This window comes from Mesocricetus auratus, unplaced genomic scaffold (genome assembly GCF_017639785.1).
Source record: "Mesocricetus auratus isolate SY011 unplaced genomic scaffold, BCM_Maur_2.0 Super-Scaffold_100003, whole genome shotgun sequence".
Lineage (NCBI taxonomy): Eukaryota > Metazoa > Chordata > Mammalia > Rodentia > Cricetidae > Mesocricetus > Mesocricetus auratus.
In genome coordinates, this window is record NW_024429188.1 from 23,279,721 (window position 1) to 23,341,762 (window position 62,042).

Below are 62,042 nucleotides of genomic sequence, written 5' to 3' on the forward strand. Positions count from 1 at the left end.
CCTTGTCATCCCAGGGTTCCATGGTTGCATAATCTGCACGCAGGTGCGAAGGACCCCTTTAAAAGAAAGACCCCTGCCTACTCATACCCTCTTCTCCCGGCTCTCTTTCCTGCTGTTTCCCTGGGACAGACAGGACTTTTCCTGCCTCTTTCTTCTCTTCTGTCCTCTCTCTGTCTCTGTGTCTTTTTACCTCTTTCCTCTTACCTCCCTCCCCCTAATAAAACTTCTCACTTAAGCTCTGTCTGTCTGGCATGTTTGTCCTTCTGCCTCGGTCACTCTCACCTGTCATGGAATCTGCCAAGGCGTCCCTCACACTTTATCATAACACAGAGAATGAATTGTCCTTTGTGGAGTGAATCTCAGCAGTGACAACTGCATCAGGATTTTAGGCAGACCCTCAATGACTTACAGAGGGGAGTCATGCAACTGATTGTGCCAAAAGGAAGAAATTCAAAATGGAGCCCAAGAAGATTTTAAAACGAGGTTTGTGTCAGCATGCATAAATTCCCTTGCTTTGAAGGAGCTGCAGTGGATCTAAGAACCGGAAGAAGAATATTTATTGTAATATTAAATGAAGCATTCATGGTTTTTTTCCTGCCTTTGTTTCTAGGTCTGCGCAGCCACAGAACAGACTATAAATGCTACTGACTTTGAGTCAGCACTGACCCAGATGTTCTGTCTGCTCCATATAGCTCTGCTACAGAATGGTATGTGGCACTGAACTAGTCACTCAGTCTCAGTAGCATTTGTTTGTTTATTTACTTGTTTATTTGCTTATTCATTCCATAGTGATGACTGAATCCAAATTATTGCACATACTAGACCAGTAAGGTACCACTGAGCTATAATACCCAGCCCTGTATCTGTGTATGGACTACACCTTGCTGGGTTGGGAGAGATACATAGTACTGTACAAATTCTGTAGCTCATTCTCTTCATTCAGTGAAGGGGGTTAAGGCATAAAAAGTAATGTGACAAAAGTTCAGTTTAAGCAGGATGGTGGTAGGGCACGCATTTAATCCCAGCACTCAAGAGCCAGGGGCAGGCAGATTTCTTTGAGTTCAAGGCCAGCCTGGTCTACAGAGCGAGTTTCAGGACAGCCAAGGCTACTTAGAGAAACCATATTTGGGGAAAACATGGTTTAATTAAGACCCCTGACCTGGGAACTTAGGTTGCCAGGGTTTTAGTTCTTGGTCCTTTATTTAACTAAAAAGCTCCTGACTTTAGCCTTGTCAGGTCTGTAGTCCCACTATAGAAGAGTGTCGGCAAGTAACAGCTCAAGCTCTTGGGGAACAACTAGAGTCCAATACATGGTGAGTGTTCTTCGTTGGTATGCTAAACTCTACAGGTGACTGAGGGGGCGAACACTCAGCTTTATCTTTGTTGGGGATAGCACTAGAGTTGTGCCTTGAAAGTTTGCATATGGAATTTTACCACTGGATACGAGACCACACCAGGTGAAAAGGAAAGGTACTGTCATCCTGCAAAATAGTGCCTCACAGCCAGTCTCATATCAATCAACTGCTGGAACTGCACTTGCCTACTGAATTGTGTCAAAGACATGTTAAGATAAGCAGAACCTCCACGGGGTTTAGAAAATCCCTTAGCTCTGGTGTAGGAAAAAGATAGCTGAAATGGGAGTTAGTTTATAAGCCTCCAGGAGTTCACCATTTGGATCATGGCAAAGGAAACCAGCAGTTAAATATCAGTCTCCGCTTATTAATAATATCAGCTACCCTTTCTACGATTTCTATGTCCTGGGCACTATTCTGAGAGCGCTCTATCCATTTCCTTACTTAGTCCTAGAAACAGCTTGGTGAAGAAGTCCTATTATCTTTTCTTTCCACATGGACAGACCTAGGCTTAGAAAGATGAGATCACTTGCTGAAATCAGGGAAAGAAGCAGGATTTGGACACTAGATGGCCAATTAAAGGTGTTGATCCTAACCATGATGTCATTTTTCTTTTTCTAGTGACTAAGAGGTTAGTTTCAGCTTCAAGCACAACTGTATCAAATGCTGTACTCAGATGAAAAGCCAGCAAGCTCTGCTTTGACCTACCACACTCGCTACTTATTTGCTTTGGTTACATTTTTTTATTGCATCATTACTTGGGCATAAGTGTTTAGGTAATTTAGTCAGTTTTCTCATTGCTGTTTATTTATTTTGGCATATTTTGGCACACTGTTCAATGGATACAGGCCTCCATGGCTGGGAAGTGTGGTGATATTTTGTTTATGATCTAACAATTAAAGCTTGCTAGAAGATCAGAGTGTAAAGCTAGCCATACTAGTTAGTCATAGAGGCCAGGCACACACCTTTAATCTCAGCACTCAGGAGACAGGCGCAGATGGATCTCTGTTAGTTCAAGGCCACCCTGGGTTACACAGAACTCACACAAAGGTGATCCCAGCACTTGGAGTGACATGTTTTTAATCTCAGCACTAAGGAGGTGGAGACAGGAGTGATATGGCTGGGGGGAGAGAGGAATATAAGGTGGGCAAAGACAAGAGAGAAAGCAGTCTGAGGAGCAGTGCAGTCTGAGGAACAGTGCTGTCTAAGCAGCCTGAGGATGCAGTCTGAGGATGCAGTCTGAGGACAGGAGCTCCCCTTTGGTCTGAGCCTTGGTAGACATAAGAACACTCTAGTGGGATCGCTTTGCTTCTCTGATTTTTAGTATTAACCCCAGTATCTGACTCTGAGTTTCTATTACTGAGACCAATTAGAATTTGTGCTACAGGGTAGGCATAGCTTCTGGAGATGGGGGTGGGGCTGTTTGCTGCCCCATTGGTGGCATCTCACAAGATCAGGAAGCAGAGATTGTTCCAACCGGAACTGACAACACCCTGTTGGGCTATAGTCTATAAGGCACGCCCTGCCATCAACCCATTTCCTTCAGCTAGACACTAGCACCACCTCCTTAAGGTTCCACAACTTCCCTGAACAGCTGGTAACCAAGTGTTCCAACACAGGAACTTGTGAAGAAACGTTTCCCATGAATGTCATGATAGTAATGAAGCCCAAAAAGCAAACCTCTGCCCGGTGTGTACCATTCTTTGCTGCAAATAAGAAGTAAGGAGGAAGCCAAGTGACTGGGAGGTCATTTCCTGTGGAGAAAGAAGGGCTTAGCAGAGTCTCAAGTGGAAAGTCTCTTCAGAAAGGTTGCTTTATGTTTTCTCTGACTTGGTCCACTCCTCAGAGCTGAGAGGTGTGTAGTCACAGTTATCCAGGCTTTCTCGTGCTGTAGGAACCTTCTGGGCAGACAGACCTATCTTAGGGAATGTGAATTCACAGGGTTGGGTAGTGGCCACAGGTTAATAACATGAACTGACCCTTGCCCTTGTGTTCTTTATCTGAATTCTGTACAAGACACTGGTAATACAAATGAAGATTACAGCTGCCTTAAATTGTCTCATAACCTTCTATTTAATTTTTAAAAAATCTGGAACAGAGGTTCTCAAACTGTGTGTTGCAACCCTCCAGGGTTGAATGACCCATTCACAGGCGTCACATATCAGCTACCCTGCATATCAGATATATTTATGTTATGATTCACAATAGCAGCAAAATTACATTTATGAAGTAGCAATGAAATAATTTTATGTTTGGAGGATCACCACAGCTTGAGGAACTGTATTAAGGGGTCACAGCATTAGGAAGGTTGAGAACCACTGATTTCAAAAATAATGAAAAGGAACTTAGTGACTTTTGAATGGGCTGTGACCTGGCCAGAAGTCTTGGGGAGGGATCAGGGATACAAATGGAATATGTGCATAAGGAACATGGATTGCTTGAGATTCTTAGTTCCCTCACTGTTCTGGCCACAGGGAATTTAGCTCTGTCAGTGAGGAGCATGCTCAGTTTATTTCAAGAGTCATAGATAGGCCGGGCGTTGGTGGTGCACGCCTTTAATGCCAGCACTCGGGAGTCAGAGGCAGGAGGATCTCTGTGAGTTCGAGGCCAGCCTGGTCTACAAGAGCTAGTTCCAGGACAGCCTCCAAATCCACAGAGAAACCCTGTCTGGAAAAACAAACAAACAAACAAACAAACAAACAAAAACCAACAAAAAAAGAGTCATAGATATTGAGGCCTGACCATGTACCTCTGAGGCCTCTGAACACAGGGTGAAATGTACAGAGTCCTGAAGGAATATGTCACCTTAGTAACACTGATGTCGTCTTCAGTGTGTACCTGCGGTTTATCAAGTATATGTCATGTGTCGGATAGTTCCCTCAGGGCCTGCCATATATTTAAGAATTTCTTTTTTAAAAATTTATTTTTCAAGACAGTTTCTCTGTGTAGCCCTGGCTGTCCTGGAACTCATTCTGTAGGCTAGGGTGGCCTCGAACTCAGAGATTCTCTGGTCTCTGCCTTCTGAGTGCATAATTTATTATATCAGCTTTATGACCCAAAGTACTATTGCTAACTCCATTTCAGAGAGGGGGAGAGGAAGCACAAAGAGACTGGTGAACCTGTTCCTGTTACTTAGCTAGTCAGAGGTTAGGTTGGAATTTCACCCCAGGCATGGACTTGAGCCTCAGGGAAGAGCTAGATGGAATAGCTCTTCCAAACGCACACACCCTGATAGGGTGTAGGCACCTACTGGTTCAAGGGAAGCCGACTCTCATATACCGGGGAGGGGAGTAGGGGTAGTTGAGGAACTAAAAATGGAGGCTGTTTAGAACAGCTGAGGTCAAGCAATGAGAACTAGAACAGTTGGGAGGCACACGCCCCTATCCTGCAGCCTCCTCCCCTAGCTTTGTGTCCTGGCTCTTACCACTTTACAGGTATGTGACCTGTCTGTGCCCCTATTAACCCACTTGTAAAATGAGGATGAGAACACCAATCTCTTAGAGTTATAAAGATTAAGTGCTTTAACTTCTCTTCTCTTGGTGCTGGGAATTAAACCTAGGGGTTTCATTTCATATTTACGGAGTATGTGCTTTACCACTGGGCTTTTAAATACTCAGCCCCTGTAATTTCGCATTTGAACTTGTGAAAGCACACAAGCTATTGTTGGTCCACCTCTCAAATTCTGTCCCATCAGTCGTTTGCTCTTCTAAAAATTTGCCTCGGGTGGTGAAGTTCACTTATTAAAAGTTTCTAAATAGCTCAGCCCGGCTTTGGTGGCACACGCCTTTAATCCCAGCACTCGGGAGGCAGAGGAAGGCGTATCTCTGTGAGTTCGAGGCCAGCCTGGTCCACAGAGCGAGTTCCAGGACAGCCTCCAAAACAGTATAGAGAAACCCTGTCTCGAAAAACCAAAAAAAAAAAGTTTCTAAGTAGCTCTACGATACAAACATGGTGGAGTTATGTTGAGGTTTGAATGTGTTTTGTTTTTCCTGCCCAGACTAATGCTGGGGCATACTATATAACAGTATTGAGGGGGTCAGGGCCCTCAAGAGAAAATCAGCCTGTGGGAGCTCAATCTCATGAAGGATTAAAGTGTGCTTTACAATGCTGTGTAACTGTCACATCTCTTTAGGTCTTGGATTATTTGTTTGTTTTCTGAGAGAGAACTTTTCTACACAGCCCTGGCTTCCCTGGACCTCACTCTGTAGGGCCTCAAGCCATCAACCCAAAAGGAAATCTGTACCTATAACACAGTAAAGACTTTCCCATTTGACTCTCTTTTGTCTCTATGGCCTTATGATTTGTGGACATTTCACATAAATAGGTGATCTTCTGGGGCTTTTCCACTTAACATGATGCCTTGGCATCAGGACAACCCCCCATTATAGAACCAAACAGTAAATGTCTCATTGCATGAATATATCACATGTTTATCCATCTATGGATGGACATTTGAGTTTTTTCTACCTTTGGGGCATTATGAATAATCCTTCCATAAACATTTATTCTCATGAACACCTAGTTTCAATTATTTTGTGTACATATCCAAGCGTGAAGTATTGGATCATATGATAATTATCTCGTCATCTCTCCCCTCCTTTTTTAAGTGCTGGGGACAGAGCCCAGGACCTCAGGCATGCTAAGCAAGCACTCTACTTCTGAGCAAGAATACTATGTCAAACTCTTTTCCACGGAGGATGGATGCATTGTGTTCCATCCCTAAGAGTAACACATGAGAGTCCCAGTTTCCCTGCATTCCCACACTCCTTACTTTGTATCCTTTCACATTTGTTTATTCTGGCTATCTGTGTGAATGTGAAGTGGAGTGACACCTATTATGACGTAAACTGCTTTAGGATTTGGCAGTACTACTCTTGGCTTTATATGGGACTCTCTTGGGCTTTCTTTCTTTGTTTTTTAACAAGTCCAATGCAAAGGCTATACCTAAGACCAATTCCATGGCGTCCTAGGGCTGGAGCTCAGGCAGCAGTCATGTGTTTAAAGTCCCAGGGTGGTTCTTATGTGCAGCTGCAATTGTGAATCACTGTGTCAAAGATCCAACCCTCTCTTTTAGTTCCACAGTTCTCAATCAGTATTTTAAATACTGCTGCGTTTAAATAGCTGGGCGAGTCCCATATTCATTTGGAAAACTGGTGAGGGAGTGATCCAGATTTTTAACAGACATTCTAAACCTAATAGTGAATGCCAACTTTTGAAGAAAGGAAGTGATTTCACCTCAGCTGCACATAGGAGGCAGGGACGTGTGTGTGTGTGTGTGTGTGTGTGTGTGTGTGTGTGTGTGTGTGTGTGTGTGTGTTGTGTGTGATGTCTCCAGGGGTTCCATGCAACATGGTGAAAAAGCAGAAATCTAAGCAGTAAAATGGAAAGTTATTGCCCTTGGTAGTCAGGCAGCTTCTCAGAGCTGCCTCTTCCTCCCATTCCCACTCTGCCATCCTTCATGAGGCCAGTTTAGGACGACGACAGAGTGGATGACTTTCCAGTGGCTGTTGTAGCTTTTGGCCATTTCCACTTAAGCGCCTTAGCCTTTTTGCCACTGTGACTATCACCACCACCACCACCTTGGAATTCCTTCTTCCTAGTGGTTTTTGTTGTTAAATGTGCAAAGTGCAGCTCTTCCTCTGACTTTATAAAAGCTCTATTGCTGATCTCCAACATGGCTCAAAGCCTAAAGAGCAAGTTTGTGCATTTCAAAAGTGCCTTTTGGGCAGAACTAAGGCATAATATTAAATAGCATTTTGCTAAATAGGTATCTTTCTTTTCTTTTTTTACTTTTAAGCTGTGATGTCATCCTATTACCTATATTCTTACTACTCTCCGGCAATACACTCTCAGGAATACCTCTGGAGTTCAACAAACTTTTTATTATTGTTATTTTTTAATTTAGGTTAGAAACAATCTTGTTTCACACGTCAATCCCAGCTCCCTCTCCCTCCCTCTTCCCTTGCCCTCCCCACCAGGTCCCCCAGTCCCCTACCCAATCTCCACTCCGGTCCCCAGGGAGGGTGAGGCTCTTCATAATGGATCTCCAGTGACTGTCATTTCATCCAGGGCAGGGCCTAGGCCCTCCCCCAAAAGTCCCGGCTGAGAGAGCATCCTATATTGTGGCATGGGCACTCAAAGTCTATTTGTACGCCAGGGATAAATACTACCCAAGGCCCCATAGATTACCTAGGCCTTCTCACTGACACCCACATTCAGGGGGTCTGGGTCAGTCCCATGCTTTCCACACAGCCATCAATCTGGAGTCCAAGAGCTCCCCCTTGTTCAGGTCAATTGTTTCTGTGGGTTAAACCAGCCCACTCTTAACTCCTTTGTCCATCAGTTCTCTTTCTGACACTGGATTCCAGGAGTTCAGTTCAGTGTTGGTCTGTGGGTATCTGCCTCTGCTTTTGTCAGTCACTGGATGAAGGTTCTGTTTCCTAGACTCTCTGGCAGTGGGATTGTATGCTGGTACTCTCCTGATTCATGTCTAAAATCCATAAATAAGTGAGTACATACCATGTTTTTCTTTTTGTGACTGGGTTACCTCACTCAGGATGGTTTCTTCTAGTGCCATCCATTTGCCTGCAAATTTCAAGATTCCATGTTTTTTTTCTGATGAATAGTACTCCATTGTGTAAATGTGCCACATTTTCTCTATCCACTCTTCAGTTGAGGGGCATCTGCATTGCTTCCAGGTTCTGGCTATTACAAATAATGCTGCTATGAACATAGTGGAGCAGATGCCCTTGTTGTATGAACCTGCCTCATTTGGATATATGCCTAAGAGTGGAATTGCTGGGTCTTGTGGTAGATTGATTCCCATTTTCCTGAGGAATCTCCATACTGATTTCCAAAGTGGCTGTATGAGTTGGCATTCCCACCAGCAGTGGAGGAGTGTTCCCCTTTTTCCACATCCTCTCCAGCATAAACTGTCATTGGAGTTTTTGATTTTAGCCATTCTGACAGGAGATGGTATCTCAGAGTTGTTTTGATTTGCATTTCCCGCATGGCTAGGGATGTTAAGCACTTTCTCAAGTGTCTCTCAGCCATTTTTGTCTCCTGTATTGAGAATTTTCTATTTAGTTCTGTACCCCATTTTTTGATTGGATCCTTTGGAAGAAGTTTTGGAGACTTGCTTCTTGAGTTCTTTGTAAATTTTGGAGATCAGCCCTCTGTCAGATGTGGGGTTAGTGAATATCTTTTCCCAATCTGTGAGTTGCCTTTTTGACTTGCTGACTTCAACAAGCTTTTTACATCATGTTTTTGGGAGAACGTACATACATCTTGGGTATCTTGGGACATCTGAGCTAGAGATGAGAGAGAGGCTGACTTAGGGGATTTACATCACGTGGTTTGGGAGCATTTCAGGGAGTGGGGATTGGATGCTGTCAAAGCTATGTCTATGACTGAGCATCTTAGCAAATATCCCTAGAAGTGGGGCAAACAAGAGTCAGGATAACCCTGGGATTGGTAGAGAAGCATCACTATTGCAAGACTGGGGGAGGTCTGCTCATCTTTGTGCTTTCAACAATGTCCATGTTTTGCCCATGATTATGGAGTAGTTTTGCTTATGCCGTGTCCTGGCTGCTTGTAGGCTGGCTTACTGGATTTTAGTGTCTGTGGAATTGTTTCTCCTAGCACACACTAGTTCCTGGGATGTAAGCCTTCTTTTACCTTCTTATTCCTCCATATTGGTCAACAGCAGAAGAGGGCAACATGGTGTACATGAGTAATCCATACTATCCATATTTTTGCCAATAGAAAAACTTGTCAACCAGGAAGTTGTTTCAAAGAGTAGGCTATGGTTAATGGGTTAATTTGTCATTGCTGTGACAGTACTTAATACAAACAACTCAAGAGGGTAAAAACTTTCTTTTGGCTTATGCTCTCCATCATGGTTAGCTGCCCCCATTGTTTTTGGGCCATCAGGCAGATGAACATCATAGCACAAGGGCTTCAGGAGCAAAGTTGCTTACTTCATGGTGACCAGGGAGCAGAGAACAACAGCAAGAGGCCAGGAACATGATACCTCCAAAGACATACCCATAGTGACCTAGTTCCTTCAGCTAGCTGGGCCTCCTAAAGTTTCTACTACATTTGGTGACAAATATTGTCACCACCTGAGGACCAGGCCTTCAATTTATTTGTGTGTGGGGACATTTCATATTTGTGCTAGTTACTTTTCTATTGCTGTACTAAGACACCCTGATCAAGGCAACTTATAGTAGAAGCAGTTTATTCGGGGTTTACCATTTCAGAGGGTGAGTCTATGACCATATTGGCAGGTAGCATGGCAGCAGGCAGCCAGGCATGGAACTGGAGAAGTAGCTTAGAGCTCACATCTTGATTTACAAGCATGAGACAGAGAGATCATTTGAAACCCCAAAGCCCACCCACAGTGACATGTCTCCTCTAACAAGGCCACACCTCCTAATTCTTCTCAAACAGTTTCCCCAACTGGGGACCATGTATTCAAAATGGGCCTATGGGGGCCATTCTCATTCAAACCACCACAAAGGTCAAAGCATAACTTTAGAGAGTTCCTGCATTTTTTGTTGCAAGAGGAGTCGAAGAGCTCTTTGATGTTGTAACAGCGGACCGATTACATCTAACTGGTCAACCATAATACAGTCATTAGCCACAGCCTAAATGATTAGTTTTGAAACAGCCCTTGAAGTTGGGGGCCTAGATTGCAAAACTCAGGCAATGAGAACATGTTCCAGAATCCAATAGGTAGTTATAGCACAGTTGGAGATGTTTATAGAGGCCTTTGGTTTCTGCCTATGTCCTATTTTTCTGTTTGTTTGTTTTGTCTTTCCAAGACAGGGTTTCCCTGTGTAGCCCTGGCTGTCCTGGAACTCATGCTGTAGACCAGGCTGTCTCAGACTCTCAGAGATCTGCCTGCCTATGCCTCCCAAGTACTTGAGTGCTGAGATCAAAAGTCCAGTTCCTGCCTGGCTCCCATGTCCTATTTTTAATAGTCTTGCCAGGATGGTGTAGATTTGGGAAGATCCTTGCAGTAAACTGCTAACACCACCCAACAATGCTGATCCTATATCAAGACCCATTTATTACTGATATTTTATTATCTTCCCGAGGCATTTTTGGTAAACTCCACTTTTCTTCACGGCTCTCTTTTGCCATCCGTTAATGGCAAAGCACCCTGAAGGTCTTCCCCTAGCCTTATTTCACACTCTGCAAGGTGAAGTGCGATTTCTGAAGGAGGATATGTTTCAATCAGGAGCCCACGGCCACATCCACTGCTCTACACAATCTGCTGAGCAGGACCAGCTAAATACTTTTCAGTCAACCCCAATGCGTTCTGTTCAAAAATTCGTAAGAAATGAAAGACATTGAGAGCAGCTGGTGAAGCTAAGCGACTTGTCCCACTGCTGAGCAGGGGCTGCAGTGTGGGCCCCACTTGTGAAGCTCTACTGCTCTTGCAACACAGGAGGACAACCGCGTTCCAGGGACTTGACTCCAGAAGACCGGGAGAAAGAGGAGCTGCAGGCTGATGTAGTGGGACTAAAGGACCAGAGAGCAGAGTGAGTCACAAAACTGACGACCTGGTCTCCAGAGAAGGAAGCAACAAACAGGCGGCCATAGACAAGAACAAAATAGTAGCATACTGAAAAGGGATATAGTTTAAGAAGTGTTGAATAACTGTTATGAAGTCAGTGTTAGATTCTTGCAGGGCAGTGAAGGGCTCATTAAAACACACACACATGAAAAAAAAGCCTAAACCAAATGAAACAAAACACGACTAGAAACTGCCTAAGTGAAAGCTAAGCTTAAATCTGTGGGGTTTTTTTTTGTGCTGTTAAGGAGACACATAATTCACTAACCTCAATTGTAACAACCATTACAACAATTCCTGGTATTCAGGAGAGGAACCCCACACAACGATGGACTCATTTGCCCAATGAGTTTTGCTCCTGCAATAAAGGATGGTTTTAGTTCACAGGCACTTTAGTTCTCCTCTTTTGTCCCATTTTGTTGAATACTTCCAACGGTCGAAAATTAGGCCAAGGCTGTAGGCCCATTGAAAAGAACAGAGGCACCGTGGAGGGGGACGTCCCATAGGAGAGGCTCTCAAATCTGCAACTTTTCAGCTCGGGCTTAGCCCTTGATTCCTTTGTTTTCCGATTCTGCATGAAAATGTATGTCACTTGAATGTCTATGAGCACTCTATTCTGTTCTCAAATACTACCCCTTACCAATAGAAATGTCATTAATAATCCCAATGGGTTTCTCATGCATTTTAAGAAAGAGGCAAGCTGTACTTTTAGACTACAAGGATAGATCCTAGCATTTTCTTTTCTTTTCACATGGTGAGGAAGTAACTGGGGCCTTGGCTTGGGGAGGAGGGGTAGGCATATAGGGAAGTGTATAGGGAGGCCCCCCGGAAGTCGCGCTGAGTCGTTTAAACCTGAGGTGACCTCCTAACGGATGGCGAATGGCGGGAGAGCCTGGCCAGAGCCTTAGAGCAGGGCGCGGCCATTGGTGACGCACGCCAGGGAGCCGGCGCCCGCGTTTCCACCATTAGCGAGGCCTCACACCCAGCGCTCCAAGTTCGGGGCTGGAGGCGTCCCCGGCTTCCTCCTCTTGGAGGCGGGTCGTCCCCGCCCCTGCGCCCCGGGTCGCCTCCCCGCGGCCCCGCCCACCTCCTACTCCTGGCCTCCCCCGGCGCCGCGCACTCCCCGCCGGCCCGCAGCCTGACACGCCGCGCGGTCCCTTCAGTCTCCCGCGGTCGCCTCCCCAGGCATGGCACAGGGCCTCGCCACACTATGGCAGCAGCAAGACACAGCACGCTCGACTTCACGCTCGGCGCCAAAGGTGAGGGCGCCGGTCGCCACCTGCACGATCGCCTCAGCGGCGGCGGTGGCGGCGGCGGCGGCGGAGGCGGCGCTCCCGTCCCCTCCGCGCCTGCGGGGCTGAGGCCAGGGCCAGGCTCCGGGGCGCGCGCGGCAGGCTGAACAATGCGGGCGGTCGCGCGGCGCCTGCTTCTCCCAGGCGGCTGCGGCGCTGAGCACGCTGCGGGCCCTCGTGCATCGGCGGAGGCCGCGCCGCGCCCCTGCGGTCCCCGCTGTGCTCGGTCCTCGCCGAGCTCGCTCGTGGCCGCACTGCGGGGCCGGAGGGAACCGCGTCGGGGTGTGCCAGCCCCACCGCCCTTCCGGGCCTGGAGCGTCGGTCCACGCGGGCTCGCCCCCCTTCCACGCCCCGCTCTGCCCGGTGGGGGCGGGGGAAATCCCTTTCACGCCGTGGGGCGCGGCGGATTTCCCACTGGGGGCGGGTGCCCGAGCGCTGTAGCCGGTTCGAGGCAGGCCCGGGCGAGGGGTGTGCGCGGCGCGGGACTACTGCCCACGCCACCTTTTCCTGTGCCGGCAGGCTGCTGAATTTCTCTCTGGGGCGCACGGGAGGACGGGGGGGGGGTTTCCCCTTAGGGACAGCCAGGGTTAGAGAAGGACCAGGGCCACTTAGCGTTTGTAAGGTTCTTCGTCCACTGTGTAAGAGACGGATGGATCCTCAGAAAAGGGACCCGGTGGAGGGACAGAGAAAGGAAACGATTCTTATTATGATTATTGGGGGTGGGGAAGGATGAGATTTGGGCGCGGGAATTAGAGCCACCACCATCACCTCTAAAAAATCCGGGATGCTCAGAAGGCAGAGCCTGTTCTCAGCAGAAAAGGTTGGGAGGCTCTATTGAGTACTGGAATTTGGAGGGTAGGGATGTGCTGCAGCCTTCTTTTCTTTGAGAGAATCAAGCATGGGCGCAGGGGGCGGGAATGAGGAGGCCTTTAAACGACCGCCACACACTTGCATGTGCACTTCCCGGATCATCCCACATGTAGTGTGTTGTCCAAACCTTGCATTTGCTCCGCTTTCTCTATTGATGGAAGACCTTTTCTGTTAGGAGTTTTTTGTTTTTACATCGACTTAATTGTTTCCCGAACTTAGGAGCGCTCACTGGATACTTTTTCCTCCAATCCTAAAACATTTCAGAGAGCACAAGATTGATAATTGAAAGACAAAAAATAACGTCTGGGGATTTGGAGCAGAACCTGAATTTCAATTCAGTCTGCCTTTTCTAATTAGTTTTGCTCTGTGGCTTTATTCTTAACGTTTTTGAGCCGCGTTTTCTCGGGGGGGGGGGAGAAGAAGGGAAGGGAAGGGACAGTGCAGACCTCAGGGCTTTCACTGTGTATCTGTAAGCTATAGGGTTGTTAGGTAAGTCATTGTGCTCGGGTGGTCAGAATAGAATTGAGCTTTAAAAAAGTAGCGTGGTTCAGTTCCCACTTAGGCGAGGACAGAGGGAAGGGAAGCAGTTGGGAAGAATCCATAGATGAGATGGTACTTGGATGGTAGAGCTGGAGGAGAGTATAAGATCACGAAGGCTTTCCTGAATGTTACCTTGGCAGTTTGCAAGGCACCCTGGTGAATGGGAGTTCTAGCACCGTGAGTTTAGTGGGGAGGAATGTGAAGAGAATGGTGAGCAGACCCAGGGCCTCCCAACTGGGAAGGGGTGGATTTGGGGGATGTGTTTCTCACATAATCACCATGGCAACACTTCCATTAATCCTTCATGGACTTTCTAGTAAGCTTGAGGGACAGTGAGCTCAGCGTGCGGTCAGAGAACTTGTAGCCCTTACACAGAAGATTAAGCCTTCTTCCGTTTCGTTTAAACGTTGAGGATAAAGGGTGAGTGCGCTTGTGAAGCTCAGAGAAAGGCGCTTAACAGGGGAATATCAAGCATTAGCAGTTAATGTTTTAACTCGCACTTTGTTCCTAATTAAAAACTAAGAAAACTGCAGCCAGGCATATTGGCAGACTTTTAGTCTCAGCACCCGTGGGGGGTCTTCAAATATCTAAATCCGTTCCAGCTTCGTTATATCCTTTCTCAAAACAACAAATAAACAAGAAAACTAGGATGAACTGGCCACATGGTGGCTCATGCCTGTATTGAGGCAGGGGAATTCCAGTGAGTTCATGGCTAACCTGGGCTATAGAGTGAGATCCTTTCTCAAAAACCTAATGATACCAAAGAAAACTTTTGAGAATACGTCGAAGAGCCTTAGGAAAATAAGCCCACTATATTAAGGTATATGTTTATATGTATGAAAAATCTGGAGTTCTTTTTTTGGCTTTTCGAGACAGGATTTCTCTGTATTGTTTTTTGGACCATGTCCTGGAACTCACTCGGTAGACCAGGCTGGTCTCGAACTCACTGAGAACCGCCTGCCTCTACCTCCAGAGCGCTGGGATTAAAGGCGTGCGCCACCACCGCCCGGCTCAAATCTGGAGTTCTTAAGTAGCCTAAAGCATGTCCTTGCTATCCACATTCACATTTGAAAAATGGGGTGATTTGACTCCATTATAGGGATTTTTAAATTACTTTCCTTTTCAATTGAGGGGTACTTGGTGAGAGATCCATGTGTGAGGTCTCTAAAAACATTTAATTGTTGATAATGAGTCAAAGGCATTACTCTTGGCATGTAAGTATTGGATGTGACTCAAGGGTGAGTCAAATGGTTGTGGAGCTTGGGTGCATGTCCCCTCCCCCATTTGTCAGTAATCCTTCCTAATGGAGCAGCTCCATAATGTGATTTCAGTGGAATTAAACTTGAACTGCTTAGCAGGGTTGTTTCAGTTCCATTCTAACCTGGTTACCAATGCAAGCAAACTGTAGCCCAGCCACTTCAGTCTGGTGGTAGTGTTTCGTGTACTGGCTGAAGTAACCCAGAACATGGTTTTTTGTAAAACAAATGCTCACTTATTTATTTTATGTACGTTGGTGTCTTTCCTGCATGTGTGTCTTGAGTGAGGGTGTCAGGTCCCCTGGAATTGGAGTTATAGATAGTTATGAGTTGCCATGTAGTTGCTGGGAATTGAACCTGGGTCCTCTGGAAGAACATCCAGTACTCTTAACTGCTGAGCCATCTCTCCAGCCCCAACAAAGCTCATCTTTGGTCATCTCATAAGTAAAGTGTTGGATTCTGAGGACTGTTGAATCTAGGAAGCATTATGAGATTTTTTTTTCAGCTCAAAGCTAGCAAGAATAAATTGGTCCCATGGTGTAGTTGGGCATCTTGGGACTGGTGGAGGATACACTCTTTTGTTCTGGTTTCAGCTCCTAATCAGGATGCTGGGTTTGTAGAGCTGAGTGAGGCATTATATCCTCCTCTTGCTTATTGGAGCAGTGTTTTCTTGCTAACCAGCTAGCTCTGAAAACTTCTGTTAATTATGGCTCTTTTTGTCTTCTCTTGGGCTGGGTTTATCTGGGAGGCCTGATATCTGGAGTGATCTATGTTGTGGACATAGGTCTGGTACATTGTAGATGGTGAATAAATGCTAGTTGTGTGATAAATGCTCATATGTGAGCCAGGCACACCTTTCCTTTATAGAATTATGAGACTGGCTTGTGATTTTTTTTTTGTTTGTTTGTTTGTGGTTTTTCAAGACAGGGTTTCTCTGTATTGTTTTGGAGCCTGTCCTGGAACTCGCTCTGTAAACCAGGCTGGCTTCGAACTCACAAAGATCCGCCTGCCTCTGCCTCCTGAGTGCTGGGATTAAAGGCGTGAGCCACCAACTCCCGGCGTGATTTTTTTTTTGAGACAGGGTTTCTCTGTTGCTTTGAAGCCTGTCCTGGAAGTTGCTTTGTAGACCAGGCTGGCCTCAAACCCACAGAGATCCGCCTGCCTCTTCCTCCCTTGTGCTGGGATTAAAGACAGGTACTACCACTGACTGGCGGTTTGTGATTTTGAAAAATATATCATATAAACATGATTAAAAATATAAGGCCGGGCGTTGGTGGCGCACGCCTATAATCCCAGCACTCGGGAGGCAGAGGCAGGTGGATCTCTGTGAGTTCGAGGCCAGGCTGGACCGACAGCCTCCAAAACAGAGAAACCCTGTCTCGTAAAACAAACAAACAAACAAACAAAAAAATATATATATAATTAAAATATGATTTCGGGCTGAGCGATTGTGGCACAGGCCTTTAATCCTAGCACTTGGGAGGCAGAGGCAGGTGGATCTCTATGAGAGGGAGTTACAGGACAGTCAGGGCTACACAGAGAAACCCTGTCTCGGAAAAAACAAAGGAAAAAAAAGATTTTCATTGTTGATAATGGGTAGGAGTTGACACAAAAAGGAGAAAATGCTAGGGAAAAAATACGGATGTGTATTTTGCCCCATTCAAATCCAAAGGCCCCTTGAATTGTTTTTACTGGTTCCGTGGGTTTCCCTGGATGCCAAAAACAGAATTTAGGCTGGAGAATTTAGGCGCACTGGGATTGCACAAATCTTTATTTTTACCTGGAATAAGTTTTATCAGGACCAGGTTCAGCTTTAAAGTAGAACTTTGAAGCATGCTTATTATTTGCTTGTGAATCTTTGGCAGGCCTAGTCCACATTTTAAATACTAATAAATTAGGTCCATTGAGGTTTTCAGATTTTGGGCCGGGGACTTTCGTAGAGCAGGCTGGCCTTAACTCAAGATCCTCTTGCATGCTGAATGATGGGATGACTAGGATGCCTCAGTTATCCTTGAGATTTTCAACAATTATGTGATAGTCTATTTCATTACAAGGCCTTTGCTGCTTTACTTCTTGCAAAACTTTTTAATTTAAGGTAGTGACTCTCAGTTGGGGTGTTTATCATGTTCCACCCACACTGAAGGAAATGTGGCAGTTCTGGGGAAATAGGACTAGAGACTTAGATTTACCTAGCATACACGAAGCCCTGTGTTTGATCACTCCCAGGGGCCTGTAATCCCAGCATTTATGTGGAGCTTGAAGATTATAAGTTAAAAGCCATAAAAGCCATTTTATAATACATAGTGAGTTCAAGGGCAGCCTGGGATATGTGAGACCCTACCCCCCCCCAAAAATAGAAACCAAACAGAACAAAAAGCCAAGACTGTACATTTGCTACTCAAAGCTAGTCTGATAAACATGTTAAAGATACCTGCAAGCCCTGAGACAGCCCAAAATGTCAATAGTGCCTGCACAGATAATTCTGGCTTAAGTTCTGGCTAGACGTTTCAATTAATAGTATGATAAATTCAGTAAAATTCCTTTGGTCCTTCTTAGAAACATCTATTTTGCTTATAAACTGTTATAGAAGGCACCACTTTTTCCCAAGGTGTTGGTTTGTGGCTTGGGGATTACTTCCTGCTCAGTCTGTGGAAATCTCCCAATTTCCTTTGGTGAACTACTTTCTGGTGGGGCCATACCTTTGTGTGACTTAAGTAGCTAAACTTAATTGTAAAGCTTTAACCAGTTTGATTCTATTTAGCCTTTTTCTGAATCACCAGCCTTCTCATTATCCCTTCATTCATTACACTGTGTCCTTCACAAAGAATTTTCTTGTGCCCTTTGGCTTTAATCTTGGAGCCTTAGAGGACTGATAACTAGGAGTGAGGAATGAAAGCTTTGATCCCACCCTATGCTGAACTCGTATGAGTTTCTTAAATTTGCATCATAAACTGGGCGTTGGTGGCGCACGCCTTTATTTAATCCCTGCACTCGGGAGGCAGAGGCAGGCGGATCTCTGAGTTCGAGGCCAGCCTGGTCTACAGAATGAGTTCCAGGACAGCCTCCAAAACAATAATACAGAGGAACCCTGTTTCGAAAAACTAAAAATAAAAAAACCCAAAAACATCAAACAAAAACACTCTCCCCTAACTGTATCAGAATACGTTGATACACTTAATCCTGAGAACCTATTCAGCCCTGTCCTTGAAGTACACATGAATGCATTCAATTCACTGCTCATCTGTTTTCAGGCTTCTATTTCTTGGCCACAGCCTCACCATTTGTCTCCATTGGCGGAAGCGCTGGATCATTTGGTCTCTCTTCTCATTTACAAAACATTCCGGGTCCCTAGTACCTTGTGGAAAAACATGAACCCAGTAACAGCCCAGAAGAACCATTCTGGTCCAGTTCTTACTCATAGCACAATCCCTGCCCCCCAATCTTTTGCTTTGCTGGGGGCAGGGGTTCAGAATTGAACAGCTTTGGAGCAAGACATTGATTCTACTTTGCTAGGCTTTCTACCATAAGTGAATTGTGTTTGACATGTTTTATGGACTGCTTGGAAGAGGGCCTGGTTAGAGTCTGCCTTTCTTTGGCTTGCCTGTTTGGTTTGCTTTATTGTGAAGTTTTTTTTCTTTTTTAATTTTTAAAAAATGTATAAACCTTAATGCTTCTATATAGAGTAGTTCTTGCATGTTGTTCATTTCTTTAAGCTGCTGGAAGTAGCATACTGTAAAATTTCTACTTTATTAAGTAACCTGTCCTAGCTCTCACTGAATGCTTCTCTTGTTTTAAGTGCTTTGGGAAGGACTCCGGCTGTTGAAAACTTATAACCAAGGCACTGACAGCCACCCCCTTCCCTCCCAATAGAGGAGAGGCATTTTTTCAAGTCAACTGAAGCCCTGTGTGAGCCATTAAAAAGAGGAGTTTCCAGTTGAATGACTGGTAGGCAATTTGTTTTGTTTGTTTTGAGGAAAGAAAGCCAGTTTGGTTTTTGTGTTGGAGGAATTACCAGTTTGGAATTCTCTCATCTCCCCTGCATACAATTAAATTGGCTGTATTTGAATTGGCAACTCCTTCCTTAAAGAGTTGAGGCTACAGCCCTGAGGTGTCTAATAGCTTTGATCCTTGGTGCTCTCGGGTTTTGGATTTGGTATCTTAAAGATTAGCATTGCCAATCTTTTTATTTAATTGCTACTCCATAACCTGTCTATGCTAACCCTTGTAGCTAAGGATTCATTTATTAAACTACACTTGCAAGGGTGTTCTGGTTCACACCTGTGATCTGTAGATAGTGGGGATGCTGAGATAGGAGGATCACAAGTTCATGTTAAGACTGGGCAGTGTAGCAAGACACCATTACAAATATTGTCTTGTGGTTGTGTGTTTAAAAATTTCTCCAATATGGCTATTAGTGAGTTTACTTTTTAGAGTCAATAATTATTCTGGGTGTTTAATCCACCATTTTACTACAATTGTAACCCAAACCTGCTGGTGAGCCCTGCAGCTCCAACTACCATTTCATGGTAGTTTAATTACAAGCTTGGTTCTTTTGAAAAGTGAAGAAACCTCGTCAATTGAATCTGCAAACCAAGTATGTAAACCATGCACAAATGCTCTTTTAAACTCTTAACAACTAGGCACATTTCCAGACCTCAGGAAAAACAGTTCTGCTGCCCTACGGTGTGATGGGTCTGGATTTCATTAAGTCGGTGGTGTCATCTGTGTTCTTGGAGAAACCACTGAGGAAGTGGCAAATACTAGTAATCAAATGCATTGATGTGTTTAAGCCCTAAACTCAAAGGAGCTACTAAGAGCCAATAGCTTTTCTAGGTTCCCTGAGCTGGCTTAACTGGATGGTTTAACAAATGCATTTTAATTCCTTCCTCTCCATAAAGGCATTAAGGATACCAAAATCACACACATTGTGATGTTGTGTGGGATAATCAATAAAAAACTTTGGAGAATGTCAAGTGATACATAAAAAATACTTAACAGTAATTATAATATTTAGGACTGAATACTTTGAAATTGTGCTAGCTGATGAAAATGCTCAGATGGTTAGATATAAAGAGATGCAAATTTAGATTACTCAGATATTTGGAAATTTCTTCTGGCAAAAGACAAGTAGAAATATAAATATTACGCTGGCCTGTGATTTGAACCCACTATGCCTTTCCCTAAAGCTCCTGTCCCATGCTTTTGTTTAAAGTAGCCAGTGTTTTTGAGACATGATTATTTTTACAATAGAATTGAAATTTCTTTAGTGAGAATCCTGAGCAATATCTATGGTGCTGCTGAATTCTCTTTTCCAGGAGTACAGATCATAGTGTTCAAACAAGGCTGAATACGATGTGCCTGCCCAACGGCCTTCCAGATTTTTCTGTTGGCCTTAAAATATAGAGTTGAATGTAGAAGGTTTCTGAAATGTAGTACAATGGAAAAAAACTCTTTAAAAATATTATTTTCAGGACCAATGTCTTGGATCAGTCTTTGGGAAAGTATATTTTATAAAGTATCATGTTTTATAATGGTGCTTAAGGTTGGAGCTCACAGTATCATACTGAAGCCTGAGTGCCTCAGTTCTGGTTTGGAAGTGTTGGCAATGAGGTACCCTATGCCTTCCTGTACAAATATCAGATGTTTCTACTTTGTCCAGTCTGCAGCTGGTGGCTTTGGTGTTAGAGAGAAGAAAGAACTTGCCATCAGCTTAACTTCTTTTGGTATGAGGTATAAAAATAAGGTAAGACTTAAGAAACAAAATGGGCCGGTAGGTGGCTCAGCTGGTACAAATCCTGGAACCCACGTGGTAAGAGAGAACCAACTCCCTCAGGTTCTTTGATGTCTACAAGTAAGCCTACACACAAAACAAATGTAAAAGAAACCCAACATGTTTTGTGATTTGTTTTTCGTTGAGTAAAGAATCTGGCTTGAAGAGGCTGCAGAAAAAGAAGCTGCTGAAGTAGTCATTTATAAGTTTATCCTGTTTTTCTTTTTTTGAGACAGCTTCTCACTATGTGGTCCTGGCTGTCCTGGAATTCATTACATAGACTAGGCTGGCCTAGAACTCCTAGAGCAGAGGTTCTTAACCTTCCTAATTCTGTGACCCTTTAATACAGTTCCTCATATTGTGACCCTAATCATAAAAACTTCATTGCTATTTCCTAACTGTAATTTTGCCACTGTTATAAATTGTAGTGTAAATATGTGATACACAGGATATCTGACACGTGACCCCCAAAATGGGTCACGGCACACAGGTTGAGAACCACTGGCTTAGACACTGAATAACTAAGCCACCTGACACTTCTAGGAAGGACCCAGTCAAGCATCACAAGTCATCCTGTACATTAGCTTTAGCAGCATGCATTCAGAAGAGGAAAAGAATAAACTCAGGCTACAGCTATGAAAACTACAGAAAAGAGAACATTAAAAGAAAACATCTGACCCAGGTCAAATAGCCACCCCTTCCTTTTATGATGGCAACGTTGCTGTCTTCTTTGCGAGGTATAAAAGGTCCCCAGCCACCACTTCCTTCATGCCCTCATCACAGAGCATTGGGCCACATCTCAGGCTGGCCCTTTTCCATCCAGAAAGGGAGTATGTAAAAATTGTGGAATTGTCCAGGTCTGGTGGTGCATGCCTGTAATCCCAAATTCTTAGGAGGCTGAGAAAGGAGGATTGCCTTGTCTTACTTAAATAAATCCCCCCTCCCCAAAATAGCTGGAGATGTAACTCGGGGGTATAGAACTTGCACAGCATGCAAAGGTCCTGGGTTCAGTAGCAAAAGAGGAAGAAAATGGGATTTCCACCTCTAGACCTTTGCCAATATTACCTACTAACATCATTACCACCACCATTACCAATATTGCTGCTGCTAATACTACTACTACTACTACTAGGAGGAGGAGGAGGAAGAGTATCAACACTATCTCACTATATAGTCTTGGCTGTCATGGAACTCTTTGTAGACCAAACTAGCCTCGAAACTCAAGAGATCAGCCTACTTCTGCCTCCCACATGCCTGGATTAAAGATATGCACTGCCACTCTGGCCTCTCACAACCCACTAACTCTAAGTGGACTGAACTCCTTAGAAGTCAGGTTCCTGATATTGCTATCTGTGTTTCCATGAACAATTCAAAGATTTTTGTCTGATTATATGAGACAGACTGTGAATCAACAATGAGATAGCATTCAAAGAGATTAAACAGTTAAAACATTATGTACTTTGTGATGGCAAAAATATTTTTTTGGAGGAACTGTCACTCAAGAAACTTCCCCCATAGCACTATCAGCAAAATTCACATTTGTGTGAGGACCTTCAAGTAGCTTCCTCAGAGTCTAGAAGGTGAGAGAAATACAAATGCCATGGGACAATAGTAGAGAGATATAGAAGACAAAGGGACACAAGTAAAACAATCTAAACATGAGCAGAGAGCCATGTGCTGTGATAAATTCTAAATGGGAAAAGGGCCATGCAAGGGGCCTGGGAACCTGTACTTCCAAATGTTTCCAGATGACTCAGAAGGGGACAGTCAACCTCACTCACTGCCCTAAAGGTAGAAGAGTAGGAAAACTTTCTGGAAAGGTCCTTATAGTCCAGCGTTAAGGTGTTACAGGCCAATCAGGTCTCAAATCCCAGATTCTCAAAGTGCCTTTACCTGTGATTTATAACTCTTTAAAAATGCTTAGCTGGAGGGTCAGATTAGACTAGGGCAGCTAAGCAGGATTTGCCTCAAGGACTTTAATTTGCTGACCTCTGGGTCTATGTTCTTTTCTAGCTCTAAAGTCTTAATCAACAAAGACATTGAGCTCTAATGCGACAATCTGAATTTTAGAAGTGGCTTCTTAGAACTTAGCCTCAAATAACACAAGCACTATTTCCTGAAATTAACTCACCAACTTATTATTAAATGTTAGAGAAAACTGTCAATCACCTATCTAAGATACCTGCTCTTTATGGAGTATTTGGAAATAACACTGGCAACTAGTGAAGACCTTTCCATGATAGAGAATATTTAGGGGGGAGTCTCCATTTAAAAATTTTAAATCACCAATCTTTGTTCCCACTTTAAAAGAAAAACCAATAAGCTGGGAGGAAATCAAGAAAAAGCTGTCTCATTAAAAAAGAAGTAAACTAGGGAAATGGCAAACCAACAAGGCTGGCAAAGAAAAAAAGAGAAGTCAGAATGCCAGTACTAGGAAAAAAAAACAAACTAAAACAACAGCAGCAAAAAAGGCTACCATTACAGACCCCACAGGTACTAGAAGGATAGGGGAATATTATAAACCTAACACAGACACATATTTGACAGCTTCCAAAAGAAATGGGCCAATTCCAACAACACAAACTGCCACAGTTTACTCAATATGAACTGGCAAATATCTTAACAGTCCTACAACTAAAGAAAACGTACTTTGTAGTGTGAAATCTCCAAAGAAAGGGCAAATGCCTACCTGGCAGCCTAAGTTCCATATCCTAGGATTCACAAGGTAGAAGGAGACAAACAATTCCCACACAGTGTCTTCTGACCTCTGCAAATGCTTGCAGTCTCTCTATCTAATATAAATAAACACATAGATAAATAAGTGTAATTTAAAACTCTTTTTAAAAGAACTCCAAATAAATCCTGAAGTTACAGGGTTTCATTAAAGAGTTCTAACAAACATTCCAAGTAACACCGTTTTGTCGTACTTTCTTTTAGAAGACAGCCGAGAAGAAAAGGCCTCACAATCTTATGAAGCTAGTGATATTCTAATACCAAAACCAGACAAAGAGTGCCCAAAAAGAGAACGCTATCCAAAAAAAAAAAAAGAAAAGAAAAGAAATCTGATCCACTTATTGATAGGACAAAGAAAAACTTCACGCCATTATACTGAATTAGGACAGAAACAGTAATTTGATAAAAATTTAACACCTCTTCAAGATAAAGGAAAATAGAATTGAGACTAATTTTCCCAACTCCTTAAAGGACATCTACAAAGTCTACACAGCAGCAAATAGTGAACAGCTTCCCTCTGTAAGGGTAACAAGGCAAATCTCTTTACCGCTGTCAGTAAACCCAGTCAATACGTAGAGTCAGATCAGCAAGGCACACAGTTTAACAGTTTTCTTAAGGTAAAAACAGGTATTATGTGGTAGATCCAGGATTCAAATTCAAATAGGTGGACTCCAAACCCCATGTTATTTATCTGTTTATGGGCGGAAGGGGGGCAGCAATGTGTCATGACATGTGTAATGTGTATCAAGTTCAGAGGAGAACTCCTGGGAGTCTATTCTCTCCTTCCATCATGTGGATTCTGGGGATGCAACTCAAGTTGTCAAGCTTGACAGCAAGCATCCTTTTACCTGCTAAGTTAGTGGTTCTCAACCTATGGGTTGCAGCTCCTTTGGGCAAGTAACCCTTTCACAGAGGTTGCATATTGGATATTTACATTACAATTCATAACACTAGCAAAACTTCAGTTATGAAGTAGCAATGAAAATAATTTTATGGTTGGGGGATTGATACAACATGAGAAACTGTACTAAAGGGTCACAACATTAGGAAGGTTGAGAGCCACTGGTCTAATAACTCATAGAAGAAGAAAAAGACTCATTTATTCTTATTTTATACATGTGGGGTTTTTTTTGCCTTCATTTTGTATCTGTACACCATATGTTTGCAGTGCCCTCAGAAGCCTGGATTTACAGACTACCATTTGCTTCCACGTGGTTGCTGGGAACCAAACTCCAAGTCTTCTGGAATAGCAGCAGCAGCAGGGCCTCTTAACTCCTGAGCCATCTCTCCAACACCCCTATGCTTTGTAAAAATTAAAACAGTTTCAAGGATGACACCACATAGATATGCTAACGTGGATGGGGATAAAAGCTCAGAGGCCTCAACCCTAGACAAAGAACTATACACAACTAAGGGATCCTGAGAACAGGATAAATAGTCTTCCCCAGGGAAGAGCACACATTGCTTATTTAATACCAAATGGTCAGTCCTGAAAACATACATACCAGTAACATCATACAAACTGAGCGTGCTGAATTTATTTAGGAGTATGTGTCTGTGTCTGTCTGTAACAATAAATAAGGAGAGAGACCACGAATTTGAAAAAGAGTTGGGGTGGGAGGTGGTGGTGGTGTTAATGGGAGGGCTTAGGGAGAAGAAAGGTAAACGTCATAATTTCAAAATTAGTTATTTCAAAATAAAAAGTTAAACAATTTTACAGTTTTTAGTTAATTTACTTTGTGTGTGTGTGTGTACCCAAATGTGCACTGGTGCCAGGTGCCTAAGCCACAGTGTGCGTTGTGGAGCTCAGAGGACAACCAACAGGAGTTGATTCTCTCCTATGTGGGGTCTAGGTATCAAAGCCAGCTTCATCTGGCTTAGCACCAAGTATCTTTACTCACTGAGCCATCTTACCAGCCTGCTGTGCTCTATTTCTCCACCTAGGCTAGATTCTCCCATAGGTTAGGTTAGAAGGAAAAGTGGAGTTTGCTTTCTTCTAGATGAGTATAGGCCGTGAGGGCGAGAATCAAGAGCTGGGTTTGTCTCCCTTTCTGGACCCCCAGTTTTATGAAGAAAATGGTTTTCCTAGGAAAGAGGCAGTATAATTTTTATTAGTATTTTGTTTCCAAACCAAAGAGGGTTAAGAATTATATGCCAAATTATATTTTTCATAAGCTCTACTTCCATTTACCATGCTTATAGAAGACAGGTTGATATGAATGATTTAAAAGCAAACAACTTTATCTGCCCCCCATCTAGGGTAGATGTGTTATGGGAGGGTTATTACTGCCCCCATTGTGTCCTTAGATTTGTCCCTTTAACTGCTTCTGTTGCAATGGATATGGGATGGCAGGGCAGGGAACTTAGCAACACATTCCCATTATATTATAACTTGGTGTGTTGTAAATTTTAAGAAATAGTCATTGTGGCTTGTACTTCATAAACATTTCCATCTGGTCTGCCTTAAAGTGTGTTTGTATGGAAGGAGTCTGGGTCTGGGTGTTATTTCTCTGTTGGTGTTGCATGGCTGCTAATCTAACTTCAGTCGGTATTTTTTTTCCAAAGTGAATTTTTCTTGGTTGGGTTGCTCTTTATGAACATCAGAAACCATGATCTAAGACGAGCCTGACTTAAAATCGCTGACCTCATTGTCCGGGTCTACATTTTGCAGCCATACTTCTCTTCCGTGACTGTGTCTGCTAGCATACTTTCTGTCTTTTGGAGTTAGTGTTTATGACCATATCATAGAAACAGAATTGTATGTTCTGTAGTCCCTTGTATCTGGCTTCTGTCTTTATGTTTTTGAGATCAATCCATGTTGACTGTAGCCTCTATCTGTACTTTGTTTCATTTATGCCTGAGTAACAGCCCACAGTGTGGATATAGCATACTTCACTTATCCATTTATAACTCGGTGGGCATTTTGGTTGTTTTTGCTTTTTGGCTGTTACGAGTCATGTTGCATCAAACATTCATATTGCCATGCAGCTGGAGAGAGAGAGAGAGAGAGAGAGAGAGAGAGGGAGGGAGGGAGGGAGGGAGGGAGGGAGGGAGGGAGGGAGGGAGGGAGGGAGGGAGGGAGGGAGAGGGAGGGAGGGAGGGAGGGAGGGAGGGAGGGAGGGAGGGAGGGAGAGAGGTTGATTCGGTTTGGAAATACAAAACCAAGCTGCCAGAGGCTGACTGGCCCAGAAACCACCTGTTTTGACTTTCAGTTTTAATCCCTGGAAACTTACTGGGTTTCTGAATTTCTTGAGAAATCTGGGCAGACGCTTTTTGAAGTTAAAAACTTAGAAAATATTAAATATAATTTAGAGTTCCTTAATGTTAAGGCTTTTAAACTTCTCTCTCTCTCTCTCTCTCTCTCTCTCTCTCTCTCTCTCTCGGCACATGCTTGTATTCTCAATTACTTAAGGAGGCTGAGGCAGGAGAATCTCTTGAGTTCAAGAGTGTGAGCTTAGCCTGAACAACATAGCCACACTGTCCCAAAACAAAAGCAGAAACAAACAAACAAGCAAAAAACAAAACAAAACAAAAAAAACCAAAACAAACAAACAAACAAGGGACTGAAGAGATGGCTGGGCTTTGATGTTCTTCCTGAGAATTCTAGTTCAGTTCTCAGTACCCCTTTTGGATGAGTGGCCAAAAACTACATGTAACTCTGGCTCCAGGGGATCAAATTCCCTCTTCTGGTCTCCTCAGCATCTGCACACATGTTGTATATGCACTTGTAGACAAAAAATACAAATATAGATAAATAAATAAAAATTAAAATACTCCCCTCAAAAAGAAACCCCACCACACCTGCCCCCCCCAAAAAACAAACACTGCCCAACCAACCCAACAAAAAGACCAACAAATTTCTGGAAACTTAAGGGAATGCTGAATGTCAGCTTGGGTGAGAGGAAGCCTGTGGGTGGTGCTATATAGTCTTTTACAAAAGAAATCATGCCCGTGATTTGGTAATTCGTGAACACACATTTCTTTTTGAGTTGACAAAGTTCACATAGAATGCATTTTAGCATACAGTTACAAATTTGAACCAGTGCTTGCAGTTGAGTGGTCATCATCAATGCTACCACCTCCTCCTCTTCCTCCTCCTCCACCGCTACCAAGGTAAGACTCCATAAATGGGTTTTAAGGAGAATGCCTTAAGTGATTTCAAAGTGGATTGTATTCTGGCGTACCTTGTCTCCTCTTTTGGGATTATAGGTCTTTCAAGAAAAACCCCCAAGTTGGTTTATGTGTGAAGGAAACTGCATGACTCATGTCTAAATTCTTTAGTACTGAAAACTCACTAAAGTTAGTCTGGGGCTTAGGAGAAAGAACTTCTGTGTGTTGGTAGTTCCCTTTCAGGCAGCTGCAGAGTGCCTCTCAGTGTAAAAGGTTCAGAGTTTTGGAAATACCAAGAATAGGCCCTTGGAGTGGCTTGGGCTGCAGTTGCTGTAGGAGTGACCCGCCTAAAGCCTGTGATAATGAGAATGGTTAAATAGCCCATGGAGTTTAAATGACTTGAGCCCTACTGTGGGAGAGCAGTTTTCGTGGGGATTAATGATGAGGTGTGCAATTCCCAGGCTTCGTAATTAAAAATATGCTTGGCCAGATGCTGTGTGAATGTGAAAGCCAAAAACACTGCAGACCAAAAAAAAAATGTTTCAATTCCTCCGTTTACACAGGAGACTTATGATACCCATGGGATGACCAGCTGAGTTGGCTGAGGAGTCTCATGCCTCTGCACGAAAGGCAGCATCTGTTCACAAGACACAGTTGGGGTTTTACAACTTTAGACATTTCTCAAGGCATTCAGTGTGTCCCTAGCTGTAGTTTTCCTGAGTATTTTTTTGAATTTGAAAAGTGTAAAGCCACACACCAAAGTCTCAATTGCCGAATAAGCCTCTTCTTCATGTGTTAGAATTGCCAAATTTTCTAGGACAACCTGTAATGTACTCAAGTTTGATGAGGTGTCTTTTGACCCCTCAAGTGAAGAAAGAGCTGGACTATAACTTGAAGGCCTGACAAATTTCCTGTCTTTATCAGCATCTTGGGTTTTTACAGTTTGTCTCCTTGGGCTCCTAAGGTTGTTAGAGCATACCTGTTGCTTACCCTGTGGCAGCACAAGCAGCTGGTCAATTTTATTTATGGTTGAGGAAGTTAGGTCACTAAGTGAGATAGATGTGTTTCCGCCAGGGAGTTTGGGTGGAGCAGAGGCTGTGTTAGTGGTTTATAGGAAAAGGTTGATAGGAGGGGATCATTTTGGAGACATCTTAAGTGTCAATTTTATGAGTAGAGTATCACTCACCAGAAATACTTGAGTCCAGAAATGGTTCAGATTATACTTTAAATGTTTTTCACTTATTTTTGAATATTTACATTTACAGATGTGGTGATGGGATACAAGTTTAACTACAGCATTTAAATATGATGCTATAACTGTTTACTTCTTTGTGTTTCCTGTATAACTTAAACAGTCTGGATTTGGTTTTATAATTTCACAGAGTATTTTGAGAACACTTAAGGTTTGACTGACCAGCCACCTGAGATGAGATGCTGATTTATCTGCTTGTTAGTGTGTCATATCAGTGCTCAAAACTGTCCCATTTGGAGGAATGTAAATTTTATATTTTGAGATTACAGAACCTCATCCTATGTAACTAGAAGAAGAGACATCATGAACCGGACTGTGATTTCAGATTGCAACTGTGTGAACAGTTGTCCAGGAGGTGGAGACCAGCAGCATAGACAGGTTTGGCCTTCAGTCATCTGGAGCGAGGGTCAGAGGAGGAGGTACTCAAAGAGAGTCCTGTAAATGGATCCCTGGTAGAAAAGGAGGCAGTGAGAGATGACAGTTAGGCCTCCCCTTGTGCGTACATGTGTGTTTGAGTGTACATGCCTGCGAGGCACAGAGAGGCAGAGGGAGAGAATGGATATGTGTGCATGTATGTATGAAGGCCAGAGGTCAATCTTGTATGTCATTCCTCAGGTTCTTTCTACCGTACTTTTTGAGACAGAATCTCTCACTAATTTGGGGCTCAGGTTAGACTGGCTGGCTAGTGAGCCCCAGGGATCTGCCTAGCTCTACCTTTACCTCCACTCCCCAACACTGGGGAGGTGTGTTCCACCATGTCTAGCCTTAATCTTTATCTACCTACCTACCTACCTACCTACCTACCTATCTATCTTTCTATCTATGCCTTAATTTTTAATCTGGGGATTGAACTCAAGCCCTCATTCTTGTATAGCAGATACTTTATCGACTGAGCTCTATCTCCAGTCTGAAATTTAGGTTTCAGTTCCTTTTCTTCCCTCCATTCCTATTGCCCTTCCTTCCTTCCTTCCTTCCTTCCTTCCTTCCTTCCTTCCTTCCTTCCTTCCTTCCTTCCTTCCTTCCTTCCTTCCTTCCTTCCTTCCTTCCTTCCTTTGTGGTATATGTGGACCATATCATCATAAGTTATTGTCAAGTAAACAAAGCAGGCAGCATCCTAGAAATGGGGACATTGCATTGTTCATTAGACAAAGGATACATTTTTACCCTTGAGGAGGTCATACAGTGTTTTGGAGTCTTTTGGCCGATTCTTAGTAATAATTCAAAGGTCAAATTATAACTCAGCCTTCTTGGCCAGCCATTGTAATGAATTTTCTCAGAACTGCTGAACAATAGTTTGCTGGCCTACTTTGAACTACTATGTCTACTTCGAAGTACACTTATATCTTGGCCTTCGGATCTTAACTTTTTCTCCTGATTTGTAGGCATCTATGATGCCACTGTCCTAACTTGTTTGTCAAATGTGGGTATACTCCTATCTCACTCTCATTTCCCTATGTGTAGACTATCTAGTAGTTCTCAAAGTATTACTACTCTTTCCCCTGGTTTTTGAACTTGGACCAGCTGGGCACTTTTTTTTTACAAGGAGACATGCATCCTTGACATCTGACAGGTATGACTGGGAATCTATAAAGTCCTGAAAGGGACAAGTTGGTCCTTCACACATTGTTTCTCTCATTCCCGATTTGGGTATTGAGGAATGCTGATAAAGCAAACTCAGTTTTGGGGGTCAAGTTACATGTTGTGTACTAGATAGGCATGAAGGTTAGTTTCTCAATAATTGCAAAGCATTTTCTAGAGCATTTCATGGGATACTTATGACTTCAATTAGTAGAGTATAAACTTTGTTTATTTAAGATAGAGTCTAAACAGCTCTGACCAGCCTCAAACTTTCAAACTGGCTAGACGTTATTTTTGTGGCTTGAGAATTTCAAATGTGCCAATAGTATGTTTTTTTTTATCAAATCTGATTATGTTCTGTAGCTTTTTGAACGTGAGTTTATTTAGTATGAAAATGCTGGGTAGAGGTTCCTTATTTTTTAGCACTGGACATAGAACTCAAGACTTAACATGGTAAGGGTTATACCCTCAGCTCTTTTTTTCTTTTGTATATGATGGTTTAGATCCACTACACATTGTAAATTCCCAGGGAGATTTAAAAAATACTAGTGCCTGGGCCCCATACTCAGGTTTTTATTTAACTAGTTAACCAGATGGCTTGTTATTTTTAATAATTCTCCAGGTGATTATAATGTGCACTTAGGATTGAACACTTCTGATCTAGATGATTTAGAAACAGTGCAGAGATAGAGTAACAATGATTGAATTCAGCCAAATGAAAATGGATTTCATTTACCTGTACAACATCTGTTGAGTACCTGAGATTAAGGTAATTATGCCACCACCCAACTTTAAGTGAACTGGAGCTCAGAGCTCTGGCTTTCAGTTTTTCCATGAAACCCTGATTCTTGTAAAGGGAAACGGGGTGGGGGGCTGTTCAACCCCATTCTCTCCTCTGGAGTCTTTAGAGCCTGGAAGCAGCAGGGATACTATGAGAGGCCCCAGCTCAGGAAGAAAATGAATGTGAAGCAAAATGGGCAATAAAGCAAATAGAATGATTCCAATAGCTCCCTATAGACACCTTCCTGGCCAGGCTGGGACATGCAGACACCCACAGGAACCAGAGGCACACAAACATACTGGGCATGTGAGCAAGGAAAGAAATGGCCCGCCGGAAATACATTCATTCAGACCTGCTTGGTTTGACTGAATTGGTGGTGGTGGTGATGGGGACAGTAATGCCCACAGTGTGGAAACAAGTAACACTTTAAACTGGATTTCTTTTTACTCTTTGATCTTTATCTTGAAGCCTGGCCAGAGAGCTGCTTTTAGTTCATATGATGCCTTTTGGATGGCTACTATGCTGGTCCGGGTAACTTAGTTTATAATAGCTCCCCAGGCCAGGTTCCTGGCCCATCGCGTAACCTGGTCCATCGTATCTAGGATAATGCTGGATTTCCCTTTTCATTTGTTTTGTTTTGTAGCGTGTCAACAAGAACACGACCGTGAGGCCATTTACCAGGAGTGATTATTTGTTTTATAAACTCTAAAAACAGAAAACATCTGTCTAGCCAAGGAGGACTTGTAATGACATAGTGATTTCCACAATTAGGGTAGCTTCTGTTGGTCTGGGTGCTCTTTTCCTTCCTGCTCTGCGCTTAGCTCAGTCACCTGCACAGTGTACTGATCCATCAGACTGTGGTGCCAAATAAACTGAAACTGAACAGGTTTAGTTCATATGATCAAGTATGTATGGGTATTTTGCCTGCATGTGTGTCTTAGTTAGGATTTCTATTGCTGCAGTAAAACACCATGACCAAAAAACAAGTTGGGAAGGAAAGGAAAGGGCTTATTAGGATTACACTTCCACATTGCTGTTCATCATTGAAGAAACTCAGGACAAGGACAGGGCAGGAATCTGGATGCAGGAGCTGAGGCAGAGGCCATGGAATGATGCTGCTTACTGGATTGCTCTTCATGGCCTACTCAACCTAACTTTCTTATAGAATCCAGGACCTCCAGCTCAGGGATGGCACCCCCCCAATGGTGCCCTCATCAATTACTAATTAAGAAAATTCCTTACATGTTATTTAAATTTTTTGTTTGTTTTTTGAGAAAGGATTTGTCTAGCTTTGGAGCCTGTTCTGGAACTTGCTTTGTAGAGCAGGCTGACCTGGAATTCACAGAGATCCACCCACCTCTGCCTCCAGAGTGTTGGGATGAGGTGTGTGCCACCACTGCCTAGCTGATTTTTTTTAAATCACAATGATTTGTTTTTATTTTATATGCATTGGCTTGTTGCCTCTATGTATGTATGGTGAGGGTATTGAATCCCCTGGAATTGGAGTTATAGACAATTGTGAGCCACCATGTCGGTGCTGGGAATTGAACCTGGGTTCCCAGGAAGAGCAGACAGTACTCTTAATCTCTGAGACATCTCTCCAGCCCCCTTACAGCTGCTGAATCTTATAGAGACATTTTCTCAATTAAGGTTCCCTCCTTTCAGGCAACTCTAGTTTGTGTGTCAACTTGATGTAAGTTGACATCGTGCCAGCACAGTGTGTGGGTACACACACACATGCACACGCACCATGATGCATGCAGTACTCACAGAGGCCAGAAGAGTGTCAGGTCCTGCCTGGAACTGGAGTTACAGATGGTTGTGAGTCACCATGCTGGTACTGGGAGTCAAACTCAGGTCCTTTGGAAGAATAGCCAGTAATTTTAACCATGGAACCATCTCTCCAGCCCCCAGGAGTGCTTTTTAGAGGACATAGGTTGTCTTAAATGCTGTAGTTCTGGAAAAACAGTTCAGCCTTTGTTCTAATTCCCTAAAACCAATTTCAGAAGAGCAAAACAAACTGGATTGTTTTCTGCCGAAATGATTTGCCAAAGGTACAGTTTTGGTAGGAAGAGAATACAGTGATTCATTGGGCTGCTGGTTGTATTCCTAGCTGCTTTTGTTGGGAAGGGTGTATGACATTTTCTGTGTCCTTTGAGGGTTTGTCTTGGAGGTAACCTAACTAAGTTCCTTCAGTTTGGCTATCAAGTCACTTGCCTTTCTTTCTCCTTGTGTCTTTGTCTCTTAAAAAGACACCGGGTTTAAAGCCCACTTAGACAGTCTAGATGCTCTTATATAGTGATACGGAATTCAGCTACATTTGCAGACTTTTTCTGGTAAAGACCTGTTTCTTTTCTTTTTTTTTCCCATGAGGATCCAGTCTACAGAAGCTCTGAAAGGAACAGTAATCCCCTTTGGAATTGGTTCTTCATTTACCTTTATCAGGGAATGACTGCTTTGCAGATATGATTGCAGAAGGATAAACTGAATTTTGCCATGTTGAAGATTCTTCCTTGGCCAAATGAGCCTGTTGGAAGTTAATAAATGCTAATTTGTTTTGTTTTGTTGAGACAGGACTTCACTCTGTAGCCAAGGCTGGCCTGGAACTCACATTGTAGCCAGGCTGGTATTGAACTCCTGTCTCAGTCCCCAGAGCCACCTGTATGTCCAGCCAGTTCATGATGCCAAACTCTACTTTGAGGGACAAGTTGTGAGGTGGGGCAGGATGGAGAGGGTCAATACTCAAAACCAGGTAGTTCCTTCTGTTGGGATGTTCAGGTTTGCTGTTTCCAAGTTTGTTACTGGATGTCACCTTTTTAAAAATACTTTTACATTAATTTTTCTTTTCCCTAAAAACATTTATTTGTTTATTGATTGATTGTGTATACAGTCTTCTGCCTGCATGTCAGCAGAGGGCACCAGATCTCATTCAATGTGGTTGTGAGCCACCATGTGGTTGCTTGGAACTGAACTCAGGACCTCTGGAAGAACAGTCAGTGCTCTTAACCGCTGAGCCATCTCTCCAGCTCATGGATGTCACCTTTTAATTTCTATTTTTCATGTCTATCAGCAACAGCTTCCCTTTGTAAACATTCAGAAAATAAAACAAAAATCCCTGTTATTAATGAAACTCATCAATGATTGGTATGCACCCCTTTGCTAGGACTATGTTCTCCCATTAATTTATTTAATCTAATTCTTTTGAAATCTTTAGTTTCATCGAATGATAACTACCCTGTGTCTTTGGCAAACGTATTTGTGGTCAGTTATCATGTTCTTATTGGGTAGCCAGGTGTTCTTTTTAGCCTTTCCATACAGGGTGGAGAATGTTTAGACTTTCTTGTAAGGTTTAGTCATCAAAGCGTGAAACATTAGCTTTTCTTACTTTGTATTTAATTTTAATGTTTTGTGATGCTGGGGAAAGCAAGTGCTCTCCTACTGAACTCTACACCCCAGCCTTCAACTTTTCTTCTGCATGTTATTTTCCTAATTACCTTTCCTTATTTCTTGTCTTCCAGCTGATGGTGAGGCCATTCTGAAAGGCCTTCAGTCCATTTTTCAGGAGCAGGGGATGGCAGAGTCAGTGCACACCTGGCAGGACCATGGCTATTTGGCAACCTACACGAACAAAAATGGCAGGTAAGGTGATATCTTGGACTTTAGATAGGAATAAAATTGGGGCTAGAGATGATATACAAGCTTTTCTCTTTTCTCCTATGACATCTTTTAGAAGGGGCGAAAATTCAGTGCTTTCACAAAGTTCTCCTACCCAAACATTTCCCCCCAGAGCCACTGGACTTGGATCTCTGTATTTCTTTAAAGCCCTAGTGATTCTCCTGTGTGGCAACAAGCAGAAGCAGTGTGACATTTGGCAGGCAATGATCTAGGTAGTTATGGTTAAAAAAGATTTTTGAACATTTCCTCCAGCCACATACCCCAGAGTTTCTGCTGCAGTGAGTCTGAGTCAGAGCCCCCTTCTCTCCTGTTGCATTTCCAACAAGGCCCTGGTTGCATTGTTGTTGCTGCTGCTGGCTAGAGCATTGTTAGAAGAGATTTCTTTTACTAAAGACCATAGTGAAACACGGGATGGCAACAAGTCAGGCTCAGGAAGGTGAATACTATGTGATTTATCTTACGTAGAAACTATATGAAAAATTGCACAGGTGTATGTGTCTGTGTGTGTGTGTGTATTGATGTTTGTCAGTCATGAAGCTTGGAAGGGTATCATGACAAAGGAAGAGCTCCTAGAGGTAGAAAACAGGGTAATAGAATCCATGTTACAAGAAAGCAGAAGAGAGGGACTAACAGGGTGGGGAAGAGCTGGGTAGGAAGTGTCTCTCAAAAATAGACCAAGCCCAGACTTGTATTCTGTTTATGTGGCCAGCCTTCATGTATGTATTTATCAGTTGGCTCAGATATATATCTAAAGTGATAACTTCTTCCTTAAGGGTGGCCTAAATTCAACAGACCTGCCAGCCTTCCTCAACTCTCTTACGCTCTGCTTCAGTTACCTAGGAGGCTTCCAAAAGTAGAGGGCTTTCAGCTGTCCTCCAGGCCAGTGTGTCATGTAGTCCTATACTCATTTTCTTTGTCACTGTCATCTTACTCTGTTTTTCCTGTGGTCCATTTTTTTTTACGGATCAGAGCATGTCAAACTCTTCTGCTTGGTAGGATTCCTTCACCCAGAGTTGAAAATTCCCGTCTTAGCCATCTCCCAAGCTTCTGTAGCCAAGCTTTACCTGCCTCAGGTTTTTATTTAAGCCATTGGTTATTTTTCTGTGGTTTTGGTGTTTTACAAGCATGTATGTCTTTGGACCATTTACATGTAGTGATTTGTGAAGACCAGACCTGCGCTGACTTATGGGTGCTGAGAATTGAACCCAGGTCCTCTAGAAGAGCAAACAGTGCTCTTTCTGTCTTTCCAGCCCCAATTCCATTTGTATACAGAACACTTAGAATTATTCTTTCTCCAGAAAGGAACTTTTGAGTGACAAAATTGTTCAGAAATTGCTTCTGAAAGCAAAATGAATAAAAATGAAAGCATCTGAGGGAGGATGGGAGATGGATGTTTCAGGTGTAAATAATACCTTCAGGTGAGTCCCTGAGACCAATTGAAAAAAAGAAAGTTTTTATTTCATTATTACTGTTATTATTATTATTTTGGTTTTTTGAGACAGGGTTTCTCTGTGTAACAGCTCTGACTGTCCTGAAACTCTCTGTAGATCAGGCTGGCCTCAAATTCACAGATGAGATCCACCTGCCTCTGCCTTCCAAGTATTGAGATTAAAGGCATGTGTTACCACCACCTGGCAGAAAATAAGTTTTTAGGTTAAACGTATTATCGAGATAGCTGTCACACATTCTTCCCTTTTGTATTTCAATCTTTAAAAATGCACACCATTCTTAGCCTTCCAGCATGGATGACTGCTTTCTCTTACGAACATCGAAGGTTAGTTGGAAGAGCTCAGTTTGCCCTTTGCAATGTTCCCCTCCTCCTGGTTAACTAAACCTGACGGTAGCTCCCAGTGACCCTTTGTAAAACTCAAGTGCCAGAGGGAGTTCAATCCAGACAAAATTCCAGTACTGGAGAAGAGTAAGTGGATACAAAGTGTTACCCCTAGCTAGCCAAGAAACTAATTTTAACTAATACCTTTTGGGAGAAGGAACCCCCCTCCTTTTTTTAAATATGGAGTCACACGGTGTATATCAACTATACTCCAGGACAGTCCTCAGGCTCAGGAAAACCAAAAATAGAACTAAAAGTCACGTGCTCACACGGGATGAGGAGCTAGTTCAGGTGGTAAAGTGTTTGCCTTGTGAGGATCTGTGTTCCCCCTGAGAACACATATACAAAAGCAGGGTGGCATGTGCTTGTAGTTTCAGTGCTTGGGAGGTGGCCTGAGACTCCTGGCCAATCCTCCCCTGACATACACATGCACAGTCAGATTCATAGACTATGAATCAACTCATAGACTTAGATAACTATGAATCAGTCATCGACTTACTTAGATCGATTTCAGGGCTCAAGAAATAAAATTAAAGGCTCAGTGTTTGGCCCTGACCTCTAAAATTTTTACACGTGACCATGGCCCATGTCCCACATCTGAATTGGAATCGAAAAGGTCAGAGAATTCTCTGACATCGAAGGAAAAGCACTGTTCATTTAGTCTTGATTGGGGCTGCATCTTTTCTCTTTGAAGTGCCCTGGTAACACTTTCTAACAGTAAAACTACAATTCTTTTGTAGCTTTGCCAATTTGAGGATTTATCCCCATGGATTGGTGTTGCTGGACCTTCAGAGTTACGACAGCGACGCACAAGGCAAACAAGAAACTGACAACGTTGGTTTTCATTTTTCTTTCCCCTTTCAAAATGTTGTGCCTTTTATTTCCTCAGATTTAAGGCTCTTAAATTCTGCTTAGCCTCATGAATGTTGACTTTCAGGTTAGCTGAAATTTAAAGTGGCCTCGCTTCATGAAAGTAGTTTGACAGAAGAATTAATCATCAGCTGGTTTGTAAAGCTAACTGTTAGTTTTCCTTTTAACTTCCTGAATGCAAGGAACGGGTTTCACTTTCTACTGGAGGGAATGTAGAGCCTTTGTGTACAGTTTTGCACCTGCAGTATCCTTTAGCTTTCGTCGCAGTTCTTCTCTTGGGAATATTCAGACTTGTTGCTAGGGCAGCATCACGAGGGAGAGTTCGTGGGGGAGTGTGGCATTGGGCTGGGCCAGGAAGTCCCAGTAGGCCCAAAGGGCTGTGTGATGGGCCAGTGTCACAATGTGGTCAGCATAGCGGTATGCCTCTGCTCTGTCATTTAGCTGTTCTGTGCAGTTTATACGCTAAGCCCACTGATTTCTTTTTAATTGTAGCTTTTGAACAAAATAGAAGACAAAATGAAAGAACTGAGTCAGGACAGTACTGGGCGGGTGAAGCGGTAAGTCCACTTACTCATGTAAGTCCACCTAGTGATGAATGTCCTTTTAATGTTTGTTTAATTGGTAAAATAATCAGGATGGCAGCGTTGATCTTCGTGTCTGCAGAAAATGTAGAGAGCAAAGTCATATGCCTACTACGGTCTACATGGTGAACTGAAGCATGCTGTCATCCCATCCCAAGCAGGACAAAATATGTACAAACAGGATGGGGAGGGTGGTGGTAGTGCCCTCTATAATGAGGCAGAAAGATGATACTGAATAATTGAAACAAGCTGGAGCTGTGTAAAGCATAAAACCAGGTCCAGACAGACATGGAGGGAATTTACCCAGACATGAATGTACTGGTCAGAACAGAATATTGTTTTCTTTATCTCACAGCAGATTTCAGAATAGGAAAATCCTGTTGGCAAAGGTAGGATGATGAGTTTCCTCAGCCCATAGGAAAGCTCCAGAGCACATGTAGGATAATTAGGTAATTACTTAGCCTCCTTCAGGTGGTTAGGTAGGGGAGATCTATGGGATGCCTGAGAGGTCCCGAAAAGCACCAGTGTGAATTCCCCATGTGAACCATTTCCATGTTTGAGATCTGAGGACACTTTTTAAAAAACCCCATCCAAGTTTAGTTTAGTAGTCCTTGGCTGTGTCCAAATGCACTCTGCTTTCTGGACTTCTTTTTGCTGTTTTCCTTGTCTGCATCCATCTGAATTGAACATGCCTCACTCTGGGAAAATGAATTGGCCCACACCAAAAATTCTGATTTTTGTCACTGTTGTGTCTTGAGTGAGTGAGTAAGTAGATAGTGAGTAAATAGAGTGTATTTCTGGGGCTGGGGAGCTGATTAAGTGACTAAAAGCACTTGCTGCCAAGTTTGAAATCAATCCTCAGAACATTGGGTAGAAGGAGAAAACTGACTTGTGCAAAAATCAACTTGTGCAAGTTTTCTTCTGATCTTTTCAGTTATCATGTACACACACACACACACACACACACAGAGAGAGAGAGAGACAGAGACAGAGACAGAGACCCAATTTAATTCTGGGCTTCAGTATTTACAAGAACTCTGGTTGGTGGAGTTTTCTAAGTAAGATTGGTCATAAGCACCTTGTTTTTGTTTGCCAATGTTTTTAATATCCTTTGTGTAAAATAATGATGGAAAGAATGAGAAGTTGGGATTCTCTTGTAGACACTTTGTCATTATCCCACTGTCTCAGAGGGAAAGGATTGTTACACTTTTCTGTCTGGGAAACGACACTGACACGGATGGAATTAAGAACAGATAACTTGGTAATGTTATCTGAAATTAATGTTCCCTTTTTAGTAGTGGTTATTGAATAAGAAGCTTTGACTAAGAAGTCTTGGGTTTATATGAAGACTTGTCTTGTGTTTTCAAATGAGAAGGAACGAGGAAATAAAGCTCATCTGAAGTTTCAGCTTGGAGAAAATTGCAGTGTATATATGCAGTATACTTGAGGCCGAAAACACATGGATCTGTCTTGTGAATCCAGATTTGATTTTGAGCAGGAAAGTTTGGTTGTGGGGCTGCATGGGATCTCCTGGTAGCCCACTGCAGGGAGTTACACTTTAGCCTGCCTTGAACTCCGTATCAAGCTGATGACTGCCGCATCCTGTAAGAGATCTTTGTTTCTTTGCCAGGTTTTAGCAATCTAGAGAAGGGAGACTTTCTAGATTCAGTGTTGAATCACATGAGAGCAGACATATATACTTGGTTAGAACTGGCTGGATGTCAGCTAGGGTGGATTTTCTTCCCCCAAATCCTTGACTTTGTATTCAGCATTTGTGGGTCATTCATTCATTCATTCATTCATTCATTCATTCATTCAGTGTGTTTATGCATGTGTGTAGGTGGGTGTCAAGTTCAGAGGGACAGCTTGGCAGAGTTAATCTCTCTTTGTACTTTTACATGGCTTCTATAGATCAAATTTCAAGTTGTCAGGCATTGCTGAAATAATCCACTGAGCAATCTTTATTATTATTATTATTATTATTATTATTATTATTATTATTGAAAATAGTTTTCTAAGTGAGATTGGTCAAAGTCACCTATTGCCACAGGTTCCCTCTTACTTTGCTTTATTCACCTTAGTCCACCCAGGGGTGGAAGAAGCTTCCTCTAGTCTTGTTCGCTACCTGACTGTCTTAAATAGGCCATTTACCTAACACAAGAACTACATCTGGTCTGCCTAACATTTGGAAAGATGAATTCATTCTCTGGAAAGATGAAGTAGTTAAAGCAGGAGTTATGAGGATTAAATGAGTTTGTGGGAAATCACTTTGCCAGCTTCAGAGCAGTTTACAGGTGTGTGTGTGTGTGTGTGTGTGTGTGTGTGTGTGAGAGAGAGAGAGAGAGAGAGAGAGAGAATATGAGAGAGAATATGAGAGAGAAAATGTGTGTGTGTGTGAGTGAGAGAGAGAGAGAGAGAGAGGAGAGAGAGAGAGGGAGGAGAGAGGATAGAGAGAGTTTCTGAGAAAGTTGTTCACTTGTTGGCATGTGCTATCGGAAGCAGGTGAGAGGAATACTGGGAAGTGAGGCAGAGGTAGTATGTTCTAGAATTACAGGCTCGAATAGCTGTACACAGTACCACTTCATATTTAGGTGTGCAGTGTGTTCTCATTTTCTTTGTGTTTGGGTTACACTTACTAAACCCCTTTTGGTGTTTTCTCCCTGTCATTTAGTGTCCTCTGCTGGTAGTTTCTGGTATATTCACCCTACCAGAAGCACTTGATTATTTACAAAATCATGGAATGAGAAGCTTGTCATTTTGTCACTTCTCCAGTAATAATTGCTTTAGGCAAGAAGCTTCTTTTTTTTGGTATTTACGAGACAGGGTTTCTCTGTATTTTTTTGGAGGCTGTCAGTCCAGCCTGGCCTTGAACTCACAGAGATCTGACTACCTCTGCCTCCCGAGTGCTGGGATTAAAGGCGTGCGCCACCACCGCCCGGCAGGCGAGACACTTCTTAATCCCATTTCCACTGGTAAATAATTGTTTGTGTAGTACTCAGTTTCTGAGGACCACAGAACAGCCTACTTAATGATGTCCAAATTGCAGGTGGAGAGAGTCTAGCCAACATCACTGTAGCTCAATAACTAACATCCACTTCTCCCATCCAAGTACTAACAAGGGCCAACCCTGCTTAGCTTCTGAGATCAGACAGTATCGGTTGTGTTCAGGTGGTATGGCCATAGACTAACATCCACTTGTATTCCTGCTGGGAAACCTGGATGCTGTTTGCCAGCCTGACTCCAATTTAGAGGATCTCAGCTAAATCCACAAGAAGGATGAATTCCAGATGCTTGATCTGTACTTTTTGGAGACAAATGAAACAGAGAAAGAGAATAATATCCTAGGTGAAATGAGGGCTAAAGAAAGAAGGGCAGGGAAAGGAAAATGCAATGCAGTGTTTGAAGATGGTACTTGAAGATGGATTCTGTACCAGATAATTGAACTTGTAGCTGCAGTAATGCCCATGTGGTTTGGCAGACCTTCAGTGATATGTACTGAAAAGCGCTACCATTTTCTCCTTCAATGTTTCATTAGGAAAAATAAATCTAAAACCTGCCAGAAAGGTTTCTTTTCCTTTTTTTATAAAAAGAGGTAGTTTTGTGCAATGGTTGCAACTTGGTAGAGTTTGTGATCATGAATAGGCAAATATCCAAGGTTTGGATTTGCTTTGTTTTCTCAAAGAGTCTGTCTGCCACAAACACGTGGCTGCCTTTTTTTCTTTTTTAATTGTGGGTATGTACATGTGAGTGTTGGTACCAGAGAAGGTCAGGGGTGTCAGATCTCCCTGGAGCTGGAATTACAGGCAGTTGTGAGCCACTAGCTGGGAACCATACTTGGGTCCTCTGAAGTAGCAGTATACTCTCTTGACTACTAACCCATCTATCTTGTCCCTCATGGCCTTCTGTATATTCTCCAGCCCAAGTCCTTTTGTGAGGCAGTGTTTTCCAAAGGCTCATTCCTGTCTCTCCCTCTCCAGTTTACCACCCATAGTTCGAGGAGGGGCCATCGACAGATACTGGCCTACTGCTGATGGGCGACTGGTTGAATATGACATAGATGAAGTGGTGTATGATGAAGATTCACCTTATCAGAACATTAAAATTCTACACTCAAAGCAGTTTGGGAATATTCTCATCCTCAGTGGTGATGTTAGTAAGTATTCCATTCCCACCCTGATTGCATAACAAGGTGGTGATGTGTTGGCAGCCCATTTTCCTGACCAGTGCCATTGTCTTGGATTTGTCTGAGCTTAATTCTGACACTGCTATCTTTTAAGATTCACTTATGCTGTATGAACCTATGGGTTTTCTGAATTTTTTTATACACTTTGTCTTGAAATAGATTTTTTTTGAATGAGTAGTTAGTTAGAAAATACAGTTGCTTATTTAAAAATAGCATTTTGTTATGGAAAAATTGCAACCCACGTAGACAACTACTGCATTGAGCCCACAGGTACTTGCCATAGAACACTGATAATACCAATGAGTAGTCAGTCTTCTTTCATCTAATCCTGCTATATTTTGTCTTATAATATTATCTTGAAAGCAACTCCCAGATGGCATATCTTGTCATCTTCAAAGGTGTCATTTCTTTTAATTACTAAGAATATAAGTACATTCTCAAGATTGTAGTTTTGTCTAAGTAACTTAGTTCTTTTTTATCCTATGTGTCAGATGCATTAAATTTGTGAAAACTACTCAATCCAAAAAAAACAACCTCGTACATTATGGACAGTTTTTGAAAGTTGGAAAATTTCCATTGCAAGTTAGATTTCAGCAGGTCAAGTGGTGTGTTTATTTGGATAAAGTCATCATTTGGTTCTCTTTTTCCTCCCTAGATTTGGCAGAGAGTGACTTGGCCTACACCCGAGCCATCATGGGCAGTGGTAAAGAAGATTACACTGGCAAAGATGTACTGATTCTGGGAGGTGGAGATGGGGGCATATTATGTGAAATTGTCAAACTGAAACCAAAGATGGTCACCATGGTAGAGATATCCTTTACTGTATAAGAGAACAACTTCAGGGACTGGAGAGATGTCTCAGTGGTTAAGGGCACTTACTACTTTAGGACCTGGTTTCAGTTCCAAGCATCCACTTGGTGACTAACAACTGTCTGTAACTCCAGTTCCAGTGTCTGATGCTTTCTTTTGGCCTCTATGCAGCAGACATGTATGTGGTGCATGCACACACTCATGCTTAAAACATAAATATGTATGAGAGAAAAATTGTGTGTGTGTGTGTGTGTTGAGGGGGGTGGGGTAAATGTATTTTGGTTCTCCTTCATATTTGGACTCCAGTGACTATTTTCCCAGACTCAAGACAGATGTGTTAAGTTGCCTTTCCAGAGAGCTAGAAGGAACACTTTAGTTCTCCTTTTCTTGGTCCTTTTGACTTCAATGTTTCCCTAAACTCAAGGCAGATATGTTAAGTTGACTTTCTTGAACAAACATTTGAATTTATAGTTAGTAACCTTGTATGTGTCTATCACTAGAGAAGCAGAGATAATGTAGTTGAGGATTAGAGAGCCTTTATATTGGGTACCTTATCTGTTGCTGGTGGCTATCAAAATGACTTCCCTAATCCATTTCATGAGAAGAAAAAAAATCACTTCACTTGAATGTCATTAGTGTGAAAATAAAGACACCGTAATTTTTAACTTTATGATTCTTAGATGGCAACAGTCAAACCTTTATGTTTTAGAAAAGCCTGTTTAAGAATTCTTTGGTATATTCAAATTCTCCTTAACCTGTTTCGGACATTGACCAAATGGTAATTGATGGATGTAAGAAATTCATGCGAAGAACATGCGGAGATGTCTTAGACAATCTTAAAGGAGACTGCTATCAGGTAATTGTGTTTCCTTGGTAATATACTTTTAAGTTGACTGGAAATTGAAATACATAAGTGATCAATTGAACCTGTAAGTTTTACTAAAATTGGTTAAGAAGATAGTCTCCTTGTGTGAGTATAGTATCTGTTCATCCTTAGAGTAGACGGTGAACAGATATTAAAAGAAGCCCCCAGTGTGGATTCTATCAGGTTACTTTTCTTTATGTTATTGGGGATTAAACTTGGCCCTCCTGTATGCTAGGCACCGTCTACCACTGAGTGATGTCTCCAGCCCACATTAATCCTGGCATAAAAGATGTCGTGTACTTTTTAAATCTACCACCTTCTGTCGCTACCCTGAAAAAAGCCATGCAGTCTTGGTCTTTCAGAGGGAATTCAGATTTTTAATTGGTAGGTGTAGTTGGTTAGCATGTTGCAAATAAACAATTAGATTCTGTCCTAAATTGTACTGTGCTTGAAAGTTGAACAGCCACTCTGATGTGTGGGATGCATATATTTCGTTCTGATAGACATGAGGGCTTGTTAGAGCAATATGCCCAAGCAAATACTTAATTGAATATAATCTCAAATGTGCACCTCCAGATTTATAAGCAATTTGGATGAGTGCTGTACTTTGGGGAATGTCAATTATCTAGCCTCTTCCTTCCCCAATGTACATACATTTAAATTTGAATGTGCGCTACCTGCATGTTAATTTGAAGCAGGAATTCTATCTACCTTAAAATGCAGTTGTGATTGTTTTGTGGGCTGAAGGGCGAGAAAGATTGGAGTTAGCTTATCCTGTTGGATAGATTCAAAAGGGAGGGTAGAATTCAGCTCTGCAGAACATTGAACTGTTTCACACTGAATTCAAAGTTACCATGGCTGACAAATAATGGGCTAGATCCCCTGCCTGCTGGACTTAATCCCCACACTATAACTGGTAGATGTAGTTCTGTTATTTTGGGAAGAGCTGAAGCTTCGGGAATTTAAAGAAATTTATTCAAGGTCGTAGGGGGTCACTTTAGATCAGTGTGGAGTACAGGGAGTGCAGAATCCTGTCACTCTGGTTTTTGTTGTGTGTATTTCTTGTAAAGATTAAAGAAAGACCAGAAGTGCAAACCAAGAGCAGCAGTACAATCTAGGTGTTAGGAGGACTGTGGTGGAAATGGGAAATTGACAGTCCTGAATTGGGATATCTGTCCCTCAGGGCACAGATGGTGAGCCAGGTGGTCAGATGTGTGCAACAAGGGTAAAAGAGTGTTCTTCGTGGGATTTTTTTGGTGTGCAGTTAGTACATATTAAAGTCACCTGGTATCAGAACTTAATAAATCACATCAATGACTCTTGAGGCTGGCAGTGTTTAGTGTCTTAGAATAACCACCAGGGGGAGCCTGAACTCTTTTCTTTCTTTTTTTTTTTTTGGTCCTGTTGATTGTTCTGTAGCTCTCAAAACAAGGTGGTAGCCTTTTCTGGGAGAACACAGACCCACCTGAACACTGTACCAAAGACAGCAATCTATTAAAATGTTGTTTTCACAAAGGCAGAGGGTTTTGCATATGTTTAAACAACTACTCTGGTTAACATTTGTTTCAGGAAACAAAGTATTTAATCACGACGGTAATCTTTTATTTATTTATTTACTTATATATTTTCATTATTAATTTATTTTTTGCATTCCGATCCCAGTTCCCCATCCCTCTTCTCCCCCCCCCCCCACCTCCCATTTCCTCGGAGAGGGTAAGGCCTCCCCTAGGAAGTCTACTGAGTCTGTCCCATCATCTCGTTGAGGCAGGACCAAGGCACCTCTCCACCCCACACCCCTGTGTCTGGGCTGGGCAAGGTATCTCTCCATATAGAAAGGGCTCCACTAAGTCAGTTTGTGCATTAGAGTTAGATCTTGGACCCACTGTCAGTGGCCTCATATATTGTCCCAGTCACACCATTGTCACCTATATTAAGGGAGAATGACAGTAATCTTAATATCCAACTAAAGGTACTGTACCTATGGATTACCTATGGATATGTATGTATTTTGTTTAGGTGCACACACACAAAGTTATCGAGTAAAATAGGTTAAATTTAATGACTTATTTCTTAAATCTGTATTATACTCAAGTAGGTTTTATCTTAAAAAATTTAAAGATGAGAACTTTAAGAAATCTGTTACTGACTGTTGAAATGACTTAGTGGGTAAAGGCATTTGCCTCTATCCCTAGGACTCACTTGGTGGAGGGAGAGAACCTATTCAGACATGTTGTCCTCTTCACTTACACATTAAATGTTATAAAATATTGATAAAACAAGTTTGTTATGGTTCATTTCATAAACAATTTAGAGGAGAAACATAACTGTTGTTAACAAATGAATGCTTCTCAGTCATTCTGAATAATAATTTGTAAAGGAGCTCAGTTGCTAAAGTGCTTGCTCTGGGTGTGGTGTTACAGTGGCATGTAATTGTAAACTGAGCCTTGTGGAGAGACGGCGACAGATGGATCCCTCGACCAGTCCATCCAGCATAATAGTGCTTCAGACCAGTAAGAGCCTCTGGTTGACACATGCACTCCCCTGTGCACATAAAGACATTGCAATGGAGGAATTCCACCGAAACATTATAGAAAGTATCAGAAACTTAATTTTAATAGTAAATGATAAGCAAAAAATATAGTAAGTGGCAAAAAGTCATTTTCATTGGAAGCAGCAACCAAATTATTGAAGCTGTGTATCTGAGTTTATACTTATCTTTGAAGCCACTAGTAAGGAAGATAGGAAGATGGAGGTCACAAAGATAATAAAATAATTGTAGGGAATAAAAATAGAAAAATATAAGAAATTTGCCTTGACAATTACTTAGACTTCCGAGAAATTGGTTCAGTGATTAAAGATTTAAGTGATTTAGAAAAGATTAATTTTTTCTCTCTTCTGAATGCAGAACACTTTGAAAGGAAATTGGGAGGTGTGTGGCAGCAAATCCTACTCAAAGCAATCTGCTAAATACTTAGAAATAAACTTAGCAGAAGGTATGAGACTGATGTGAGCTATGCGCAGATTTGACTGAAAGATGAAGTGAGCATGTGGAAAGGCATGGTATAACTTGTGCCTGGTAATAGCAGAACAGTTTTCATGGCTTCTCATTGGCCCTTCTAATTCTCATTAGAGTGCCAAGGAAGTGAGGTCACCTGATGTTTTCAAAGTCTCTCTTATTAACACAAATGTCTAAAAATAGCCAAGGGAACTTAAGAGAACAATCATTGTGGAAGGAGACTTGTCCTTCTGATTGTTAATTTACTGCAGGCCCTATAATCAAATACGAAGTTGGACACAGACTGTAGACAGATAAGGATATCAGGGGAATTTGAACTTGTGTATGCATTCCAACATGCTGCTAACCTATGATCCAAGATGTATTTCTCTTTTTTGTATTTTTTTCTTGAGACAGCCTTGTCCTGGAACTTGCTTTGTATACAGGGCAGGCCTCAAACTTACAGGGATCTGCCTGCCTCTGTCTACTGCAGAGTTCTTGAATTAAAGGCGTGTACCACCGTGGCAGGCCCAAGATACATTTCATTTCACTTGGGTAAAGATTTAGTAAGTGATGCCTGACATATTGAGCTATCCACTTGCAGCGAACCCCAGAAACCATTGAAAAAGGAATTTCAGTAAACTTAACCCCTAGATTAGGAAACTTCAGATATAAAGGAAAATATACCCTTTAAATAGGGAAGTGGATGGAAGTGGGAGCTAATATGACTGTTCATAGAGGATTGTTGAAGACAAGAATAGAACATTTGTAGTGAAATGGAGTAATTTGTTGTCCACGTTCAGAATGATCTCCCTGGATTAAATTTGAGTGAAGGAAGCAGTCAGTTGTGTTGATTGTGAGAATGTCAAATGGACCTTCATGCATATGCTAGGCAAGTTCTGTATCATGGGGACATACCATTAGTCTCAGATGGGGCGAATGTGCGCATTCTAGGTAGTGGAGGTTTTTTGTTTTTGTTTTGATTTTGAGACAAATCTCATGCAGTCTACGCTGGCCTCAAGCTCTCTGCAGCTGTGTGTTCACATTTTCTCTGCCTTTGCCTTCCACAACTTGTGCAATGTATTTAGTTTTATAAAATAGGACAACGAAAGTCTTCAAAGATATCAAACTCCATACTTAACTTCTTTAAGTGTAGTCTTCCCTTATCCTTCCTACCAGGAACTCAACATAAAACTCAGACTGCCCTCAAATCTCTAGGGGTGGTTCTTTTTCTTTCTTAGCCTTCCAAGAGCTGGAATTAACAGGGGTGGGCTACTATACCTGATTGTCTTTTCTTATCACGGGTCTAGGGGCAACCTTTGTAAGCCATTTTAACTGGGATTGCGTCTCCATTAGTCAATGAAGGGAGCAATAGCGCCTGTAGAGGGATTACTCAGATGAGAACGGATAGAAGCATATGTTGAACACTTAGTTTTTCTATTAACAGACAGGGATGAAGGTCTCTTTGCTTATGGTGCTGGTGCTGTGGATTTAACCCTCAGCTTTCATTTCCTCTTTGCAAGTGTTCAATGCCGCCCACTTGTTGTTGACTCATGCATCCAATCCTGTTCTGTCTGAAAGGTTCTCATAGAAGACTGTATTCCAGTACTGAAGAGGTACGCCAAAGAAGGGAGAGAGTTCGATTATGTGATTAATGATTTGACAGCTGTCCCCATTTCTACATCTCCAGAAGAAGGTAGATTGTGTTTTCAACTCTTTATATATGTGTACATGTTGGCGCTTGCGTGCGTGCGTGTGTGTGTGTGTGTGTGTGTGTGTGTGTGTGTGTGTGTGTGTGTGTGTGTGCGTGCTGCGTATGTGTGAGTGTGGGTCTGTGTTGGTCTCTCCTCTTTCTCATAAAGCCATCAGTATTTATTCACTCAGGTGTCACCCTGATAACCTTTCTAAATCCTAATGAACGTGTAAATGCTTCACTTCTAAATACCATAGTCAATTGTTTCCTCACAATGGGCATGAATAACTCAGAAGGGGGAATTGATTCAATTTCAGTTCATTAAGCCCTTTGGATAGGTGGCAGCACATACTCAAACCATATCCAAATCATAGCAAGTGCTAAATCCCAGGTGTTGTGGAAAGCAGGCTGTGGATCCCAGGGAGTAAAACTTTTTTTAATATAGCGTGCAAAGGGCACTTTATAGACTTTTGAGCAGGTACTACTGTGATGAAAGACATCTTTAGGAGATTCTTTTGGCATGGGGTGGTGGGAATGGGTGCAGAGGGATTATCTGGAGGCTGGTGTGTGTGTGTGTGTGCGTGTGCGTGTGCGTGTGTGTGCGTGTGTGTGTGTATGTGTGTATGTATGTGTGTCTGTCTGTCTGCCTGTCTCCGTCCCTGTGTGTGTGTTGTGTCTTTGTGTGTGTGTGTGTGTGTGTGTGTCTCCGTCCCTGTCCCGTGGTCTACACTAAATTTTTTGAGAAAGGGTTTCTTACTGAGCCTAGAACTTTCATCAAGTAGGCAATGCTGGTGGCCAGCAAGCCCTGGGAATCCTGTCTCCTTTCCCATCACTGGAATTGCAGAGGCACATGCCACTTATGCCCATTTTATATGTGGGCGCTGGCAGTCAAACTCAGATTCTCCACCAAGCCATCTTCTCAGCTCCTCTTCTTTGTTACAAGCAGTTCAACTAACATTGCTGGTGGGAAGGTGGCTGAATTTTAATGTGACTTTCATTTTTTTCCTGCCCTAATGTGAAAACACAGCTTATACTTCAAAAAGTATAAGAGTGTTCTGGAACTAAGTACGAGTGGTTGGGGAACATGGATTCGGGTTAGCATAAATAATGTGTTCCAATGTGGTAACATATATCTTGTGTTTTTATAGTTGGAGAACAAGAGAAATTCGCAAATCCAGGCAAATTTCAAGTACATGGTGGCAACATGAAGTAGATTACAGCAAATCAGGGCAAGCTCTACTGTAGGATTTTTGGAAACTACCCGAAAACATTCTTAGTTGTGGCTAGTATGTTCTGTTAAAACATATAAAAAACATTAGTTGAAGCTAGTATGTTCTGTTAAAACATATAAAAAAAGGTCTCATGGAATATTCTCAAGGAGGTTAGGTCTGACACAGGTAGCCCATGAATGGTTATTAAGGAGGCTGCACAACCCAAAATCTGTTCAGCTTCTCAGTGAGTGTTGCTGGTTTCCTTTCTTTTAGACTGAGCTCTGTCTTTGTGTCCAAACTTTGTTCTTCATCTGAGAGTGGTGCTGTGGATGGAACTCAGGATCTCCTGCACATGAATAAGCTCTATACCCCCAAGCTACACTCGCAGTACCCTATGTTAAGTCTTTATTGCTGCTGTCCACTTAGGACAAACTTAAGGTGTTTGTTAGTGTGTGCACAAACCAGCTATATGATTGGATAGTATGGTTCATGCATCTTCAAAATAGTCTCATGTAGTGCAGGCTGACCTCACAGTCACTATGTAGCCAAAGATGTTCTTCAACTCCTGATCTATCTCCCTCTGCCTCTGAAGTGCCAGGATGATGGGCATGTGCCAGCACACTGGGGTCTCTTCTTTGTGTTACTAACTATGAGTGAATATTTGTTAGATGCAGAATTTATTCACAAAACTTATTTTTTTTCACATCCAGATTCCACATGGGAGTTTCTCAGACTGATTCTCGACCTGTCAATGAAAGTTCTGAAGCAAGATGGGAAATACTTCACACAGGTAGACCCCTCAGTCAGTCCCCATCCCTAACTCCTGTGATTCTCAATAAGAATCATTATTGGAATATTTGACTGCATGTTCTTGAAAGTTACATTTATCAGGAGAACAACATCTTTGAATTATATTTGTTCAAGCAGTAAATTTCTAAGTAGCTAATCTGTCATCTCTTGAGAACTTGCATTAACAGAAGACAAGATTATCCCGATTCTGTTGCCCTAGCTGTAGTATTAAATTGCGCCAGTAGGTGGAGACACAGACCATAATTCCCTCTCCACTCCATTCTTTAGGTACATGTCTAGGGAAAAGCTCATTTAGCAGCCCACCCTTGATAAAGCGGCTTTGCTTGCAGTGTGTGAGCGGCAGACACCAGATAGAAGTGAATTGTTGCTTTATACTTCTTTTCATTCTTGAGGGTATTCTTAATTAATAGCCAGGTTCAGCTCTTGCACGCTGGTCTCTTGAGTTCTTCTGAGTTTACTGGAGAGTAGTCCTCATCCTACCACACATAAACTCTAACCCTTTTTGGTTTTTTACTGAAATAAGGTGTTATTATTTTGATTGTGGACCATCTTAAGCAGAATTCTGTCTTCTATCCTGTGTACATAATTCCCATCCCCTAAAAAGACTTTGCCTTGTGACTAATTTTTTATTGTGTTGAGTGCTCAGTAATTCATTTTATTAAAGTATATCTTTTAATTTTGCTAAACACTATATGCTACTTTTATTTTAAGATATCACTTTTTGTTTATGTGCATATGTTTTTGTGGGTACGTGCATGTGAGTGCAGCCTCCTGTAGAGGCCAGAGGTGTCGGATCTCCTGGGGCTAGCTACAGGTATTTATGAGACTCTTCAGCTGGGTGCTGGGAGCTGAGCTCCAGTCCCTTGGAATAGCAGCCAATTCTCTTAATTGCTGAGCCATCTCTATAGCCCTCGGTACATTTTATTGTAAACACTTTTTAAAAATCATAATGAAATTACATCAATTCCCCCCTCCCTTCTCTTTAACCTCTCGTGTAAGTCCCCCTTGCTTTCTCTCAAATTCATGGCCTCTTTTTCTTTCATTCTTAGATACATACATACATACATACATACATACATACATACATACATACACACACAGATACACATATGCTTGTGTATGAATGTGTAAATACATAAATACAACATGCTCAGTCTGTAAATGTTACTTATTATGTGTATATCTGTTTTCAGGGCTGACCAGTTGGTGCTCTTCCCTATGAAAGACTATTTCTCCTGCTTTCAGCATTCCCTAGTTGCCTGTAGTTCTTTGTAGGGTTAGTCCCCATGAGATCTCTCCCATCCACATTTCTTGTCTATTAACGTCATCCTCATTCAGGGGTTATTTTGGCAGCCATATTATGTGTAGCTTCCATAGCATTTCTAGCAGATACAGTGTCACAACAGATTTTTTGTTCTTCTGGCTCTTAAACTCTTTCTGTATCTTTTTTGTGATGTTCCCTGAGGCTTAGGTTCAGGAACTGTATTGTAGATTCATCAGTTAGGCTAGTTTAAATTTTTAGCATGAATTTATTTTTGACTGATGTATAAAAGCATAAAAATGATCATTTATAGTGTTACTATGTGATGGTTGCCTGCATGTATATATTGTCTATTTTTTAAATCAGGTCAAGCACATGTATCCTCTTAAACATATGTCATGTGGAGAAAACATTCAGCTTCCTTGCAGCATTTTAAAGTGTACAGTGCACAGTCATTTGCTATAGTGACCTTAGACTGTGGAATTGAATGGCAGAATTTCTTATTCCTGTCCAACTGTTACTTAGGAACAATTGATGAAGTGCTTTTACAGATTATTGATATCTAATTTTTGTCCTGAGGAAGCACTCATCTGCAGACTCCAGTCTGCTTTGGCTATTTCTGAGAATAGTGCTGGAAAGAATTTAGAATACCCAAGACACCTAAAGCTCCAGCTTGTTCTGTTTTCCTCCTCTTCTCACTGCATGCAAAACCTGTGGCCACATGGTGGCTTGATGTGGGAAGACCTGTGATTATGTCAATAAAGCACTGTTGGGCCAATAGAAATCTAGATAGGTGGGACTAGGAGTCCAGAAGGACTCTGGGAAGGAGAAACACAGATAGTCAAGATGTAACGCCATGGGGTAGGAAGCCTGGAACTATTCTCTGGTAAGAGAAATACTTAGATTAACAATTATGGGGTAATTACTTAAGTCAGAGCTAGCCAGTAAGAAACAAGCAAGGCCAACAGCTTCATAACTAATATAGCCTCCTGTGTGTTTATTTGGGACTGATGCGGCTCTAGAACCAGGCTGGCGGGAAGGCTTCTCTCAAGGAAAAAGCTTCTCTTTACAAAATGGTGATCAGAAGTGGGATTGAATTTCCAGGCAAACTAACAAAAGCTTTAAAGGAATTTTAGAAACAGAAGAACAGAGAGAAGCACAGATTTTGGTAGCAGCATTTTTCTCAGGTGGGCTCTGTTTTGCTAGCGACAAGCCGAGATTCACGCGGCTTGCTTACGGGAGCCTTCCTGACTCTACATAAAAAGAAAAAAAAACCCAGCATACTCTTATACCGTTAGACTCTGCTTATGTTTTTTTTTTTAATTTTTTTGCTACCTAGTGACATGCTCAGGTGATAACACCTGATTCCTGCCATTCATTCCTCTTCTGCCCTTAGCTGGAGTGTGTAGCAGAAAAAAAAAATGGAGAAGGTTAATGGTGGGATGAGGATGTTATACAAGGATTTTCAAAAACTGAATGTTCCCACCAACACATTGCTGTGTCACAGTGGCAAACTTGTGACATCACTGGCATCACCCTGAGTGCTTGAAGGAAGCCTTGTTATCTTGCCACAGAACTTGGGAATGGGTATTTTTGACAGGAGAGGTAAAGTTCTAGGACTTGACCATCTATCTTCTAACCCCCTACTTAAAACAAAAGTAGAATGCTAACATACAAAAGTGGGCATGTAAGACACATGGAATCTACAGTGAAAAGTATAGCAAACTCCTGACCATTCCCATCATCTTGGACTGTTCGTTATCAGTAGCCTTCAGACATCTGTAATGCTTGCTAAAACTTTATTGTTTCTGAAAGTAATCCATCGTTAGTATCACTTGACATTTTTCTTCATTTTTATTTTATGTTTCAACTTGTGTGTGTGTAAGTGTGGGTGCTTTCGAGGTCCAGAAGAGCGTGCTAGATTCCCTGCAGATGGAGTTGTAAGCATTTGTGAGCCCCCTGACAGGAGTCCAGAAAACGGAACTCGAGTGTCTGTACTCCCACTATGTGCTTGCTCTTCACTGCTGAGTTTTTTCTTCAGCCCTTTACGGTCAATTTTTCCAAGCTGGGCATATTGGCACACACCTTTAATCCCAGCACTCGGAGGCAGAAGCAGGTGAATCTCTGTGAGTCTGAGGCCAATTTGGTCTATGTAGAGAGCTTTAAAACAGTCAGGGCTACACAGAGAGACCTTGTCTCATAAAACAACAAAATTGGGGAAAAAAGTGTGTGTGTGTGTGTGTGTGTGTGTGTGTGTGTGTTGGTGCATGTGAGTGCAAGACCCCTCTAAGGCCACTGAGGTCAGATCCCCTGGAGCTGATTTACTTGTGCTTGTGAGCTGCCGAACATGGGTGCTGGAAACTGAACTCAGGTACTCCACAAGGGCAGTAAGTGTTCTTAACCACTGAGCCACCTTTCCTGCCCTTTAGTGTCAATTCTCAAAAACTTTTGGGCATTTTGTAGTTCATATTAAGTGTTATTTTTTTACTGTTTAGTTTTCTTGCTTAAAAAAAGGTTTGTTATTTTAATTATATGTGTATTTGTGTGTGTTAGTGTGTGGGTATGTGTAGATACATGCAGATGACCTGGGAGACTAGAGGTATTGTGTCATGTTGTTGTGAGCTGTCCAACGTGGGTGCTGAGTACTGAACTTGGGTCCTTTAGAACAGTAAGTGTTCTTAACCATTGTGTCATCTGCCCTCCCCCTTCCCGTTTTTGAGACAGTCTCACTATGCAGCCTTGACTGGTCTGGCAACTGATTGTATGTATGGCGCAGGCTAGTTGGTGTTTAACTCACAGAGATCCACCTGCCTCTGCTTCCTGAGTGTTTTTTGATTCAAGGTGTGTGCCAACCATACCCAGCTAGTTTTGCTTACTTTTGAACCTAATAAGAAAGCTGCAGATAAGGGCTTATGTTAAAAAAATAATACAAACTGATTTATGGTTAAAAATGTAAATAATACAAAAGTCCATAAACTAAAACAGCAAGTGTTGCTTAAATTTATGTGAGACATGGAGAATTTTCTAGAACCACAGCTGCTGAAACGAATGGGCGATTATTTCTTTGCTTTTGGGTTTTGTTTTGGAACTCCAATATATCTTTCTTAAAAATAAAAGAAAAAAATGTTCTATTTGTGAAGACAGGAAAGTGAAATTTATCATGTTCCTTTTTTGGGTAGGTCTCTATTTGTGGAGTTTCTTCTATCCCTTTTTCTTTTGAAAAACTGCTTCTTGACAGTGTTGGGAAAGAACAAATTGAAACCTTCCAATTTTTGTACCACATTGTCAGTACGGAGGTCTGGCCCTCCCATCTGTCCTTTTTAAACACACAGCTGGGTGTCCGTTTTAAGATGGCAGACAACCATTCAGCTGTACACCTTGATGGCATTTCCGTTTTATATAGCTTCCCTAGTGGTGATGTGTTCTAAAAACAACTGCACAGTGTTTTCTATTTATGAATTGTAAATTACATGTGTGGTGTTTATATGCTCTCATGGTGAACTCGATGTTGAAACCAAATTATATGCTGGTGAAGGGCACTTTGGCTAAATCCCACTGTAGGACCCTAGATGATGGGTTAGTAAACAGGCTGCCACTAAAGGATGACGTTGTGCTCTGTGAATGTGCTAAGTTAAAACCATCAAGGTCATCTTTTGGAATAGTTCTAACCCCTTTCCATGGCTGGCTGGATACTTGGTTAAAGACTGTTCTCAGAAGTTCTGGCATCATAGGCCACTTTGGTGAAGTTTTCTTCTCAAATTATTCTTTGCTGTTTGTAAGCAAATGAATAGTGTCAATATCTTATTTCTTAAAAATTAGTCACAGAGGGCTAATGGGGTGGCTCAGTGGATAAAAGGGCTTGCAGCAGAAGCCGGACAACTTGAGTTTGATTCCCAGAAGCCACATAAAAATGTGGAGAGAACTGATTTCCCAAATTTATCTTCAGACTGTCACTCATGCAGTAGCACATGCACGCATCATGCACGCACGCAAAATTTGAGGAAAGGATAAGGTATGAATACAGTTCTGTGTCAGGACTTTTTCTTAAGAAGGGGTGTCATTTAAAGCAAGAACATTTTTATATTCCAGTTGCAACACAGTTGTGACCATTACTGACAAAAATTTTACTTTGAGTGGGTAATGTGGATGAATATTCTAAATTGCATGGTGTGGATACAATGAGCTATGTCAATAATGAGAAATTGGCCTCATTGCTTTCTATTGCTTCATACTCCAATAATTTGAAATAGCTCCGTAAATGAGGTAGAAAGAGAATGAACTAATGAATCCATAAATAGAATTCAGTGTAATTTGTGGAAGTATAGAGGCCTTATCTCATTTTTAAAGATGAACTTTTATCTCAAGCTCCAATTGTTCTCCCTTTATTAGAGACCTTCAAATGAGTATGACTTAGAAATCCCATTGTTTGCTTTTCTCTCTGATTTAGGGGAATTGTGTCAATTTGACTGAAGCCCTGTCGCTCTATGAAGAACAGCTGGGGCGCCTGTATTGTCCTGTGGAATTCTCAAAAGAGATTGTCTGTGTCCCTTCATACTTGGAATTGTATCCTTTGACCATGACATTATGTACTGCCTTTTCAGAATATCTAAGTATATATACCACATGCTGTCATTATTAATCATACCAACAAGCAAAATTAGCTCTGTAGTAGTACATAAACCCTGAGTTTCAAACTTAACTGGGACTTTTCCTGGGACCTTGAAAAAATAGGCTTTATTACTGGATCTTAGAGACTGGGGTGTGTCCCTTGTCATAGCTTGCCAGGGACCTTTAATCATTAAGTCCCACTGATCTAAAACAGAAACACTGATTGTCAAAGACAGGCCCTAGCCAGGGAAATCACCTGGGAACTAGTTAGTTATGCAAATTTTTCTATCCTCGCTCCAATCAGAATGTAGAGGAGGGGCCTAATGGCTTGTTGCCTTAGTCCTCCAAGGGATTTTGAATTCCCAGAAACCTACATAAAAGCTTAATGGTCCACCTGCCATTTTAGCATATGAAAGGGAAAATGGTGGCTCCCTGGAGTAAGCCAGCTAGCGAGCCTAGCCATATTTGTGATAAACTATAGTCAGTAATCATCAGCTGCAAGCTGAGTACAGGTTTCTTCCATGATGGCAGCTTCCCATGCTATCAGGGAGAGCTTGCAATGCTGCCGGCCCTGAGGCTGGCTCTTAGCTTGGACACAGGCCACTGAAGCTAAGAGACAAGAACTGCCTAGGCCCTCTGCCCAAACAGGAGGATACTCTGCTTTCTGGGCAGCCATGTCCTTCAATGGCTTGTGGAGATTTAACATTTCCCTCATCTCCACTGCTCCCTTTAAGAATGTTCTTTTTCATCCATAGAGCTTTGAGAAATAGGGGTAAGTGGGGAAGTCTCCTGGGTCCTAAGTCCCTTTTCCTTCTGTTGTACTCTTTACCTTTCCCTGCTTTTTTGTCCATTTCCTTTACTCCCATCCACTTGTCCCTTATTCTTCTTCTCCTCATACCAGTTGTGAAACTTTTGGAGACCTCCAGAGCTAAAGCAACAGTGTTACCTGACAAAACTGAGTGTACTCCTTCAGTCTTTGTCCCAAGTGTCAGTTGTCCCGAATGGTGGCTATCCCATGCTCTAAAGTGGTCTTGTTTGAAAGCCCTTTGTCCCCTCCCCAAAGTATTTAACCTATGCCCATAAATCTCTGTCCCATCTTTCAGTTTATGAAATGGTACCTGCTCCTCCTTAAATGGCTGCTCTTATTCCTTGACTCCCTGTACAGGTGGGTATTTTACACTGTTTGGAAGAAAGCTAAGCCTTAAAGATGAGCATCCCCTGAATGTCGTGTGCTGCAAGCCACCTTTCTGACTTCCATATGCCCTATATGCCATCAACTGAGTTAGGCAACTGGTCATGAATTCCTTCAAGTGTTTTTGTTTTGTTTTTAATTATTATTTTTAATTTAAAAAGCCAATGGGGAAAATGTATATTTTGATGAGCTAGGGTGTTAATTTTTGAAAGTCAGCTGAAGGAAAATTAGACAGCCCAGCAAAGACTACGGAATGCACTGACCCCCTAGAATGTGATTTTAGTATCTTTTATCTCTGTGTGGGGTTTGGGTTTTAGCTTGGGTTTGTTTCAGTAGACTTTAACTTGGATATGTGGAGGAATGAACATCATTGCTTTGTTCTGGAGAGAAGTTCCTGATAGTGTTTCTCCCCCCCACCCTAAAATTGACTTAGATATTAAAATTTGGTGCTTTAAAAAGACTTAAGTGATTAGCAGTGCTTCAATTAAAATTACAAAAGAGACCTTTCATGTGTTTTGTCACTTTATTTCAGCCCATTTCCTTTCTTACCTCTGATGGCCTAGAACAAAGGTATATTCTGAACTGTTCTGTAACTGCTCTCATGTCATAATGTCTTTGTAAGAGGCCTTGGGGCCTTGCGAATTGTAGTAGTGTCTTCATTATCACAGTGGTGAGTGATCCATGGCCTTTTGCCCCCCATGCATTTTAAGGTTGACCCGGGAACAGTAGGTTTTTGCCTGACTGGAAAGTTGAAAGTCAAAAGATTATTCCTGTTACCAGTCTCGCTGATGAATTACATGTAAATATAAAAATCCTTGAGATAGCTTCTATGAGACTTTGAGAAGACTGCAGGATGTGCAGATGCACAATGGAGTTCATGTACTCCTGTGGTAAAAAGAACAACTTAGGAGCTCTTAAGAAAGTGCATGTAGCCAGATGGTGGTGGTGCATGCCTTTAACCCAAGCACTGGGGTGGCAGAGGCTCTCTGTGTGTTTGAGGCCAGCTTGGTGTACAGAGTGAGTTCCAGTACAGCCAAGGCTAAAGGCTACATAAGGAAACCCTGTCTCAAAAAACAAAACAAACAAAGAAAGTGCATATGAATATCAACTTGGTATTGTATTGTGGGTAATGATCCATCCAATTTGAACTGTCTTTCCTATTGTTTGTATAAAAGATTTATGCTGTGTCAGTGGAATTGGTTCATTTATGGTATTCTTTTTACAGTAAGACATTGAAAATGTAATATTTAGTGAGACAGAGTCAGGGTCAACACTGAACATTCTTCATTGCTCCTCCTAAGATAGGAACAAAAGATATAGGGTATACCAAATGATTTTTTAAAATGAGTGCCGACTTTTCCCAATTTTATTACATTGACCTGGAAGAAGAAACAATACAGAATGAAAAGGATTTGAGAGTCATGTTCAAATTATGTAAGTTTAACAATATTTTTTGTGCATGGGTAGGTTAAAAACAGACTAGTAGACACTTCTCCATCCAAATTCTTCTGTAATTCTTTGCAAGGCTTTGTATATTGTGGAGGATTGAAAATGGATGTACTGCTGCAGTTAGATATTCATTGGGGCCAATTGCCCCCCCCCCCTTTTACTGTTACTTTTGAGACAAAGTAATAGTCTCTATGTATATAGCTCAATCTAACCTGGAGCTTGTTATATAGACCCAGCTTGCCTGGAACTTTCCTGAGAACTGAGCTTGTACCACCGCACCCAGCTCAATTTTTGGTTCATTTTAGTAAAGAAAACAAGTATATCAGCTCTTGGAATATATTATTAATTCGAGGCATGACCTGGTTGGTTGGTACTTGCAGAGTAACTTGAGGTCACAACCACAGATCACCTCTTATTTCTGGTGACTCAGGTCCTGCTAAGCCAAGTGGTAGAAATGGAGAGGTTTAGGTTATGTAAGGCTACTTGGAAGATACATTTGGGAGAAAATAAAGGAGAAGCAGTGTTGAATTTATCTTGTGATAAAAGTAACTTCAGACGAATTTCATTGTATTTGCTGAAGGAGGATCTCAGTTTTGAACACTTGTTATTTTAATATGGAAACATGCAAACTAGAACCCCCCCTGTGTACTAGCTAAAACCCACCCTTGCTTTGGCTGCCTTTTGAAGAAATGCTAATGACCCAGCATGCTATTTTTCTTAGTGACTAGTGTTGTGCAAAGTTTCCTTTACCAGTGGAATATATTGTGGTGTCCTAGCTTTTTAATGAAAGACAAGACAAATACAGATAGTGTTTAAATTCTGTTCAACACAGCAGATACTAAGAATTGACTTATTAAGGTATGAAATGTTTCTTTCCCTTGGAAATGTGATTGAATATTTATAAAACTGGGCCAACTGGGCCAAGGGAAAGCTGGGTTGGTGGTGTTTTTAATGGGCTAGAGCACTGCTGATATCAAAATAAAAAGACATGCCGTCCTTCGTGTGTAGTTTGAATACTGTCATGTCCTTGCTTTCTCTAACTATTGCTGCCGCAAAAGTGTATTTCTGTCTGTCAATAAATCGATCAGTTTTATCCTGTTCTCCTGAGAGAGGGAAGAGAGTGATGTGTGCTACATTCTGTGGTGCCCGATCTCTGAAGCTCTTCCGTGGAGCTGCTCATAGTATGGTTCATCCAACAGCTCTGTTCTCTAAGTATTTTATTCCCACTGAAATATTTTTCTCTGGCAAGACTTGCTCAGACAAGGCAACAGTAATTGCTGATTTTCATAGTGGCAACAGCTACTTAGCATCCCTCTTGGAACAATATTTTTTGGTGCATACTGTTCCAGAAGCCAGTTGGTAGGCAGTGTTTGATACCTCATTATTATGTAGGGGCTGCTATGTGACCTTGAAGAAACACCTGGCCTTCGATGGCCCTGTTGCCTAGTGTGTTTGCTTAAAGCCTTACTTATTTTTATGTGTATGTGTGAGTGCCTGCATACATGAATGTACACCCTTGCTGGTGCTCGAGGAAGCCAAAAGAGGGAGGCAGATCCTCTGGAACGGAAGTTACAGGTAGCTATGTGCGGTTACTATATGGGTGCTAGGAACCAAATCCAGATTCTCTACGAGAGCAGCAAGCGCTCTTAACTGACAACCATTACTCTAGCTCCCTGTCCAGTGTCTTTGTGCCAAATAATAACTAATATTAATACATTTTTCAATAAGGCATACCCATTTCTGTTATCTTGCTGATTACCAATACTGTTGTGAATGACGTGTTTATCACTGACCGAGCCAGCCAGCAGTCCAAGGGTGACATGTGCCGGAAGGTTCTATAGCCAGGCACTTTTATTTTTGAGACCAGGTCTTATGTATCCCATGCTGGCCTTAAAATTCACTATGTGGCCTGAGTATGACCACAAACTTCTGGTTCTCCAGCTTCTACCTCCCGAGGGCTAGGATTATGGACATTCACCTCCAGACCTGATCTTACGGGTATGATTTAAATTTAGGTTTCAATATGTGGAAGATTGCTTGGGTGTCCTCCCCACCTCCCAACTCCAGTAGTGGTAGTGGTGATTGGACCTAGGTCCTCATATATGCCAGACAAGTGCTCTGTCACTGAGCTATATTCTTAATTTTCTTTTTACTTTGAGCCATGGTGGTTTCTAAGTTTGTCCAGGCTAAACGTTGAACTCTGTAGCACAGGGAGACCCTGAACTTGTGATCCTCCTGCTCCAATTTCCTGAGTACCTGTACCACTACTGACTTCCCTGAGGAATCTTTCTCTTTTAATGCTTACTGATTTCTTTTTTTTTTTTTTTTTTTTTTTTTTTGGTTTTTCGAGACAGGATTTCTCTGTATTGTTTTGGAGGCTGTCCTGGAACTCGCTCTGTAGACCAGGCCGGCCTCGAACTCACAGAGATCCACCTGCCTCTGCCTCTGCCACCCGAGTGCTGGAATTAAAGGCGTGTGTCACCAACAACTGGGTTTTGCTTACTGATGTAATTTTTTATGTGTACCGGCACTTTGTCTACTTATGTCTGCACCACTTAATGTGCCTGATGTCCTTGAAGGTTAGAAAGACGGTGTTGGAGCCTCTGGAAGTGGAGTTACTAGATGGTTGTAAGCTACCATGGGCGTGCAATTGAATTCTGGTCCCCCGGAAGAGCACCCAGACTCTTATCCACTGAGCCATCGCTCCTGTCACAGCCCCACCAGGATTTTTTAACATTCTTTGTGCCTTGGATGCCTTTGAGAGCTGCTGAGTGAAAACTGAGACTTTTTTTTAAAGAAACGCTTTAAAAATAAATTCAATAGATAGGCTTAGCTAGAAATCGGTTATATTAGTTTTCAAAAACTTATAGTTTATATTTGTGTTGCTTTACTAC

At 42.1% G+C, this 62,042-nt stretch overlaps 1 protein-coding gene across 1 annotated transcript; it reads left to right on the forward strand.

Moving 5' to 3' along the window:
* The first annotated feature begins 12,035 nt into the window (after positions 1 to 12,035).
* Sms (spermine synthase) lies at positions 12,036 to 58,201 on the forward strand. Its single transcript, XM_005139217.4, has 11 exons — positions 12,036 to 12,191; positions 34,633 to 34,753; positions 37,361 to 37,454; positions 37,983 to 38,047; positions 42,049 to 42,224; positions 42,910 to 43,064; positions 43,831 to 43,920; positions 48,506 to 48,620; positions 50,539 to 50,618; positions 56,347 to 56,462; positions 57,673 to 58,201. Exons 1-11 carry the CDS (start codon positions 12,143 to 12,145, stop codon positions 57,710 to 57,712), a joined length of 1,101 nt encoding a protein of 366 aa, XP_005139274.2. The 5' UTR covers positions 12,036 to 12,142; the 3' UTR covers positions 57,713 to 58,201.
* The last annotated feature ends 3,841 nt before the right edge of the window (positions 58,202 to 62,042 follow it).

Coding starts and splice junctions, on each gene's coding strand:
- Sms (XM_005139217.4), top strand. CDS start 12,143: ATGGCAGCAGCAAGACACAGCACGCTCGACTTCACGCTCGGCGCCAAA. Junction 42,225..42,909: donor CATCCTCAGTGGTGATGTTA/GTAAGTATTCCA, acceptor TTTCCTCCCTAG/ATTTGGCAGAGAGTGACTTG. Junction 48,621..50,538: donor TTCTACATCTCCAGAAGAAG/GTAGATTGTGTT, acceptor TTTCACATCCAG/ATTCCACATGGGAGTTTCTC.